Here is a 72,089-nt window from a genome sequence, read left to right on the forward strand (position 1 = left end):
AGCAAGCACAGCGAGGGGGCAGGGAAGCAAGCACAGCGAGGGGGCAGGGAAGCAAGCACAGTGAGGGGGCAGGGAAGAAAGCACAGCGAGGGGGCAGGGAAGCAAGCACAGCGAGGGGGCAGGGAAGCAAGTACAGCCAGGTGGCATGGAAGCAAGCACAGCCAGGTTGCAGAGGAGCAAGCACAGCCAGGAGAAGGGGAACCAGGGGGCGGATGCCTATCATCTGCACTGGCACACCTCTGCTGTGTGCTGTCACAAAGATACAAACAGGTACAGCAGGACAAACATCAACTGCAACCTACGTGTCTGATATGCACACCTAAAAGGAACAACTGCACTCCTAACTCCAAAGTGCCAGCAGACACATACATCGTGTGTACATAGAGCCATTTCAGGAACCTTTTCTTAGCGCCACCACCTCACCTTCACACTCGGGCAACTCTCCAGGCGGGGCAAAGCCTTGCTCACTTCTGTAGCTTTTCTTGAGAAAAACTGAGAAATACAAATAGTATGTACTGGCACCAAGTTCGCACATGTGGTGAAAGTGCACGAGGTGCACTTCAGTTGAGATACCTAATAAACATATGATTGTGTGCACTATACAGTCACAGAAAGCCCAGCAACTGCGTCAGGCTGCATATAAATGAAACAAAAATAACTCTTAAGTGAAGCCTTTTTGTTCCAGTCCCTGTTCAGTATGTGTAATGGGAAAGTGCACTTTGTACGTACTGTCTGCGACCATGAAAGTGCAGTCGTCTTAAATATCGGTAGCCGCCGCTGCAAACAATGGAAACTACGAGGTGCCAGGAAGTGCACTGTCTGAGAGTACTGGACGCCCGGCAGCATTATCCGAGGTGCAGGGTACGTTATGACAGAAACGGGAGTCATTTCAAATGACAGGAAGTCCTTCAGCTGCACTCCATACGCACTATATATATTTAGAAAAAAAGTACACCTCGTGTGTAACATCGGCGGTCACAGGAAGTGGTCTTTTGAAGTAACACCGCACATTCAGCTGATTTTCGGTTGGCACTTCACACCTACCGTAAACAGTCTCGCGGAAGTGCACGTCGTGTTTCAGCTGCATTCTATTTGCAATAGGAAGAAGAACAAGCCTTCTTAGGGGAAGGGGGCCTATGTTCCTCGGGAAAGGCAGGGTTAGAGGGATTCTGGCACCCTTCACCGAGACTTTCCAAATACGTGCAATGAAAAGCTGACATGTCAGTCAGGCAACAGCCAGCCTCTGTTTAATAAAAGGAACCCTGTTTTTCATCTTCCGGTGACAATTCTAGCCAGCCCTTCCAACATAAAGAAACACGCTGGAAGTTCAGGGTTCGAGTGCAAAAAAATGGGTAACCAAAATTGCATGTGCAGAAATAAACAGAGGACATGAACCCTTTTTTTGTCACTTCGCCAAGCCAGGGCTGAGCCTGCAGACCGGAGTGGCATGGAGATCAGAGGAAGAGGACTGTGCAAACACGGACCGGCGCGGGGGGCAAAAAGAGGCTAGGGCGGCTGCAGTGCACACCTGGTAACAGATGTGCCAAGGTGAAGCGGTTCTGGGGCGCTTCCGTGTTGTTTGAAACACAATGCCCAAGAACAGGATGCGGAGACATCCAAACCAATTAAATAAGTGCTCCGAAGTGACCTATGTGACCGGGAGGCAAGCAGTGCGGGAGAATCGTACGAATGTGGAATAAAACCCACAGAGTGCACTAAAAGGTCCCTTCTAGAGAAAGCATGGGATTTAAAAATACTTTTCCCTGCGTTTCTGCTACTTTTAGCAAGTTTGGGGCATGGTGTATGCTTCGTAGCGCTCCTGTGCGCTCCGAACAGGAGAAATGGACGGCCCCTACCAATGCTCACGCATCTAGCGTGAGAAATGGACGGCCCCTACCAATGCTCACGCATCTAGCATGAGCAACAGTACGTGGCGTACAGCTTCGCAATGAGGATCGAAGCGTATGGATCTTTTCAAAGGGGGGAAGCGGAAGCGTATAGTTCACCAGGCAATATGAAGCGCACAGTTTATAATCTGGCAGAGTACAGTGGGAGCGCACGATTCTTTTTAACGGCAGTCCAGATGGGCAGAATGGTGCACACAAGTTACGGGCGAGCTGCCAAGCGTACAGTTAGTTTTCCTAAAGTGCACAGTCTTTTCGATGCGCACCGTACCGGCAAGATGCCACGCACAGTACGGGGCGCAAAGTGTCAGCCCGACAACCAACAGACAAAAAGAACAGTACACAGAGACGACAGGACACGGAAATCACGCAACCCACCCCCGCAAAAGACACGTCCAAAATGGCCAAAACATGCTGAGAAAAAAAAAAACATCCGCCCACCGCCGCAATGACGTCACGAAGGGGCGGAGAGCGAAAAAATCACCAGAAGGCCCACGAATCTGCTCCGGCAATGACGGAGAGATCTCTCTTCCAATGGCTAGCCTCCATTTATGTAGCTAGCCAATGGAAGAGCAGGCGGGACAAAGCCCCCGTACTGTTCTAACATAAGATTTCGCCAGCGCGAACGCTGCTGCGCAGCGGATGCCAGGCGAAACCTAAAAAGCAGGCAAGGGAAGAGAAATTCAGGGGATAGAGGAAAGGACTTGGGGAGGTAGAAAGAGAGGGAGGGAGGGAAGAGGTAGGGGAGGGGGTGATGAGTGATGGGATCAGAGGCATCAGCATTATTTACAAACGATGAGTAGATCTGTGGAGAAGATAGACGATCGATCAAAAGGTCGCCCAGCTAAAGACCGGCGGGACCGGAGGTAGGGACCGAGGTTGCTAAGATGGCAGAAAAGATTGTTTGTGGAACTGGGTAATATTTCATGTTTCATTTCAGGCTCAAGGAAATAAGGATGAAACGTTTTGGAAGTAAGTTTCCTGCTGATGCCAATTGGCTTCGAGAGAAATCTTAAATTTTGTGGATCTGGATTTGTGGTCCAGTTTAGTTAATTCCTGTTATGGACTCGTTACGGGTTTGGACTGTTGATCATGCAAAGAAAGAGGCAGTCAAGATGGTATCTATATAGTTTATATATATATGGACTAAACATGATTGGTGGACTGTGATGAGGCATGGTTTAAAGCTTCTTGGGAAATGTAGTTATTTTTGCCCACATGCATCAACGTCAATTGCATTCGCAAACGGTGCGAATCGCAATTTTCGTCCGTTTGTGAATGTAATTGACTAATTTGGAATGCATCATGCATTTCGCAATTTTAGAAATCGCAACCATGTTGCGATTTCTAAAATTGCGATTGCATTTAAGAAATCGCAATTTCAGATTTCTTAAATGCAATGCATGATTATTTTTAAATTGCGAATTCGCACTTTGGAAGGGGTAAATTAGCATGAAGTTGAACTTCATGCTAATTTACCGAAAACTTTCAAATATGCACAAATTGCATTTTTGAAACTTTTAATTTACACACACACATGCCCTTGGGGCATGTGTGTGTGTGTAAATTGCATTCAAAGTTAAAATTCAGGGGTGCAGGGAGGGGTTCTTTGGACCCCCCCCTGCACCCTTGAAATTGCATTCACATTTTGCGAATCACAATTTGAAATTCGCAAAATGTGAATACCTTCCCATTCATTCATATGGGCCTTTTGGCTCATAGGAATCAATGGGAAGATTTTTCCTTAATTGCGATTCGCAAATTGTGAATCGCAATTAAGGAAAAATACCGAATCGCAAAAAATATTGCGATTTTTTAATGCATAGCATTTTGCGATTTCTTAATTGCGATTCCTTAATTTTCGCAATTAAGAAATCGCAAAATGTTACAATGATGCATGTGGGCCAATGTGTTTTCAGTATTCCTATTGGCTGCTGTTTGGAGTAGTAAAAGTGGCCGGAGCATTATCCTCACCTCAATATCCTTAATAAAATCTAAAATTCTTGTCGCAAATGCTAGAAAATTAGTGTGTAAGCAGAACTTACCTAATGTACAAAAACCCCAATGCGCTATCTTCTACTTTTCATTTCTACGAAGCTTAAAACCATTTAACTAAATGAAGAGCACCCTGTATTTTTTGTTTTAGAAAAGGACACAGCGCCCTCTAGTGACTTTCTAGAGCCAAGCCTGGCAATAGGTTCCTGTGAAGTAATTGACGCTGGCAGCAGCACTTGCTTTCCCTCCGCAGCAAGTTTTAGTCACCAACCCTTTGGCGCCATTGGAACAGTGCGGTCGTGAAATGGTTAGAGTAGGTTTGGTGCATGTATGAACACATGAATGAGAGAGCTGCACATTAATGCACACAAATACTCCAGTCTTGTCCAGTGGGCATGGAGTGGTTATGTGTGGTGTGCTCGGTGTTGCCCACATCATGAATGCATATCTGGAGGGGGCGGGTTGTTATAGCAGCTGTGTAGCTGGAGGGAGGGTAAGGTGCCTGCGGTCCAGGTCAGTTTCCTGTGCCTGTCATCACGTCGTTGGCAGGTGCTGTAGCTACAGGCAGGACAAGTAGTCCAGTGATTATCTCTGAAACAACCAGGTTTTCACCTCTCACTTGAATTTCATGTGCCCCTATGTAGTTCGTCGTTTGGTTGGCCAAGAGTTCAAGAGTGTTGCCACTTGGACTGAATATGCAGACTCTTCAATGAATTTCTTTTCTCACCATAAGGTGATTGCGGTGCTAATCTCAAAGGTAGTGTCCTGTTTTGTAAGAAATGTTTTAAGGTTCAACTGTAAATACAAAACATGGGGACAGATTTACAACACCCATGGAACCTGATATTTCCAGATTTATGAGAAATCGTAAACCTGGAAATGCGTCTGAATACAATGCCTCCCCAAAGGAGGTGTAACGAGGAGAGATGTATTAATTTCTCCTAATTTTTTTCCTCTTTCTTTACGTGCTGCATTCTGCAGCACACATAGAACAGGGAAATCACCTCTTGTGAGTGTTTACGTGCCGGTGTCCCTTCCTGCACATAAACAATCATTTTAGAAAAATGACGTTCTGCTACTTCTAAGTGTGCTAAGGCAACACACAGAGAAGTTTCAAAACGCCATTTCACATTGTTTATGTGCAGGAAGAGACACCTTCCTGCACATAAACATTCATCCCTGTGATGCAGGCATCCCTGCCACATGGTGCAAGGGTGCCTGCGTTGGAACATGGCAGCTAATTGTGCGCCAGCGCAGGGGAGAGCAAATGGATCTGTCATATTGTTGTAGATATGACATCCCTTTTCTTAAAAATTAATGTAGCGCTGCGCAGTCAAACGGCTTGCTGCACTGTGCTGTATTAATTCTTTGTAAATAAAGCCCTTGATCCTTTTCCACATGGGGCTTGGTGAACAATACAAAGTGCTAAGAAGAGTGGTTGCTCAGTTACTGGAAGCTAGTGAAGGATTTGCAAAACTGATATTATGTGACTGGTGTCGGCATTAAGGATTTGTTGTAGTTTGCATATATTGGAGGAAGGGATATAGGCCATTGCATACACTACCTGGGAGATAATGATGGTGAGGATAACTGGTGGCTTTTTTGGGCATCTAAGGTCCAGGAAGATGCATGTTTATGTTTTCATTGTGTATTAGATGTTCCTCGGGTCTTTGTTAGCAGACCTGAGTCCATGGTTACCCCGCGGCTCCTCACGTCTCTTGATATAGTTGGTCGGGCATCAAGTTTTTTTTGCCAAATAGTCATAAGTTGAAGTGTGTGCCACTATCTGCAAGACATGGCCTCGGCTTTTGCAGTGTTGAGACTTTTGTGGTTAGCCATCATTCACCCATTTGTGGAGCGGAGGCAGTCATCAGGTTCCAACATGCACAGGTCTTCTGGGTAAGATGTTTATCTCGTCTGCCTAATTGTAGCGTGTCAGGTTGAAGGATTTAATGAGATCCAACAAGGGGGTTCACAGATATGTTTTAGAAGATAAGAGATGATGGAGTTCTGTGGTGCTGTTGTTAAAAGTAGTGGGGGTTCTAGGAATATCATGTGGTGCTGGAACAGTTTTCAGTGGGGGTTCTGCTAACAATGTTACATGACTAAATTCAGAGGGGTTGTGAACAAAATCCAGGTGTCAGACAAAGGACAAATGCGCAAATTGAGCAAATGAGCCACGCCCATTCATCAGGAGAGTGGTAAAGTGTACTAATTGGCGAGACAAGTATTTTGAAGCACATTTTCACCAATTAATGAGTTAACCATGGTGTGGCAGTGAACTGTCATTAACAGAGAGCACATTTTTTATTGAAACGGCCTCTTAAATGGCCACTGAATTTTCATCAGACATGCAGTTTTACTTAGATTTCTTATGATATTTATAATTTGTGTAATACGCAGGTAAAGGTGGGTTTATTTGTTTCATCCCATTAAAAGTGAAGCACACTTCAGAATGACAACAAAAGAAAACAATGTGCCTCATTTGCGCTTTCCTTGTTGCTGATATATTTTGAAATGTTGGCACAATTCATTTACAGATATTTATATTTGATGTGTTAGATAAATTGACATCCCACATCTTTCTTTTCTCACTCCCTCTGCCCCAGCACCATTATCAAACAGTTTTCATTACAAACTCATCTCACTTTTCAGTCACAGAAAGAAAATATCATTTCCTTGTTAAAATAATGAGTAATTTGCCAGAAGAGTTTGCCTGACACTTGACATCTGTCTTTGAACACACAGCAACATCCTAAAACAACATAGAAAGGCCTCTTTATTTCTCATTCACCTTCTGCAATCCAACATGATTATTCTGTGGGTGCTGCAGCACCCCTACTTGCAGTGCCTATGGACTTGTCCGTCTTTGAGGGGGTTCATTTTAGAACTGTATCACGTATGTCAAGAAGTTGCAGTTTCACTATTAGTATGTGTTGTTGGATTGTGTGACTAGCTTCTAATAGGTCCAGTAGTATTCATGGTAGCGAAGCCACATCATTCTTGTCAGCAGTATGTTTAAGGCATCCCATGTAGATATAACAGCTGATTCTGTGCCTCTGCCTGCTCTGAATCCACATTGTTGATCCCACAAGGGGTTGGTTTCTTCAGTGAAGATGGAGGGTTTGGAGAAGACCGTTCCTTTAACCAATTTACCTAATGAAAGTCTCATATGTTTACCTCCATCTAAGGGCTGCCATTTTGGAGTCTAAGGTGCTTATGTACGGGCCGGCTTTACCGCTGGTGGCGCCTAGTGCGACAATCTTTTTTGGCACTCCACAACTCGACCCCTTTCTTCCTCCACCCCATGACCTCCTCCTTGGGTTCCCTCACTACCACCTGGTAAAAGTACCCCTCATTTCTCCATGGCCCCTATCTCACATACAATTAATTTGTTTTAACCCCTTGCGTGCTGCCGTTGGCCGACGGAGCCCTGCCCACTCTTTAGAACGCCTGCACCGCGGCAGAAAAACCACCGTGGCGTTAAAGTGCTGGTAAAGTCTGGCTTTACTAATCCACTCTGTTATCCACATAAAATACGGATCTGTCCTTTTCAGCATATATATTAACCATCTGTGCTACTTATTGGTGAGTCAGGAGAAGGAACATTAATCAGAAGAGTTATCCTGACATTTTTATTGCTGCCTGAAAGCTGGTGCACAAGGAACTCTGCAGCAGGTGCTTTTAAATCATATGTTATTGCTAAACACATTGTCCCCATGAGGTCAGTGCCCCCCTCCAGGTGAACATCCCAGTGCGGCCGCACCCGTCGTACTGCCCTAATGCTGGCCCTCATTACGTAAGGTTGTAATTAGTTGCCAGACTGCACCTCAACTGTTGCTACACATTCATACATTTGTTTCTGAAGCACACCTTGATACAAAGGCACTCCACTGCAATAGGAAATTCATAGGCATCTAAAGACAGACAGCATTAAGCATTCAGCACATCCCATCCAAAAATACATCAGCATTAATTATTGTGTCTTGCAAACAAATGCCGGTACAGCATTTGTTCATCAGAACACTAGTCTACATTTTGTTAAATGTGTTCCACTTTTATTCTGTGCATACCAGTTGTGCTTTTAAATGTATTTTCAATTTTAGATTTACACTATTTTCACAAATCAGGGTCTCTGAAAGCCTCAATTTCCTTAACGAAGACTTCCTTCAGAAAAGCATTCCAACTAGCATAATGTTATTTACTGCTGCTTTGACAAGCGTGTCTGTGAAGTACCTGCTGCTTTGAGAACAGGGTTAGTGATGTAAACATGAATTTGCATAAATAGTGAAACAAAACATTTTCATGCAAAGAGGGAATCATTCATTCCAAACTGTTCAAGATACTTTTAAGAAAGGGATTTGTTTCCTGTTCCAGCAGCAGACCAATATCATTCCACCAGCCTATCACAAGGATGTTAACCCCATCTGGGCAAAACTGCTCTTTGAATCCTAAAATCAGCAGCCAGCTACTCAGATGTGGTCATGTAACACTTGCAAAGTGTCTGATGAATTATTGTACCGCATGCATCATTCTGTAGTACCTCTGGATCCAAGCAACCTAGAAAAGTTTTTTGTGAAAGTTTGAAAATATGTAGTACATGGTAGGTTATGTGGGAAGTGTGGAAGATCCGATACATGCAGAAAACATCTTTGTCATCGAATCAGTGTCATGGACTATATGGGACCAAGACACCATAGAAATCAAAAAAGGCACGATAGCGTCAAAACAATATAGAGCAGCACGAGACTATCAGGACAAGAGACAACCAAGCCCTCGCTGCTGTTCCCCGCGTGAACAAAACCACCATGGGAGGAAGATCATTCTCCTACCTAGCGGCCAAAACCTGGAACTCACTTCCCATGCACCTTCGCCTCACTCAAAACCACCTAGCATTCAGAAAGCAACTTAAAACCTGGATATTCGAGAAGTAATTCCTCACCCCTCTTCAAGCGCCTAGAGACCCTCTGGGTATGTAGCACGCTATATAAATTTATTGACTTGACTTGACTAGGGGAATGAGACTCAACAGAGTAAAGATACACTATAATTGAAATAGGCATGACCAGGAAAAGTAGAGAATGTGACACTGTAGAAAAAGAAGCACACTGGAGGAATAATGCACTGTAAATAAAATACACTCTATCTCCTTCATTACGAGAGACCTGATCATTTCAGATATTACTGTAACACCTATTACTGCACATATCAGAATTATGAGTTTTGCGTTTTTTATAGCACCCAGTACTGACAGGGTCCAATACATACCATATCCCAGTTAAATTTCGATAGGTCAAATCTGCCAACATTTTAAAATGTTGCACAGGACGGTATTATGACAAACACAGACTGCATACAAAGGGTAAAGCAGAGACCCCGATGTGTCTTTGGTGCAAGAACGCCAAGGACTTCTTACATACAATATGGGGCTATTGATCCAGGCATATTGGAAGGAAATTGTTGCTGAACTTAGCGCAGTTCTGGAGGTGTCACTCCCAGTCGATCCAAAAATGTGTCCTCTTGGATATTCCGAATGATGTGGACGCTCCCAGATTCCAAATCCTATTTATTGCACTAGGGCTAGTGGTTGCCAAACGCGAAGTGGCCAGGTGATGGAGGGTGGTAGACGCTCCCACTATTCAAGAATATAAAAGCGGGATGGACCTTTAACGGGTGCAGAAAAGGTCACCTACGGAAATGGGGTCCGCCCTTGGAAGTTCTGCAAGGTTTGGGGTCATTAGAGGAGATATTATGGGTTTGATCTTTTGGAGGACACCTTGGCCCGCCCTGACGGCGGTTGATGCGGGCCCTGGCACATCCTCTGGTTGTGATGGTCCATCAGTATGTGTTTGACTCATTATTGCTATTGTGCCACTGATATATGGGGAAGTGCAGAGATGTTTCTTTGTATTTGTATTATCAGTCCCATGTGGAATCACTGCTGTTTGGATAACACTGTATACTGTGACTGCTCTTCATGCGACCGTCGTTGTTGTTGCACCAACACAGTGTTTGTTATGATAACACAAAATAATAAAATAATAAAAAAACAAAAAACCTGCCAAATTGTAAAGGAAAAAAAAGGCCCTGGTATTTCTGGAAAATACCAGGACATGCGGATATTGGTGGGAAAAGCACTAAAGTCTGAATGCTTTGTGCCCAGTTTGTGGCCAAAACGTGTAATAGGCTATAATTATTGCAAACAAAAATTCAGAACACCTTGATGTCGGGTTTTGTTGATGCAGTAATTATCGCATCTAAAACTGGGCCAATTGTTTTGAGGGCCTTTCAAGAATTACACACTAGAGAATAGAACACGCATTAGCAATGCAATAGGCCTTTCATTTACGAGAGTTTGAGTTGTTGGCATTGTAAATGACAATATCTTAAATTCTTGCAAATGCGAGACTTATTGCTTTGCAAGCGCCCCATGCAACGCTTTCACATTAATAGAGGCAACGCCCCTTTCTTTAGACAAGCAGTGTTTAAAGAATAATCAGCGGCCACTATTAAAGTGAAAGCGCGGTATGGGGTGCTTTTTTTGGTAAAAGCGCCCCATGTCGCATTTGGCGCAGCAAATAAACCAATGGCACGGCTGCCACTGTGAAACATACAAAGAAGCAGACCAGGTCACACGATGGCGTGTAACTGTACCGGCGACTGAGAAACAAGTAGAGTGCATATGTGCCATTGGTAGTTATTGGCAACATATAACTAGAAAGAATCCCATCAGACCACCCTTATTGGTGGAGTTTACGTCATGTGGGAGTCATTGATCATACCATACCACAATTGGCTATGTAGTGCCGTAGTGGAAATGGATGTCAGTAATCTAGCTACATGTTTGCCATCAAGTGGACAAAATGATGTGCAGTGCTTGAGTGATGATAGTGAGATAGATGTGAGAATAAAATTGACTACCTTAGTTCCGACATAGTGTACATACAGAAACTATGGTGTCACATGTTAAAAACGCCTGGTGAAAAGTCTACCATATGGCGCAGTGCAGGACGGTCGACATGTTTCAGCCTAAGGAACATTGTTCCGGCTTTCTTCAGGACCAAAGATACAAGGAAGCTACTGCAACTACAACCACAAGCAATGTATTGGGTAAAAAACTGATACATATCTACCAGAAATTTGAACATATAAGGCGTCCACTGGTGGGAGAAGATAGTCTTCTTCCTGTCAACAAACAAAAGATGGTTGTATAACAACATTGAATTACACCATACATATCCACCTGGATACAGGGAGACCGTATACAGGGACACGCCTGCATGAATACATTATATTCCGCATATAAAAGAAAAGCATAATAGCTAAATCACCTAGAGGCATTTCCTCTAAGTGATACTCACCCAGCCTTGTGTGGGTGAGGACCTCACCTCGCCCGGCAACCGCTCGGGATTAGGAGGCCCCGCTCTATGGTGTAGAAAAAGAACACAGTAAGTAAAACTTTACGGTGTCCAAGCCAATCACTCTACACACTAAACCTAACTAACGTGTGAGGTGTACCCATCTGCCATACCAAAGTCCCCACTTCCCACCTCTAGTGACATATTAAAAGTTGCCTCTGTTGCGAAATATCTCAACTGGGATAGTCAATATAGACCCTAGAGAGTGTCTATGAATGATTTATACATGTAACCATTTCATCCCAAACCTATGCTAATGGTGGGAGAAATATAGAATTGGTCCAATGGTGACTCAATAGTTACCCAGAAATAAGGGTTGCTTCAGTGTGGTGGGATATATAAGTCCCCTGAGGCTGCCCAACCATGCAAAGCGCTGGGACCCCTAGAACTCCATTGGGTCTTGTATTCTCGGAGCAACTGTCAGGTCTAAAGTCATCCGAAGGCCAGAGCATGCAGACACTCACCTGTCCGTCGGTGCCCCGAAGTGTGAGCCAAGCGGAAGAGGAGGTATCCATAGGAGCGCCCTGAATCTTTAAATAACTTCCTGGCGGGACACGTAAACCAAGAAGAGAAAACGCGATCTGGGAAACTGCTCCCTCGCGCATGTGCAGGCGGTAGTGCGGCGCCGGTATGAATCCTTATTATAATCCACATTGTGTTACGTAGTGGAGTAAAGAGAAGGATCTATTTCCTCAGAACACGGGTAAATGTGGCAGTAAACACCCTTACTAGAGAGGGCTACCCTGCGTAGTTGTTCGATGTTTCGCAGAGCGCCTGGGCGCATGCCCAACACGAGAAACACTGTTCTCAGGAGCATGCGCCCGGCGGCCCGTATGTATTAGTCCTATAGTAGAACTGCAAATGTTGTAAATGTACAGCGTCTATCTCCCCTAAGGAGAGCTGCAACTGTGCCACAAACCAGCCAACTTGCTTGATGGTAAAACCGGTACAACTATACTGTATGTACCCATCTTAGAAGTGTCCACCTTAAAAGGAGGTAGAAAGCACAAACAACTGCAAGTTGTTTTAGGAAACCCCTCACCCACCTACCAGGTAGGTGGCATGCTTCAACATCGGGCCGACCTGGATTACCTAGCGCAATCCAGCTGTGCTTCAACGCCTGTGTTACAGGGGAGCAGGTTGTTTGTGTGAAGAAAGTGAAGTGATGTGCAACTATGTGTTAAGAATGTCTCTAGGGATGACCCTTGTAAAAGTTTTAATAAAAGGGCCCTAGGACATGGGTGAAAACAGTCATGGGATTGACTTGAGGTTTTTCAATGTACCTCAGTATGGACACAGGCGTTGAAGCACAGCTGGATTGGGCTAGGTAATCCAGGTCGGCCCCAATGATGAAGCATGCCACCTACCAGGTAGGTGGGTGAGGGGTTTCCTAAAACAACTTGCAGTTGTTTGTACTTTCTACCTCCTTTTCTAAAGGTTTCTGTCAGGATCATTGACTATAAAACCAGAAGAAGGACTTGTCCATTTTGTTTATAATAAAGTATCTAGGGAAGAGGACAAGTTAACTTTTCCTTACTCTCCATGTGTTTAACTAGGTTACAGATGCAGACATTGCGGTACCAAGGAGGGACTACTAAGCCTATTCACAAATGAAAATCAATGATTTCACAAGGACAGTAATAGGAGCCAATTGAAAAGATGGGCGGAGCTTCTATGCCATACCTCACCAAGGCATGGGTGGAGTTCTGCATAGCGGAACTCCGCATAGTGCAAAAAAACTCCACCGCGCTACGCGGAACTCCACAAGCCTCAGAGTACGTTAGATAGATGTAGCTTGCAGTGATTTTCAGGTCCTGGTGTTTGTCCGCACTGTGCAATCATGAACGCAAACATGCCCAGCGCAAGTGGGTGCTGCTTCGTTTCTGCCCCTCGAGTAGATTTTTAACTCGAGTGGCAGCTTTCTCAACGCGAAGGGATGATTTCTCAACACGAGCGGTCGCGAGCATAGGTGACCACTCGCAAGGAGAAATCCGCCCGCCCGCGTTGAGAAATCTCACTGCAAGGTTAATTTTTCCTGCTTGCGCTCACCAACTTTGCGTTGACGACCGCGAGCAGAGCGGAGTTCACCGCCCAGGGTTAACCTCAATACACCATGCCTCACAGAGCAGCACTGCCCATGCTCGACCTAAAAACTATAGAGTCTTTGGCCGCGAATAAGAGTACAGTGGAACTCCATGCCGAGCTTTAAGGCAGACAGATATATCGTGATCCGCATGGAATTACTGACATTACTAGTAAAACCCTTTGGAATCGAGAATAACTATGCCAACCTGAAATTACAAGGTAGAATTCTGTGGGATATTCCCTTATTACCTATTCCAGGCAGTTGAATGCCTAACATTTACCACCTGATCTGAACAGGTAGTAAGTACATTTCTGCAAGAGAAGAGGGCTGGTGTGAGTCAGGGTGATTTTACCAGATGTTTTTTCCAACCAATACGGTTTTACCAGTACATTAGTTTATGAAAAAAGCACATTAATACAACTTTCTCACAATAGAAAAATACCACACAAAATCAACAGATTGCATTTATCTTTGGCACTAATGAAAACAGAGCCAACAGTAATTAGCACAGTGGCGGCTCTTCCACAATGGCGGAGGAGAGTCACCCTACTGGCTCAGAGCCAACAGCTGAAAAATTAAACAATGTCTTATTATTGTTTTATGATTTAGCTTCTAGCTCCGAGCCAGGTGCGGCCGGGCCATGGGAGGGGGAGGAGGAGTGGTATGTGCACTTGTAAGTGCGCATGTCAGTTTGGCCGGCTGTCTCAGGCCAGCCAAAATGACATGCGCACTTAAGGCCCCATTAGGATGGCAGGCGGATCGCCCCACCGGGCCGGCGGTAGTCACTGCCGACCTGGCGGGGACGATCTGCCTGCCATCCTTGCAGCAAAGTGCAGCAAAGACCCCCCGTCATATTAAAATGGCTGGGGGGTTCGCGGTGATCGGAAAGGCCGTCCGCCGCTTTTCTGCCTGGTCGACAAGTCCGGACTCCGGGGGGTGCACCTGCCTTTCAATGAACAACATGACAGGCACCACGTGGTGCCTGTCACGTTGTGCATTGAAACGTGCAGCCTGCCTCTCTGGCATTGCAGCGGGCGATGCTCTCTGCAACGCCCGCCGCAATGTTGCAGATGCTCCATGCGCCCACCAGTGTGGCGGGCACATACTAATCAGGAGTGCGGGACTGCAGCACCCTCAACGGGCGGTCCCGTTTCCCGAGGGTATGGCGGGAGGACAAAGTCCACCCGCCATAATAATAGGGCCCTTAGGCTTCTGTATTGTACAGCCGGGTTGGAGAAACAGCTCCATGTGCCTGAGCGAGCATCTTTTCAGCCCGCTCAGGCCAATCCCTGCAGAGGAGCACAAGGCAGCCGGCAGCACCAGGTAAGTGGTTTTAACAAATGATGTATCATTAAACCCCTAGCCGGGTGCTCACCCGCATGCTTACAGCTGGCCCCCTCTTGTCCCTCCACCTGGCCGCCGGTATTTTTCTGCGTCAGCCGCGATTGAATTAGCAGTTAAGTGTATCTGCCCTTTCCACTTTGAGGGGATTCTTGCAGTGTCTGTGGGGGGAAGGCAACCTGCAGCAAAGTGTAGTATTCAAATTGTCCCCCAAGTATGTACTTTCTCCCATCACCCCTCCCTTGTTTGGCATAAAATGCCACAGTTCCTGGCTGTCCCTGCAGAGTTTGTGAATATCATCAGGTAGGCAGTCTGCCGGCATCGCTGTTTAGTGTGGGGCATGGGGGGCAGCACCAATCACGGTGGTGTGCATTTTGCACAGCCCACCAAGTGGGGATGTTGCAGGTTTTGCCCCATCACAGTCGACAAGATCACACTTCACAACAAGCATTGGTAAAGCCAATAGGTCTAGCCTATGCTGGAGCTACTGGCTTTGGCAACGTGTTTTAGCCATTATGTGCACTAACGTGGCTGCTGTTCAGCATCCCTAAACGTCAGTGGCCTGGAGTGGGGTGGGCGAGATGGGAGTAGAGTTCAATGCGGTAGATTGGGTTAGGGTGGAATAGGGTAGATTGGGTAGAGTAGAGTGGGGTAGATTAGCATGGAGTGGGCTGGATTGGAGTAGATTGGATTGGGGTAGATTAGGGTAGAGTGGAGTGGGATATATTAGGGTAGATTGCAGTGGGGTGGGGAAGATTGGTGGAAAATGTAGTGGGGTGGATTAGGGTACATTGGAAAGGAGCAACGTAGATTGTGTGGATTATAGTAAGGTGGAATGTAACGGAGTGGGGTAGATTGAGGTTGTTTAGAGTTGGGTAGATTAAGGTGAAGTGCAGTGGGGTAGATTGAGGAAGTGGGGTAGACTGGAGTGATGTGGGGTGGAGTAGACTGGAGTAGAGTACATTGCAGAGATTGGAATGGGATAGATTAGATTGGGGAAGTGGGTAGATTGAATTGGGGTAAATTGGGGTGAAGTGGAGTAGATTAGGGGAGTGAAGTAGATTGGTGTGGTGGTATATAGGGGTAGATTGTAGTGGAATGTAGTGGAGTAGATCAGAGTGGAGTGAAGTAAATGAGGTGAATTAAAGTAGGGTAGATTGGAATGAGTGGGGTAGATTAGAGTGGGGAGATTGAAGATGAATGCTTGGAATGGGGTAGTTTGGAGTGGGGTAGATTGGAGTGGAGTGGGATAGACTGAAGTGGGGTGTGGGGTAGGGTGGAGGGGGCTAGTGTGGTGAAGATTGGGATGAAGTGGAGTAGATTAGAGTGGGACAGATTGGATTAGGGCATATTCGTGTGGAGTAGGCTAGAGTGAGGTGGTTTGGGGTAGAGTGGGTTAGATTGGCGTGAGGTAGATTTGAGTGGAGTGTGACAGATTGGAATGAAGTTGAGTGGGGTAGATTTGGGTAGAGTAGAGTGGAGTGCTATAGAGTGGGGTGGGGCAGATTAGAGTGGAGGGAGGTGTGGTAGATTGTTAGGATTGGAGTGTGGAAGGTTGGAGTGGAAAGGGCTAGAGTGCCATAGATTGGAGTGGGACAGATTGTGGTAGAGTGGTGTGGGTAGATGGTGGTGGAGTGGGGTAGATTAGAGTGGAGAGCAATTGGATAGATTGCAGTGGAGGTTGGAGTGGGGTGGGGTAAATTGGAGTGGAGTGGGGTATATTGGACAGGGGTGGATTAGAGTGGAGTAAAGTGGAGTTGGGTAAATTGGAGTGGAGTGTATTGGATTGGGGTACATTGGAGTGGAGTGGATTGGGTAGATTGGGTTGGGTCGGAGTGGAGTGGGGTAGACTGATGTAGATTGGAGCAAGGTGGGGTAGGTTTGAGTATAGTGCAGTAGATTGGTGTGGATTGGGGTAGACTGTACTGGGGTGAGGTTGATTGGGTTAGACTGAGTGGGGTAGACTGGAGGGGGTGGGTTTTATTTGGTTAGATAGAGTGTAGTGGGGTAGACTGGAGTGTAGTGAAGTGGCGTAGATTGTAGTGGAGTCCGGTAGAGTGGAGTGGGTTAGATTGGAGTGGGATAGATTGGATTGTAGTGGAGTGTGGTAGATTGGATTAGAGTGTGGTACATTGAAGTGGGGTATATTGGAGTGGGGTGGGGTGTGTGACCTGGGGTGGGGTAGATTGGAATGGAGTGAGGTAGATTGGAGTCGAGTTGGGTAGATTGTGTATAGTGTAGTGGGGTAGATTTAAGCATGGGCGGAAAATCCGTTACGCTCGCGGATTTTGCGGATTTTCGGGAAATCCGCAATCCGCGAGATTTGCGGATTTCCCGCAAAATCCGCAAATTCGCACGCAGCGGATTTTTTTGGCGGCGCGCGGCGTTGGTGATACAATTTTTGCGGCGCGCGGCGTTTATCATCGTTTGCCGAGTTGTTTTTTTCGATAGTTTGCGAGTGCTGCGCCATTTTGGATCTTGCTGTGTGATCCCGCGGGAATTGGCGAGCGCGATTACGTCATCGCGGCTTGCCAGCGATAGTTTGTCAACGCGAGTACGGCGAGATCACGTCTCGCGGCACTTCGCAATTGCGAGATTTGAGATGCGGCGAGCGAAAATATAAATTTGCAATTCTGCACAAGAAATCCACCAGCAAGCAGCATAAACCTTCTAGAAATGATGATTTTTATGTGAATAACTCCTTAGTTTGACATTTGCCTGCACTTTTTTAGCGAGGAGTCCATTTTGGGGAGGGGGGCAGGGGGGTGGGAGGAAGGAAGGAAGTGCCCCACAGTCTTCAACTTCCTGTTCCTGTTCAGCAGGCTCCTCCCAGTGCTTTGTCCATCTCCTGGTCACTTTTCATTTGGATGTGGAGCTGGAAGAATTACTTTTTGTGGATGCTGCTGGATCTTTGGATTTGAGGCCTTTTTGACTTTCTTTGGATCACTGTTGGATTAGAAATTTTACAAGTAAGTTTGTTTGGGGCATTACAGTTGCTGCAACTAAAATTTTGGAATTTTCGATTTTTGGGCTGTTTTGGGGCCTTTTGCCCAGGGGTACTCGGTGGTGGGTGGACTGATTCTTTCTGTGGGTTGTCTTGAACTTAAACATCATGGAGGCCATAGATGAATTGGGATTGTGCTGATTTTTCTGTGTTTTTCGATTTTTGACCTGTTGTTGGGGCCTTGACCAGGGGTAGTGAGTGGTGCATGGGCCTAGTCTTTCTGTGGGCTGTCTTGAACTTAAACATCATGGAGGGCATAGATGGAATGGGATTGTGCTGATTTTTCTGTGTTTTTCGATTTTTGACCTGTTGTTGGGGCCTTGACCAGGGGTAGTGAGTGGTGCATGGGCCTAGTCTTTCTGTGGGCTGTCTTGAATTTAAACATCATGGAGGGCATGGATGGAATGGGATTGTGCTGATTTTGCAGTGTTTTTCGATTTCTGGGGGTGTTCATGGGGAGGGACATGCCATGTGGCTGGTGGCCATTTTGAGTGCAGCTACAGGCACTGGCCATGTGCTGGCAGGCAAGTGGCCATTTTGAATGCAGGCTTTGTTGTTAGGCCTCCAACCATTTTGCCTACTTTTCAACCTTTATTTATGCCCAGGGGTAGTGAGTCTTGCATGGGCCTAGTCTTTCTGTGGGTTGTCTTGAATTTAAACATCATGGAGGCCATGGATGGAATGGGATTGTGCAGATTTTTCAGTGATTTTCGTTTTTTGGGCCTGTACTTGTGGCCTTTTCACCAGGGGTATTTGAGTCTAGCATGGGCCTAGTCTTTCTGTGGGCTGTCTTGAATTTAAACATCATGGAGGCCATGGATGGAATGGGATTGTGCTGATTTTGCAGTGTTTTTCGATTTTTGGGGGTGTTCATGGGGAGGGACATGCCATGTGGCTGGTGGCCATTTTGAGTGCAGCTACAGGCACTGGCCATGTGCTGGCAGGCAAGTGGCCATTTTGAATGCAGGCTTTGTTGTTAGGCCTCCAACCATTTTGCCTACTTTTCAACCTTTATTTATGCCCAGGGGTAGTGAGTCTTGCATGGGCCTAGTATTTCTGTGGGTTGTCTTGAATTTAAACATCATGGAGGCCATGGATTGAATGGGATTGTGCTGATTTTGCAGTGTTTTTCGATTTTTGGGGGTGTTCATGGGGAGGGACATGCCATGTGGCTGGTGGCCATTTTGAGTGCAGCTACAGGCACTGGCCATGTGCTGGCAGGCAAGTGGCCATTTTGAATGCAGGCTTTGTTGTTAGGCCTCCAACCATTTTGCCTACTTTTCAACCTTTATTTATGCCCAGGGGTAGTGAGTCTTGCATGGGCCTAGTCTTTCTGTGGGTTGTCTTGAATTTAAACATCATGGAGGCCATGGATGGAATGGGATTGTGCAGATTTTTCAGTGATTTTCGTTTTTTGGGCCTGTACTTGTGGCCTTTTCACCAGGGGTATTTGAGTCTAGCATGGGCCTAGTCTTTCTGTGGGCTGGCTTGAATTTAAACATCATGGAGGCCATGGATGGAATGGGATTGTGCTGATTTTGCAGTGTTTTTCGATTTTTGGGGGTGTTCATGGGGAGGGACATGCCATGTGGCTGGTGGCCATTTTGAGTGCAGCTACAGGCACTGGCCATGTGCTGGCAAGTGGCCATTTTGAATGCAGGCTTTGTTGTTAGGCCTCCAACCATTTTGCCTACTTTTCAACCTTTATTTATGCCCAGGGGTAGTGAGTCTTGCATGGGCCTAGTCTTTCTGTGCGTTGTCTTGAATTTAAACATCATGGAGGCCATGGATGGAATGGGATTGTGCAGATTTTTCAGTGATTTTCGTTTTTTGGGCCTGTACTTGTGGCCTTTTCACCAGGGGTATTTGAATCTAGCATGGGCCTAGTCTTTCTGTGGGCTGTCTTGAATTTAAACATCATAGAGGCCATGGATGGAATGGGATTGTGCTGATTTTGCAGTGTTTTTCGATTTTTGGGGGTGTTCATGGGGAGGGACATGCCATGTGGCTGGTGGCCATTTTGAGTGCAGCTACAGGCACTGGCCATGTGCTGGCAAGTGGCCATTTTGAATGCAGGCTTTGTTGTTAGGCCTCCAACCATTTTGCCTACTTTTCAACCTTTATTTATGCCCAGGGGTAGTGAGTCTTGCATGGGCCTAGTCTTTCTGTGGGTTGTCTTGAATTTAAACATCATGGAGGCCATGGATGGAATGGGATTGTGCAGATTTTTCAGTGATTTTCGTTTTTTGGGCCTGTACTTGTGGCCTTTTCACCAGGGGTATTTGAGTCTAGCATGGGCCTAGTCTTTCTGTGGGCTGTCTTGAATTTAAACATCATGGAGGCCATGGATGGAATGGGATTGTGCTGATTTTGCAGTGTTTTTCGATTTTTGGGGGTGTTCATGGGGAGGGACATGCCATGTGGCTGATGGCCATTTTGAGTGCAGCTACAGGCACTGGCCATGTGCTGGCAAGTGGCCATTTTGAATGCAGGCTTTGTTGTTAGGCCTCCAACCATTTTGCCTACTTTTCAACCTTTATTTATGCCCAGGGGTAGTGAGTCTTGCATGGGCCTAGTATTTCTGTGGGTTGTCTTGAATTTAAACATCATGGAGGCCATGGATTGAATGGGATTGTGCTGATTTTGCAGTGTTTTTCGATTTTTGGGGGTGTTCATGGGGAGGGACATGCCATGTGGCTGGTGGCCATTTTGAGTGCAGCTACAGGCACTGGCCATGTGCTGGCAGGCAAGTGGCCATTTTGAATGCAGGCTTTGTTGTTAGGCCTCCAACCATTTTGCCTACTTTTCAACCTTTATTTATGCCCAGGGGTAGTGAGTCTTGCATGGGCCTAGTCTTTCTGTGGGTTGTCTTGAATTAAACATCATGGAGGCCATGGATGGAATGGGATTGTGCTGATTTTGCAGTGTTTTTCGATTTTTGGGGGTGTTCATGGTGAGGGACATGCCATGTGGCTGGTGGCCATTTTGAGTGCAGCTACAGGCACTGGCCATGTGCTGGCAGGCAAGTGGCCATTTTAAATGCAGGCTTTGTTGTTAGGCCTCCAACCATTTTGCCTACTTTTCAACCTTTATTTATGCCCAGGGGTAGTGAGTCTTGCATGGGCCTAGTCTTTCTGTGGGTTGTCTTGAATTTAAACATTATGGAGGGCATGGATGGATTGGGATTGTGCTGATTTTGCAGTGTTTTTCGATTTTTTTGGTGCTCTATAACTGAACTGATGTTCCTCTGTCTTCCATTTTTTTTAGGTGCACAAGACTCAAGAGAACCACCAGTGCCAGGAAGAAGTCCTGCAGCGGTGTGTGTGCGCAGCATAACGTCACGCGACGTCACGTCTGGCCTCAGACAACTCTACAATTCGTGCAACTGCGGCCTGCTGTCTGACCTGCTCTGAAGAAGATGGCCCCGCCCCCAAAGAAAGTTCTCCGTAGCTCCTCTAGCAAGAAAGTTGCTAGTAAGGAGCAGAAGAAGCAAGTTACCAAGGAGGCTGGTGTGCCACCCGCCACTTTTTTGGGGAGCAAAAAAAAAAGTACGCCTGCAGCAGCAGGATCTGCTGGGGACCAAGCTGGGAGCAGCACCCCTGCTCCATTGGGTTCAGTGCCTCCACCACCACGCCAACTTAAGTCAAAGCCCTTGAGTGCTTCAGAGGCAGTCAGTGTACTTCTCCAATCACCATCGACCAGTGATGTTGGCTCATCGCAAGAAAGTAGCAGCAATGTCCCTGAATCAACACAGGTTGTTGTAACTCATCTGACAAGTGTTGAACAACCACAGCCGCAACAACAACACCATGTGCAAGTACACGCCCAAGTACATGTGGAAGGAGAGGCAGCAAAAGGAGATGCGCAAGCAAAGGTGCATGGAGGTTCACAAGTGCCCACAATAGTTGTTCCTCCCGAAGTAGGGGCACATTTGGAAATCGACAATGAAGCCGAGGTATCATTGGAAGCCACTCCTCCTGATGATCATTCATTGTCTTCCACATCCCTAGCAAGGAAAAGATCAAGGGGGGTGTCTACATCTTCTTCAAGCCCACCTCGTTCTGATGCAAGTGATCTGTCTTGGGAACCACAACTGCGGTCTGACAGTGAGGCACACCATGATCTGACACCGGTACCTAAGCGTAAAAGGAAGGTCGTCCAAAAACTCAAACCTATGGAGTGTGATGAGGCTCAACAAGAAGTGACAGATACTGCTGGTGATGAAGCCTCTCACGATGACGACGAGCCAGTCATCACAAAGGTCACTGCAGCCCCACCGGGCATGCAGCAAAGAGACATTTTGACCCTATCCCGAGAAGCTGCTGAGCGTGATGATGATGTCGGCGAGGAGGCAATGGAAATGGAATCATTACATTTGGAGTTAAGTAGTACACCAAAACCTACCGCTTCCATATTTCTTCCTCGCAAGAAGGTACCCACCTCGTCCTCGACCTCAATTCGTGGTGGTGAAAGTGCAAAACGTACTGAAGTTCGGCAATCCACATCCTCCACTTCATCTGGCATTAGCAGCAGGACCACCACCACCAGTATCGCCGCCTCCTCCGGCCCCCGAAGACATTTCAAGTCTCCAGTTTGGGACTTCTTTAGTGTTTGCCCAAAAAATGAAAACGTAGCCATTTGTAGCATTTGTAAGCTTCGAGTTAGTCGTGGTAAGTTGGGTTCCAACTATGGTACCGGAGGCCAGAGAGGTCATCTTAGGAGAACGCACGATGTCCAATGGTTTGCGCACCTACACACGATCAAGGAAGCCGCAATTGCACGCAATGAAAACGTTGTTTTTTCATCTGGTGATGACGAGGAGGTAGAAGACGATTCAAACACTTCACTTAGACCCAGTTCCCCTGTCAGCAGCACACCCCATGGGAGCCACACTAAGAGTGTGGGAGAGAGTGAGACATCAATGCGGAAAAGTTCATCAGCGAGCGTAACTGGGTCGAAGAGATCATCATCATCCCGTAAATCCTTGGTCCAGGGCAACATTAAAAAGATGTTGTTTACAGAAGCGCAATATGAACGCAACCACCCAATGACCCGTCTGTATAACACTAAGCTGGCTAAAATGCTAGCTCTGGACCTTCTCCCTTTTTCTTTTGTAGAAGGGGTTGGTTTTCTAGAATTAGTGACAGCGCTCTGCCCTAAATGGAAGGTTCCTAGCCGGTTCTATTTTGCCCGAGTTGCGGTTCCAGCACTACATGAAGATGTTCTGAAGGTGATTGGGGCAGCTTTGCAGAAGAGTGCTGTTCACACTATACATCTGACAACAGACATGTGGACCAGTGGCGCAGGCGCTGATTACATGTGCATCACTGCACACTGGGTCTCTTTTTCAGGGGCTAAAGCAAAGCTAAACTCAGGTGTTGACACTAACATTGTTTTTAAAGGTGCTCGGAAACATGCAACACTAGCCATGTTTGGTTTGGAGAAACGTCACACAGCAGAAAACATTTTGGATGTCTTTAACACAAAGGTCCTTAACTGTCTGTCCCCACTAAAACGCAAGGTTGGTTATGTTTCCACGGACAATGGCGCCAATATAGTTAAGGCCATGAGGGACGGTTACTATTTCAGAGTGCCGTGTTTGGCGCACTGTATAAACCTGGTTGTCCAAAAATTCTTGGGTAATAAACGCAGTGCAGCGTACAGTGTATTGGAGACCTGCCGAAAAATTTGCAAGCATTTCAGGCATTCTTTTAAGGCCCGGAAGCAGCTGAGGAGCATGCTATATCAATGTCAAATGCCAGTGAAAGCACTCATCCAGGAGGTGGTAACACGTTGGAACTCAACCTTCTACATGCTTGAGCGTCTGTATGAGCAGTATACGCAACTCGATCAATATTTCTTGAAAGAGGGTATAGAGGAGCTGAGGATGGGTGGGCCGCAATGGAACATAGTTGAAAGCCTGACACGCATGCTTCGTCCTTTTGAGGTCTTCACGCGTGCAGTCAGCAAGGAGGACTCTAATTTGGGAAAAGCTATCCCATTGTTGTACATGCTGGAGGACCAACTGAAGGAGGTGTGTTCTGTGTTTGGAAAAGATGACAAAAAGCAAGACTCTTTGCTTCTGGCTGAGCAATTATTAGAGCTCCTACAAGGTGATGAACGTCTTAAAAAGATCCACTCAGAACAGCATTACATTTGTGCTACTATTCTGGATCCACGCTACAAAAAGGCGCTGGCAGGCAAAGCATTCTTTCCTTTTGATGATGAACATGTTCCAAAGTACAAACGTTGGCTAGCCTTGTCAGCCAAGAAGTTTGAAACAGAACGGCTGGAAATTGAAGGAAATGGCAGTACATCAGCAGGCCATCCCCAGTCAAAACAATCCACTTCTGCACCTGTGGCTGTGGCACAAGTGACCTCTCAGCCGTTAAAGACACCGGCAACCGGATCATCTGCACGAAAGACAACAGAAACATTGGAGGCTGAAGAGGATTGGCTAGCTCTGCGTGGGTTTGGTTCTCAAAAGGTCAGAGGCACAGCAAGAGCTAAGCAAAGTGGAGGAACCTTGGAGGAGGACCTTGAGTCGATGGTGAAGGACTATCTGAATGACTCAACAGAGGTCTATGTTAATTCTGACCCATTGGCGTATTGGCATGGGAAAAAAGAATTGTGGCCACAGCTCACCAACCTGGCTTTAAACTACTTGTCTTGCCCACTCGCAAGTGTGTCTTCTGAACGGGTTTTCAGTGCGGCTGGTGGGATTGTAACTCCCAAACGGAGCCGCCTCTCGCCCAAAAATGTGGAGAGGTTAACAATGATCAAGATGAATCAGCACCTCATACCACCAGATTTCAGAGTACGAGAGAGCGTGCCGGATGAAGAGGTGGCCAGCAACATAGATGAGGGAATTTCAACTCTGTCAGGTGACACTGACCTCACCCTGGCTGAATTCGCAGAGTATGATGACGAAGCCTTATTCTTATTCCTGGACCGTGATACCGACTTCGAGCCCTGAAAATGAGACAACAAATCAATAACTTTCTTTTTCATCCTTATTCACTTTTATTCCTGTGTGTCTGTCTTTCTTTGTTGTGCACAGTTAATATAATTCAAACTTTAATCAGATAATCACAAAAACAAGCCCATCAGCAGAACTGTCTTCACTTGTTTGCTAATTTATTTGAAGGCGCCGCCGTCTGCATTCCTCAGGTTCACAAGTTCAGAAGAACATGCTCCTCTATCCTCCTCCTCCAGACTCCTATTTCCATCAAAGCAGAGGGCTGGTTTACGCCCAATGAAGAAAGACTCAGCACTTGTGGGGGTGTTGTTCTACCTCTTTGCAGGTGAGTTGACGGGTCTGGGGCCATTGCTGGGAAGCACTAAAAGTGGTTTGGACCAAATCCGAGGCGGAAATTTTTTTGTGTTTTTGATGACTTGCTTGCCTTTGAGGTGCTCTTAGGGGGCGTTCCGTCTGTTTGTGGGTGAGTTTCGTGGTCTGGGAGCATTGCTGGGACACTCTAATCTTGATTGCATTTGCTTTTCAGGAAATCCGTCGTGCCAACCCCGACTTATGGCCTAGCTACGCAGCGCGTTTGGACCGAAGGCCCAGAAATATTGCAAGTATGAGATTTTGCTTTTGGCCTGTTTGGGGGTGTTATGCTTCTTGGCGGGTGGGTTGACGGGTCTTGGGGCATTCCTGGGAAGGTCTAATACCGGGTAGAAGTGGTTGGGACAAAATCCAGACCGATTTTTTTTTTTGGCTATTTCTGACATTTTGCTCTATGTAGCGTTTTCGGGGGCCTGTTTGGGGGGCTTCCTGGTGTTTGTGGGTGAGTTTCGTGGTCTGGGAGCACTGCTGGGACACTCTAATCTTGATTGCATTTGCTTTTCAGGAAATCCGTCGTGCCAACCCCGACTTATGGCCTAGCTACGCAGCGCGTTTGGACCGAAGGCCCAGAAATATTGCAAGTATGAGATTTTGCTTTTGGCCTGTTTGGGGGTGTTATGCTTCTTGGCGGGTGGGTTGACGGGTCTTGGGGCATTCCTGGGAAGGTCTAATACCGGGTAGAAGTGGTTGGGACAAAATCCAGGCCGATTTTTTTTTGGGCTATTTCTGACATTTTGCTCTATGTAGCGTTTTCGGGGGCCTGTTTGGGGGGCTTCCTGGTGTTTGTGGGTGAGTTTCGTGGTCTGGGAGCACTGCTGGCTATATATACTTTACTTTGCAAGAGGTTTGAAGCAAATCCATGGTGGCAGAGGGGACTTAGGGCCTAGCTGCAGAGCGCGCGCTGAATGATTTGGGAAATTTGTGAAAAATTGACTAAGTCCCCATTTTTGTACTTTTGCTCTTTGGCTGTTTGGGGGTCTTCTACTCGTTTTCTCCTGGGTTGACGGCTCTGGGGCCATTGCTGGGAAGCTCTAATACCGGATAAAAGTGTTTTGGACCAAATCCCAGGCGGAATTTTTTTTGTGTTTTTGATGACTTGCTTGCCTTTGAGGTGCTCTTAGGGGGGGTTCCGTCTGTTTGTGGGTGAGTTTCGTGGTCTGGGAGCATTGCTGGGACACTCTAATCTTGATTGCATTTGCTTTTCAGGAAATCCGTCGTGCCAACCCCGACTTATGGCCTAGCTACGCAGCGCGTTTGGACCGAAGGCCCAGAAATATTGCAAGTATGAGATTTTGCTTTTGGCCTGTTTGGGGGTGTTATGCTTCTTGGCGGGTGGGTTGTGACAGGTCTTGGGGCATTCCTGGGAAGGTCTAATACCGGGTAGAAGTGGTTGGGACAAAATCCGCGCGGAAAAGCCTTTAGTTTTGGCACTTTTTGTAACTTAGGGTTCGTTAGGGTCAGCCCTAGCAGCAGGATTGCATGTGTTTCGGGGTGTTCTAGATTTTTCCAACTGAGTTCTGGGGTCTTAGAGCACTCGTGAGAATGTGTAATTTTGGTTGCAAGTCATTTGAAGAAAATCCATGGTGGGAAAGGGGGGATTTGGCATAGTTAAAGAAAGCCTTTGCCACTATTCTTAACTTAGGGTTCGTTAGGGTTAGCAGTATTTCTATTGCATGTGTTTGAGTGGGGGGGATTTCGAGTCTTGGAGCGATGCTGGCTATGGCTACTTTTGCTTGGTTGCTTGCAAGTGGTTTGAATGCAATCCACGGTGGGTAATGGGTAATTAGGAAGGGGGTACTTCGGCCTACTTTTACTTTCAAAGTAAGTTTTGTCACCAGTTTTCTGCTAGGCCTCGTTTTTTGAGATTTGATTGGGGGTCTTCTACATTTTTGCGACTGGCTTTAGTAAGGGTCTGGGTGGGAGCACTGCTAGGAAGATCTAATTTTGTTCTAAAACACAGTTTACAGTACACCTAGCTTGAGGGGCAAGATCCGCTACATTAATTTGCCCATACTTATTTATCCTTCAAAAGGTGACTCAGAGTACGCACTTTCAAAAATATTGTACTGTCTACTAGGAAAATCAAATTGTGACTTTTTGCACTCCACAGCCTACATACCTTATATTTATTTATCAGTGGTGTTGTAATATTATATCACTTCCTACCCAAAGAATTGTTTATGTTCAATTGTTTGTCTATGCTGTGCTTTTTTTTACAGGGTGTCTTCTGGTGACCAACATCGATGGACGAAGCGTCGGCTGCAATGGAGGAGTGCCGCTAATAGGAGGATTTTTTTTCTGCAGGCAACTTACTTACCACTTCCAACAGGACCACTACAACCACATAGATACAGTATCCCTTGCCTTTTTCTCTGACTGTGACTGCATTTCTTGGCTCTCTCTAGGCTTCTAAATTGATCCCTTAACACATCACTTAGTCCACTCCACTATCACATCTGCACCACACATAGTCATTTGTAAGTGCTCCTACGTAATTCGCAAGTCGCAGCACGCCCCAGGCCGTAGAGGACTGGGATGGCCCCAATGATGAAGCATGTCACCAAGGGGCAACCCTGGTGAGTGAGGGGACACCTAGAAAAAAAGCAATTTCTCCTTTTCTATCTACTATACCTTCTGTCAGGTTACGCAGCCCCTAAGCGCCTACCGTACTATGAAACTACATTTCCCATGAGTAGGCGGGAGACTTGCAGGAAGTTTATCTGGGGAACAGACGCGCTTCCTGTTGCGCGTTATTCTGGTTTCTGTTCTGCACCGGCATGAGAGCGGACGCTCTGCATGCTTTTCTATCGTGTCTCCTGTGGACTATCACCTTCCCCCCCCTGAGGCTCAGTGGGGAGCGCTTCCGTGTTCTGTCCTTGGCGGTAGACGGACTTCACGCGTCTTCAGGTAAAGCCGCTCTAAACTCTTCGGCCGCCCGTGCGGTCAGCTGATTACTGCCTGAACGGATTGTTAAGGGAGGTTCTGTGACTGTTTTCTAACAGAATTCTACCTTTGATGAATTCCTGTTTGGTTGAATTGTGTGTGGCGGAGCACAGTGGCGGTCTATACCACGTGTTAGCGTTCGCATCGGGGATCGTTTTTGTACTATTAAAACGGAGCGCGGTAGTAAGGACAACTACGCGTCTCCGTTGTATAACTGTGTATTTCAAAGGACCTCCATAACTGGGCATGTAGTGAGGTAACTACAGGCTACCCCAGTTCTCTTTGTGTAGTGCACCGTGGGGTGTGTTGTTGGCAGAATTCAGTGGTGGTCGCAACAGCAACTACGTTTTTCTGTTTGACCTTCACCAAAGATTCTCTACTGGGTCATTACTTAGAGAGCGCAGTGTTGTAGTTCTTGCTTCCTACACACTACCGTTTCCCTCTTCCTTTTTGTTGGACCATACATCTTTGCTTTGACTATTTGGAACCCCCTTTGTACATTGAGTCCTCTACCATGTTTGTGGTATGTTGTGAGTAGTGGGTTTGATGTCTTAGTATAACGCGAGTGTGTTTGGTGCGACAGGAGTGTGTTCGTTAACTATATGTTTATGTGTTTCTTAGGCCTTCCTCACAGATTGTGGCAGAAGGGCTATAGTATTTCCTATCCAAGGTCATGTTTTCTTGGTGCTCAGGTACTTGTCTACTTCCTTGGTTATTTAGTGAGACTATATGAGAGTACCCTTGTATGTTAGGACAGCACTTCACTGATGCCTGTCTTGTCTTCTGTTACAGGTATCCTTTCCCTGCTGACCCTACCTTTACCCATCCCACATTTTTTATTTTAGTTTGTTATTTTTCTCCCCCGCCTAATGGCTCGAACACCCTGTGTTTACACTTCTGGGTGTTGGTGACATTTGGAGGTGGAACCATATTTGCATCGACTGGATCACGGGGAGTAAACCTGACACCTTCCAGACCAACCCCATTGAGTGTTGTTGTGAATGGATTTATAGTGACCAGCAAGGCTCTCGGGTATCTGGCTACAGAGACCTTATGTTGAATATCGTTATCAATAATTCCACACAGGCCCTGTACTGTCGCATTCTTTCTTCCACAGTTGTCGAATGTACTACTTACTTTTCACTGACATGCATGCAGTAGTGCATGCACTTTCAAAGACTGATGGATAGGTTTGTACCCAAAGAATTGTTTATGTTCCATTGTTTGTGTATGCTGTGCTTTTTTTTTACAGGGTGTCTTCTGGTGACCAACATCGATGGACGAAGCGTCGGCTGCAATGGAGGAGTGCCGCTAAAAGGAGGATTTTTTTTCTGCAGGCAACTTACTTACCACTTCCAACAGGACCACTACAACCACATAGATACAGTATCCCTTGCCTTTTTCTCTGACTGTGACTGCATTTCTTGGATCTCTCTCTGCTTCTAAATTGATCCCTTAACACATCACTTAGTCCACTCCACTATCACATCTGCACCACACATAGTCATTTGTAAGTGCTCCTACGTAATTCACAAGTCGCAGCACGCCCCAGCCCGTAGAGGACTGGGATGGCCCCAATGATGAAGCATGTCACCAAGGGGCAACCCTGGTGAGTGAGGGGACACCTAGAAAAAAAGCAATTTCTCCTTTTCTATCTACTATACCTTCCAGACCAACCCCATTGAGTGTTGTTGTGAATGGATTTATAGTGACCAGCAAGGCTCTCAGGTATCTGGCTACAGAGACCTTATGTTGAATATAGTTATCAATATTTCCACCCACGCCCTGTACTGTCGCATTCTTTCTTCCACAGTTGTCGAAAGTACTACTTACTTTTAACTGACATGCATGCAGTAGTGTATGCACTTTCAAAGATTGATGGATAGGTTTGTACCCAAAGATTTGTTTATGTTCACAATTGTTCGTCCATGCTGTGCTACTTTTTCTTGTCTCCCAAAACCTTTCCCAAAAACCCCCGTACCCATCCATTTTTCAAACCCTAACCCTCTTCCCCCGGGCTGTGTGGTTTTGATTGATGTGTGACTAAATTACAGCAATAAATCCACACACTTGCTGGGGAGGATAAGGTGATAGCAACAGGCTGGTGAAGAAATCCGAGGATATATTCTTACTCTGCTTGACAAAGACCCATGGCTAATGTCAAAGAACTTCAACCGAATTAGTTATACTTTAACATTTGTTAGGCTACAACGTGGCACTGTTCTAGTGTACTTCTGTCACCTGCTATATTCTGTATTGTACCTTTGTATTGCTCAGGAGGACAAACCAGATTTCATTTTCTTTTTTTTCATAGGCAAGCAACTGCCACTGTGTCACACCACTAGTACCACCGCTATGAGGAAATTTTATCCGCCCAGGATTGCCAACCTTATTTGCTGTTTCCCGTGGAGCCAGCCCTGGGCCTAGCCCTACTTGCAAACAGAAATTACAGGTAAGATAGGCGTTTGGTTGGAGGTAGTATAATGGAGTATTAGGAGAGACGAGAGATTTGATTGACGGTAGTACTACTAAAGTCCTAGGACTATTCAGGAAAACAAACTTACTGTTATGTTAAACCCCCACCCACCAGACTCAAAAGCAGTAAAAAACAGGTATGGTCAGATAAAGTTTCAAAAAGTATATTTTTATAGCCCTAACAAAAGAATCTCCCGCAAGACCCTCCCTAACCCCAACGATTGTCCTTCAAAAGTCCCCAAAAATCACAACTCCCAATTCCCACCCCCCAAAAGTCTCTAAAAAAGGGGCAAGGGACACTATGGCAGGGTGCTGTTGGAATTAGCAGCCAGGGCATCATGCTCCTTGCGGAGGGTGGCAAGTTCGAAGCCGAGGCCCTCCACCACGTTCTTATAATTATGGACCTCCTGCTCCAGGTAGGACAGTCTGAGGGATAAGCGGCGCCGGTGTGCCTTGCAAATCCTGTGAGGGGCAGCTGCTTTCTTTGCTGCTGGGCGGTGGTGTTTGGCTTTGGTAGCCCGGCTCCGTACCGCTGGAGCACTGCGCTGGCTGGCAGCCCGCACGGAGGAGGATGCAGCTGTCCCAGTGGACGTTGTTGTTGTTCCAGACTGCGTCTCCTCCTCCTCCAGGGCCACCAGCCGCCGATATTCAGCAACAGTGGCATCCAGCCTCCGTTGCCGGGCCATTCGAGCCAGCTCCTTCCTCCTTGATGGTGTCTTGGATTTGGAAGGAGCAACTACATGAAAAAAGAAAGACATAGTCTGTAACCAATGCTCCTTAAGATTAACACAAAATGATTGAGCAGAAAGTTGTCACAGTACAAGTAGCAAATTGAAAGCACAGTGCATAACTATTGAGGACAGTATCTATGTAACCTCCGACTTCTTCATCCTTGCTCTAACATTAGTGGGAGTTTAAGGAACAAATTCTACGAGCACTATGGACTTCTATTACAGTCGACTATGACAGTACACCACTCTTATTCTTCTTCTTCTCTCTTGTTTAGGAAAATTGGTACGTTATCTTATGCAAGCCGGCATAATGCCAGCGCAGTGAACTTGCACCCGAGAAAAACAGACGCACACCATGGTGAGTGAGACAGACTTGCGTTACTGTACCGGTCCAGTACATGCAGGTGGTGAAGCTCTTACTTTTCTATTACGGGTGGCACTGAGAATACTCTGTTAAAAGGGCTACTGCTTAATTAATTTAGCTTTCACCCTACAGTGCAAATGAGTATTAGAAAAGGAAAATGAAGAAGCTAAATTATCTGATTATCTATCACTTCACATGGGATGTATTTGATGACATATGGGATGACTTTAGGTGCTTTGCTTATTATTGAGTGAACAGTGATACCCCCACACATGAATGACGTACTACTACTAAACTAAAGTTATTAAGGGAGGTAGGGAGTGTCCACCGTAATAACTGGATATATGCTGTGCTTGCAGTTGCAATACAAACTACTGCTACTATTCATGGTAGTCTTTGGACAACGTTACAACTTCTTTTCCTTGCCTTTCCTACACTGGAACGGACGTGCGGGTGCGGTGTTACATGCTCTTCAAAGTAACACTTAGTTCATCCAGTGACCGTCTACTCTCTCTAGATTCACATATGCTATCTAAGAGTCAGATAGTACCATGAATGATCCAGGCATCCATCCATTCAAAGTATATTGCACACATACAGTTTCTGTCTCACCCACCCAGGCTGTTCTCCTTCCACCCATCCTTGCTTCATCATTCACCCAGCCATGCACCATACCATTTTCTTACCTTCCCAGCCACCTCGGGGACCAAGCAAACACATATCATTCTTCTTTGCCAGTCATCATTACATTTCTCGTGCTTCCACACTTACTTACACCCTTCTTTCGCTTTTCGTTCATCCCATCCATCAAGTTCACCTCAGATCTGATTGGGATTCTTCTCGCCAAAAACTTCACAGCTAAGTCGAAGTACATTTAGAGGAGGCTACTACCTGCTTTTTTTATAATACACCCGTGCAGAAAGCACACTCTGCAGTCTTCAATCTCAATGACTAAGGAATGTATAGCTTACCTCTGCCCGCCACCACCGTTTGAACCCTCACAGGCATGTCCTTTTCCGGCACTTGCACCGCCTCCTCCCCAGAGTTGTCCTCCTCGTCCAATGCCACCACCTCCGCGCTGGCCCCGTCTCCAGATGTTCCACCTACAAAGTACATTTAATAATGTTAGAATACACCACTCACTACTATATAATATTTGGTCTAGGAGGAAGAAAGAAATGTGAAAAAAAGTGTACAATTTAATAATTTTTGACTGTGTACTCTAGAGTAAAAATGTCCCTTTTTCCAGGGAAGGCTGTTGTCTTGCTGCACTTTTTGGCACAACTGATGAATGTTTGCTTTTTACTTTTTAACACGCACCACTTTTTCTCCTAACAGACAGAACCTTGACTTCTAAGAACACGAGCAGGATCAAGTTCAAACCAGGTGAGAGCTCGGCTCGACCACAAGAAATGTGTCCAATTAATCGTCAGCACTAAGCACTTTTCCATTTTCAGTTACACGTTCACTTTTATGACAAACTTGAATTTAATAAATGTGTTTACTTTTAATAAAGCTTTTAAACTTAAATAGACTCTGTGGTTTTTGGTCCTCCAGACTAGAGTGGATGAGCTAAAGGTTTTCGAATTTTTGCAAGCATGAGTCCGTGCCTCTGCCATCGGTGACTTTGGGAGCTAAATGACTCTGCCACACTATCTAGTCAGTAAGGAGATTGGAGGTTCAACTACAAAGTCTGTTATCACTGAGGTATGTGGAAAGTCTAACAGTTACAGCACCTATTATAATTGATAAGCTAAGCGATGCATTATTTAGTGTCCATAGTTCTGTTTGTGCAGATTTGTCCCTGCAACAGTAGTAGAATGGATTGTCCTCCTATCCAAACCAAAAGTAAAGTAGTATCTTATTATTTCTTGGTGGTGGTCATTCACCTTTTTATTGTTGGCAATGGTCAAAGCATAAACATTTAGAATACTTGAAAAGACATTATGGACAATCCCAGAGGACTACACTCAGTGCATAGAGCTATTGCTGACTAGAATGGGAGTCCAATGGAAATGCCAAATGTGCAATCTTAGTTAGCTACACAGACAGACTAATAAGAATAATCTAGTAATACCACAAGGAGTCATAGTCGAGGCAGGATAAGAATTTAGATCCTGTCTACAAGAAGATCAAAGACGATTTAGAAAAAATCGAATGAGGAACGCTAGGAAAAAATAAGTACTCTATATTAAAATTAAAACTTACTGGGGCCAGCAAAGGAGCCCTCGACTGCCCGGTCCTGGCCTGCATCGACAACAGCACCCTCCTCCTCCTCCTCCTGTGTCCTCCTCTTGCCCCTGGGGGAAGCTGATGTACAACATGAAAGAAAGAAAAACAGAAAACATGGATGATATTTCTCAACCAAATCAAACATTTAAAAAAGAACTAACAAAGTAACAAAATATTTTTGCGAAATAGCAAATAGGGAACGACTCCACGGGATATATTATTGACCAATCTCATGTGGTCGACTACGTCATTACTTTAGTATTGCTTGATTTGCGGACCGTCGAATTGGAAACTACCCTATGTAACTCACTAAACAAAGTACTAAAAAGGTTTGCCTAGGATTGGCAGGCAGCAGTCCGCAGCACGCAAAGTGACAGCCAAAGTCCATTGTGATTGAAGATCAGCGACAACACTAAAGTTTCCTACTACATTCACCAGTCATTAAAATACTCAAACTATTAATCCACCACCACTATTTCTTCTTATCGCCATGTGTACAAAGGAAGGACTGGACTTGAGTCTGTAGGGGCTGATTTATAAGGCCCTTGCGGCTCTTTTGCTCCATTGTTGCGTGACTTTTGTGACGCAGCGACAGCACAAAAGAGGCGCAATGGTGCGGCGTATATTAACAACGTGACGCATCTGGGAGATGCATCACGTTGTAAAGCCCTGCGCCAATAGGGGTGTTCCGGCGCAAGGGAGGGCGTTCCTGCGCAGGAACGCATCCTAAAAGTGGCTGAGGGAAATCTACAAGATTTCAATCAGTCACTTTGAGGACAATGATGCGTGACTCAAACCCTGCGCCTGCTTGAAGCAGACGTACGGCTTGACGCAGCATTGGGGAGATAGGGCACCCCAGAGAATTGATGGAGCTGCACCATCGTTGCGACGCAACTCCAGCAATGCGCCGCCTTTACGGCACAGATGCGTAACGCTTTGGTGACGTTTTGGGCCCATGGCGCGCCGCATTGTAAATACGGCGCACCATGGGTGATGGTGGCGTGACGCACAATTACTGGCGCATCCCTGCAACTTTGCAGGGATGCGCCGGTAATTAAAAATCTGAACCTTAGTGTGTAGCATTGCGCAGTTCTTTCAACTACACTCATACATAATTTCACAGGCCAATGAAATGAACACAAAATCTAAAACAAATAAGCATAGTAGCAACACTACTGAGAAGGAGAGCAGTGTACCTGAAATGCACAGAAGATTTTGAAATAAAATGTACCTACAATGTAATGAGCAGCATTATTGCTCTTGGTAAAAAACAAAAATTTGCAATATAATAACACAGCAGGAGAAAACATAGTAGTAAAGACATAGCTACTACTACTCACCAAGCCCGGGGATCTCAAGGCCAAGGCGGTCGAGCAGATCTCGCTCACGGGTCAGGACATCCGTCCAGCGGTGGGTGGCCTGGTTGTAGGTGCGCCAGACCCGAGAGTGGTGGTAAATGGCCTGGCACACCTTCTCCCACCGCTTCCGGCGCTCCCGGGCCCCGTACCCGGCACTGATCTTGCCGCCTCCCATGATGGTCCTGGGGAGGCGGCGCTGAACATAAAAAATGAGTTGGGCCACCTCCTCCGGGGTAAAGATCTCCCGTGGCATCACTAGCTCCCCCCTCAAACGCCCGCACGGGAGCCGGACACGGGGTGCGGGACCCTTCCCCTTCTCGGGATGCTTCCCGGCTCCCTTCACCATGGTCTGGGCGGAAAGGAATAAAGAAAATAGAATAGGGAAGAGAAGAAAAGAAAAGAGTTTACAAAAGTAGTTTAAAATTAACCAAAAGTAGCAGTAAACACAAAAATATAGGGCTAGAAAAATAGAGGGATAGATAATAAGTAAAATAGATTAAAAAAAACTTCAAACAAGCAAAGGATGGCAGAGATTGACAGAGGATACAAAGACCATGCCCAGAACCATAGCAATGAATGAGAAACAAGATGGCCGCGCCCGTTCACGACCGCGCGGGTAAGTTCGCGCGAGATTTTCCTTGCGAACACGCGCGAGACTGTACTGGCAAGCCGCGGACTTTGCGAGATTACACTTCGCGCCCGGAAACGGATATACGTCAGGCAAACAAGATGGCTGCGCCCTTGAACGACCGCGAGGGTAACTTCGCGTCTTGCGCTACGAGCGGCTCGCAAAAACGCACAAAACCTTGCCAACTAACACGCCGCAAAAAAAACAAATTGCATATTCGCACGAATTTGCGGCTTCCGAATCCGATCTTGCGCGTGTTCGCACCCCGCGAACCCCGCGAAATTGCAGAAAAACGAGTTTTTCAAAAGTGAAAGCACTCGGCAGGGGCAAGAGTTCAAACTCATCATTAGTAACAATTCCCGGTAGTGCTTCCTGACTGGGGCCCCTCCAGAATTCAGTTGCTAGTTGCAACAATTGTATGACCCTGCTCTGACCCTCACAGCAGGCTCATACAATAGCTACAAGTAGGCCACAAAGAAGGTCCTGGGGAAAAAAAATGCACTGCAACAGAAAGCAAAATTACAGATAAGGAAGCAGGTGCCAGGCTGGAATTTTAAAACAGTGACACATTAATAAACTAACCCCAAATTAATTCATCTCAGTTGAAGCAGGGCTGGTGTGCTTGCTTTTCCCCCCCATAATCTACAGTAATGATGAACCAGAGGGTGGCATTGATGTAACAGAGGGTTGCAGTGGTGAAACAGAGGGTGCTGGGAACCTGTGATGATGAACCAGACGTAGAAACAACATAATTCGCGACCGTTGCGCGACGAAATGTAAGTTCGCAATTGCGAACTGGTACAAAACCCTCGCGAACTGGCAGAAATCCTTGCGAACACAAAAAAAAAAAAAGCCGCAAATTTGCAAGAATTCGCGGATTTTGCGGATTGCGAGTTCGCAAATCCGCAAAATTCGCGAACGCGAGATTCGCAAAATTCGCCCATGCTTAGGTAGATTGGAGTGGAGTAAATTGTAGCGAAGTAGAGTGGGGTGGGGTGGATTGGGGTACATTGGAGTGGGATAGATTGGAGTAGAGTAAATTGTAGCGAAGTAGAGTGGGGTGGGATGGATTTGGGTACATTGGAGTGGGGTAGATTGGAGGGAAGTGGCGTAGAGTGGATGCTCAGCAGGATTGTCACATAAATTCTCTCACTTTGAAGTCAGAGAAAGAAAAGTAAACTCCAGGCTCCCTCTGAAGACAGAGCTTGACATTTGACCTATGTCTTTGAATGTACAGCAAATGTGACAAAATAAGAACAAGATTTTAAGGCTTGTTTACACAAAGGAAGTTTGTGGAAGAATACAGTAAACAAGGTATGGGCAACAGGAGGGGCGAACTCAAGAAACTTTTGGAAACTCAACAGGCTACCAATGCAAGATATATACTCAGAGAATTGCCTGCATAACCCTCAAAGCTCTCTGCAAAGGAAAACCAATCTACCTTATAAACAAACTATCTAAAGCCGACCGGTCTACTCTTGATTCCACCCAAATTTAAGAACAATAACTAGTTCAGAACTATATCACACACATATCCAACTGTCTATTTTATACTTCTTTTATATACTCTTAATATGTATTTGTATTACATCCATATGTAACTCGTGTAATTGTTGCTGTGGCTAATCTATTGTGTAAATCTTTTTTGATTCTTTTACTATGTATTTCTATTTATTCCATATGTAATTCTTGTAATTGTTGCTGTGCATACTCTGTAAAGCACTTTGATACCTTTGGCTCAAGTGTATGGTATACAAAACTCAAAAAAATTAAATAAAATAAATGAAGCTGGACAGCAAAAGCAAATAAAGCCAGCAAATAGAAAGCAGGAACATGTAAGTTACAAAGCCAATGGTAAGCAACAGATGGAATGTATTCCTAAGTCAGCTTTCTGAATGGCACCAAGATGTCTTTAGCAAACCACACAGCTGCAACTTAAAAAGAGGTGCCAGCACCTGCAGATTTAGGTAAGTCATGGCATCATCAGCACCAGTCCAGTGGAGGTTGCACTGGGAGTCACAGTGCTCACGGTCCTGGAGATGTTGTTGTGTTCTCCTTCAAGCTCAATCCCAAAACGCCCCAACCCAACTAGCTACTCTGTAGGCCAGGTTGCTGCTGTACGCAATCTTTGATATGCATGATCTTCTTTCGGTACTTGCAACTGCTCGTTTATCTTGAAGGACGAATGATGGCTTGCGAAACTTGAAAGCAATTCAGAAACTTCCTTGTGCTGGATGATGTAGTGGAACACCCGTGCCCTCATATTCCATGATAGTCTCAGCAATAGGTGTCAGTGTAGCCACATCTATGTTAAGGACATGCTCAGGTCTCAGACCTCACACACAGTACAATGATGCAGGTCTTGCCCGTATTGTAGCAATGATGCTACTCCACCACACCTAGGCTCCTTCACAACCCCTCTCCTTAAGAGAAGCATCTTCCTGGTACCAGATCACCTACGTTGGCAGTAGGTGACCAAAGCCTGGAACTCTAGAGTCTTCATTGATATAGGACACCCAACTTCTGGTCAGTAAGTCTTGGTGCAATAAGTGCAGATTTTTGACCCACTAACTGGAACTTTCTGTCCCATCTTTACATCCAAACTACAAAAAGATTTACTGTGTTCAAGTAGTTCACTTCTATGACCCAGTGGCGTAACACAGGTCCCTGCAGCCCCTGCGGTGCAGGGGGGGACTCCCAAGGGCCCCCTCAGCACAGTACTCTGATCGGAGAGCTCCTGATTGAGCCCAGAGGGGTACGCTCCACGTACCGTGCAGGGGGGCACCCTCAAGTTTCATTACACCAGTGCTGTCACCCGTTCTGGGCAGTTCTGTACTTGTGATATTTCTGTACATAGACTTTATTCAAAGTGTGAGCAGGAAGGTGGGGTGGACCTGGGAGGCTGCAACCAAGGACAACACAAAACAATGTATACAAGAGATATCCAACCTCTCCCGCTCACCTGCATCTAAACTGGTGAAGGGAAGTCCTTCCAGAAGGCAATGAGTAGGAAAGAGCAGGGGGAAACACCCTGGCTTCAAAGGGACCCAGTGCCTCCTCTTCTTACCACTTTTTGTTGTGACCCATCTCAAAAATCCCTAGAATGTCTGAAAAGAGCCCTAAAATCCACATCTGTGGCTCTCTTCAGCCCTCCAACGTAGGTCCAAGATGAAGTTTCTAGCATACACAAATGAAGCCAGTATGGTCATTTATTCACATGTGCAAAGAGTACTTCACATGCTTTTTTCACACATGTGAACAAATACACACATGCAACGCCCATGCCTTGTGTAAATAAGTAAAGGATCCAGTTGCAGGGCAGTGGTAGACAAGTTGAAAATGCAGAAGATGGCAGGGCCTTGCCCTAATAGGTGGCAGGAAGAAATGCCTGTTCTTTACCTAGAATTGGTATCACTGCCACTACTATCAGTCATCCACAGCCCACTGAGGTGACAGAAGTCACACTCGGCAAAAGAAAGATGCCATCTGACCTTAGAGCTCCGGTGGCCTTAGTGCATGTGAATGATTGGATTGTGTGTGCTGAGGTTAAGGTCAAAAACACTACAGCTTTCTATGATGAATCTGAGGCAGGGGTACATGGTTTCCGGAGACATGCAGGGGATCCTTCGCCATTACAAAAGATGGCCTGTTGCTTTATTCTTTTCTTTTTTGGACTTCCTTGTGTTCAATCTGATGAATCTCCTGGTAGTGATGTGCGGAGGACCACAAGACAGTGAACTTATCTGTCTGGTTGTTTTAGCTTTGCAGCTGATGCAGCTGGTTTTGAAGATGGAGCTGGGTGACAAGGGGAGCCAGTGGAGTTCCATCAGGATGAGGATGATGTGGCCCTTTTCATTGAGGTACTGTGCACTATTCAATGGTTGCGTATCCAGCAGACCAAAAATATTACTAAATCATCAAAAACCAACAGGTACTTTCACTGTCAATGTATTTCCAAATGAATGCATGAAATTTACATTCGCATGAGTTCAATCATAAACAAAATTCAAAAGGTAAACAGAACACATTTGTTTGACGTCTTTCATTTCAACAAAATATCATGAAGCAGAGTCTTGATATAGAAGCATATTGTTCAAATGTTCATCTGTTAATTGTGTGTTGCCCGATGCATTTCGGGACTATACAGTCCTTTGGTCAGGGGCTGCCTACAATGAAAATGTATTTAAATTACTCAAGATCAGGAAAACATAGTTAGGTCCACGTCCAAGTTGAAGTTTCTAGCATACACACATGAAGCCAGTATGGGCATTTATTCACATGTGCAATGAGTACTTCACATGAGTACAATACACGTGATGCCCCATCCTGCCAGTGATTAAATGTCCAAAATAGAAACGACATAGCACAGTGGTCATCATTGTTACCGAAAATGCTAATGTAAATCGCTCAAGTTAACTCCAGGAACAGCTCATCCGATTACAGCCGCGTTCAAACAAACTAGCGAAAAACCGGAATTCTATTACAGGACCGGAGGCTTCAGATTATGCTTCTCTTTCTTTACTGTATAAAACACAGCAGCCAATAAACATACAGTTTAGTGCAAATAAAACTTCAAAGTCCATGATGCTTGGCGTAGCCACGCCCCCTTCAGCACCCATAAGAGCCTAGGTCACACCTCCAGCTTCCTCTTTCTTTGCTGCTCACACAGCAAGAGTTAAGTGCCCAGCCCCTTACCTATATGCCTGTGTGCTATTTTGATTGTTTTATATAGTAATTGGGGACGATTTGCATGTGTTTTCATCCTTAAAGGTTGCAAATGCGCTCCTAGTGCTTAGCGCTTATGTATTTCATTGTGTATTGCTTGTTTTAGGTTTATTGGAGCTTGTTGATTTTAGCGCGGGTTTTTCCCCATTCACACACCGAATATTGATCGGAGTTGGTTGATTTCACGCCTGACTGGCTGCAAAAATAGTCTTTGCCTTGGATTGGAGTGGCACACGCTCCTTGTACTTATATTTTGGCTCTGACGCCCTGCTGGGCTGCAATAATTAAATACAGCATTTGCTGAGGGGGTCTTAAACTGACTCTATCATTAGGTTACAGTGTGCATGGGGCTGACCCCCCCCCCCCCCCTGACTCCTCTGGTGCCTACCTCTTTGGATTAGGGTGTGTAATCTCAGCTTTATCGCAATTCATTATGGATGATGGGTATTATTACGATGAGGAGGAGGAGGAAGGACCCTATGAAGAGCAGCATTCTGCTGCAGTGGAGGATAAAATTGTGGAGGCCCTGGATGCATCAGTCCAGGCCTCAGTTAGTAAGGCAGTGAAAGTGCAGTGCCAGCTACTGTACAACAAGCATTGGCAGCAGCATTAAAGCCGATCACCAAACAGCTCGAGAGCTTCGCTAAGCGCCATGGCTTTGCCAAAAACAAGCCCGGTAAAAAACAGACACCAACTCCGCAGGCAGGTTCAGCAGAACAGTGGCCACACTCCGGCGCTTTGGGCTCTCTTCCGACCCCGTCCAATTCAGATCACGCTTATGCAAGCAGTGGTAAGGCGAAGAGTAAACAGCATTACGTGGACACTGATACCACCGCCACCACTGAAACCAATACTACCGACACAGATGAGGAGCAGCCCCCGAAGAAGAGGGCAAAGAAATCTGCCTCTTCGGCTTCAGAGCCTCCTCCTCCCGACACTCCGTTTACTTTCAACCCTTCGGAAATTATGCATCCCCGGTCCAAAGATTGGGTCCCGCTGTGACACAGTATCTAGAGGAGAATCTAAGGAAAGGGTTCGATAAGGAGGTCCGCAACAGACTGCGGTCTGAGTGTCCCCTTCCTGATCTTCCCCACAGGGTTGCCGAGACCCCTGAGATCGATGCCAGCATGCTGACGTTCCTAAAGAAGTTCGCCAAGGACCCCAAGAAGGGTTTGGATCGTGCCTGGAGGGGATGCCAGGATAAGATGCTAGATGTGGTGGGACCCCTGGCCAAGATCTTAGAAATGGCTTTGCATGCCAAAGAGACCAACGTCATTATAGAACCGGATATTCTGGCGGGTTGGACCCAGCGCGCAATCTGTCTCCTCGGTAATGCTAACTGCGCAGTGTCATCGGAGCGGCGCAAGTCGCTGTTAATGAGAATGGACTCGAATTTGACTGAGTTGGCAACAGCTGAGCTGGGTCCTCTAGCAGAGGGCAATCTCTTTGGAGATCGATTTGTGAAGGACGTTTCCAAATACGTGGGAACCTTCACTTCCCTGGACAAGGCCCAATCAGGCATCAAGCGGGCCCTACAGAATAACCTTTTTAATAGGGCCGGACGAGGCAGGGGACGCTCGCCAGGCCGTTTCGGCAATCAAGGTCCCCCCAGAGGTGATTTCGGAAGAGGTCGAGGTGATTGGGCCTCGACAAGAGGAGGTACCTTCTATCCGCAACGCCGCAGATACTCCAGAAAGAAATATCATGGAGGCGGCAACAGGGCAGGCTTCCACGCCCAGAACTATTCAGGTGAGCGCTCTGGATTGCTTTTGCATGCCTTTGGGGGTCGCACAATGTTTGTCTTACACAATTGGAGTCTCCTGACTCAAGATGCATGGGTCCTGCAGACCATTCAAGGGTTTCACCTAGTTTTCTATCAGACTCCCACACAGAGGGTGGCCCCGAGGGCTCTCCATTTTTCCCGACCAGAGGCGAGTTCTATAGACAGCGAAATAGAAGAATTACTTCACAAACGCGCCATAGCAAGGTGCGAGTACAACCCGCACGGGTTTTGCAGCAATATCTTCCTTGTACAGAAAAGGGGCGGAGGCCACAGGCTTGTGTTAAACTTGAAGGATTTCAATTACTTCCTAGTCCACAACCATTTCAAGATGGAGGGGATCCATCTGTTAACAGATCTTTTACAGTCAGGGGATTGGATGGTGCGTTTAGACCTGAAAGATGCTTATCTTTCCATCCCCGTCTATCGTCCTCACCGTCGGTTCCTTCAGTTTCAGTGGAGAGGACGTTGGTTCGAATATTCGGCCCTTCCTTTCGGGCTTTCCTCGGCTCCTTGGTGCTTCACCAAGGTGATGAAGCCGGTGGTGGCCCACCTGAGAGAACAGGGGGTGCGTCTCATTATTTACCTAGACGGCATCCTAATTTTGGCTCACAGTACGGAGCTGGTGTTGAGGCATCTTCAGATGACCATATCCCTACTCCAGAATCTAGGTTTTGTAATAAACAAAGACAAATCTGCCCTAATTCCGTCGCAGGAAATGGACTTTCTGGGTTTTGTGATCAACTCGCGGATAGCGCAGTTGAGTATGCCGAAATCGAAGTTGAAGGACTTGAAGAAAGAGATCATATCTCTTTTTAGCAAACAGGTGACCTCACTCAGGTCGGTTGCCAGAGTAGTAGGGTTGTTGGCCTCGTCAGTGCAAGCGATTTTTCCAGGTCCTCTACACTACAGGGCTCTGCAGAGGCTCAAAATCCAGCACCTTCAGAGAGGGCTGGCCTACTCGGATTTGATCCCGCTGACTCAGGAAGTGCGGGCCGAGATGCAATGGTGGCTAAACCAAGTGGAGGCGTGGAACGGCAGGGCCATCTTCTGCTCCGTGCCGGAAGTAGTCATAGAATCAGACACCAGCCTTTGGGGCTGGGGCGCGCGTTGTGGCGAAGTTTCCACAGGAGGAAGATGGTTGCAAGAAGAACTAGAGTTGCACATAAATTGTCTGGAGCTTCTAGCGGGCTCCTTCGCGATCAAGACACTCTCACCCCAGAAAAGCTCGTGTTGCATCCTCCTTTCGATGGACAACGTGTCTGCGGTTCGATATATAAACAAGCTGGGGGGGACGATATCATCCATGCTGGTGGAGATAGCCAAGGATTTTTGGCACTATTGTCTCAGTCATCAGATCTCGGTAATGGCGGAGTACATTCCGGGGCAGTCCAATGTAATAGCGAACTGGAACTCGAGACATCTTCGGGATTACAGCGATTGGCAGCTGCTTCCCAAGATATTCACTTGGTTACAGGACCTGTGGGGTCCGTGCCAGAGGGACCTATTTGCGTCCAGGCTGAACCGTCAACTTCCCAGGTTTTTCAGCTGGAGGCCGGATCCAGCAGCGGAGGCAACGGATGCATTCTTAAAGGACTGGTCGGGAGCGGTGAACTATGCATTCCCCCCTTTTCTATTGATTCCACAAGTGGCCTCTCACATTCTCAAGCAGAAGGCCGAGGTGATTCTAGGGACGCCTCTGTGGCAGTCGCAACCATGGTTCCCTATGTTGTTAGGGATATGTTGCGACCTCCCCAGGAGACCTCCATGGTCGGAGTCGCTATTGCTGGGACCAGCCCAGGAACAGCACCCGCTAATTATGTCTCAGAGCCTCACGCTGATGGCATGGAGGCTTTCAGGCAACAGTGGAACGTGCCTGGAGTTTCGGGAATGGCTAGCGATTTCATTAAGCAAGCCTGGGCTCCCTCCACGAGAAAAAGGTACTCTTCAGCCTGGAAGAGTTGGTTATGTTGGTGCGTGGAACGGGATCTGGATCCCGTGGGGGCAGGACTTTCTCACGTAGTAAATTTCTTGTCGCACAAAGCGACTAGCGGTTTGGCCTACAGATCCGTGAACAATTTCCGGTCGGCCATTTCGGCGGGACACGCCCACATTAACGGGAAACCGGTGGGCATGCATCCCTTGGTTTGTAAGCTCCTTAAGGGCATACGGGTAGCGAATCCTTCCAAGCCAAAATACTCTGGGCTTTGGGATGTCTCTTCGGTTAATACATTTCTGGACAACTGGCCATCTAACGACTTGCTTTCTAGGAAGCAGTTGTCGGCAAAGTTAGCAATGCTGTTATGTTTGTCAGCATGCAGGAGATCATCGGACGTTCGTGCCTTGGATATCGCAGGTAGAGTATTTACTCCGGAGGGAGTTTCTTTTACAATTACAGGTCGCACGAAAACACTTTCTAGACACATTGAGTATAATGCCTTTCCTAGTAATCCAAAATTATGTTTGGTCCAATGCTTGAAATCATACGAGGAGTGTACTCATACCGTAAGGCCCTCGGGGGTCACGCAGCTTTTGATAGCGGTGCAAAAGCCATTTAAACCTGAGTCCTCGGCTACTATAGCGAGATGGCTAAAATTTATCATGAAGGAGTCTGGTATTGATGTTCAATTGTTCGGGGCGCACTCGGTGCGAGGTGCCATGGCTTCAAAATTGTATTTGTTGGGGGCTAATATTCAAGATATAATGCATTGTGCAGATTGGTCGTCTGAATCGACATTCAAACAGTTTTATTATAAGCCGGTGGGAGACATTACTTCTGTGGTATTTAATACAGCTTTGAACTAGCATAATCTGAAGCCTCCGGTCCTGTAATAGAATCAAAAATTAGCTAGCATTCGCGCCAAGAATTTTCAATTCTATTAAGGACACGGAGGCGAGGATTATCCCACCCGGCTATGTTCAATGTATGATCATGCTTGCCCACCCGTTGTATTATGACTACTCTGTTATTTACAGCAGTTACGGGTTGTTTATTTCATTTTTTCCAGGCAATGACAAGAACAAAGAGTAAGAAGTCTTCCGTTGAAGAATGATGTTGGAACAAGGTTCCGGTTATTCCATGTTGGAGAAGTTTATAGACTGTTTATGGTTCATGGACTTGTGCAGTTCGCGCAAAGAAAGAGGAAGCTGGAGGTGTGACCTAGGCTCTTATGGGTGCTGAAGGGGGCGTGGCTACGCCAAGCATCATGGACTTTGAAGTTTTATTTGCACTAAACTGTATGTTTATTGGCTGCTGTGTTTTATACAGTAAAGAAAGAGAAGCATAATCCCCGCCTCTGTGTCCTTAATAGAATTGAAAATTCTTGGCGCGAATGCTAGCTAATTTTTGACTCATATCGGGGAAAGCCCGAATCACGTGATTCAAAGTAGAGATAGAAACAGTGCCGCAAAAGGTCACAAAAAAGCTCAGTAACCCAGGAAGCCGTGCGTAATGTCGGAAACCCGAGTCACGTGTCGGTTGATAAACATAGCAAAAAGGCTATACATGGTTCTTACAAATAATCGTGAAATACTAGTCAACGTCTATCAAATCTAAAAAGTGTGTATGATAATCAGAGTATTCAAAATTGGTGAAGAAAGAGCCCAAAAGAATAATAAAATCTGGTTTAAAGTTCGAATCAAGTGTCAACCAAGAAACTGGGAAAACGAAAGCTCTGTGAGTACACTTAAAAAACCGTGGACTCACTAACCAAGAGAGGTAAATCTAAGACAACGATGATAATAATAATGTCTACAGCAATAAAGGTAACGGGTGATAAGATAGAAAAGATCATTATAAAAATAACAAAGATATCAAAAGAACCAGCATAGCTTAATCGATATAAGAGGACAGTCATCCATCACCAAAGTTGTTATGGTAAGAGAGAAAATATAGTAAAAAAGAGCATGTGCAATCTCTTATATGCAACAATTATTCATGATAAAAGATGTCAATAGAATAAAAAAAAGCTTGAAATATTGTACATATATATATATATATGTCAGGTACATGATTATTCACAAGAAACAATGCATGTCTAAACGATTATTAAGCCCAAAGAGCAAAACAGAGTTCAAATATTTGATCCAGTACACTTCTCTTTGCAGGAGTTTTTTGAGTGATCTATAGCTGGATGTAATGTAACAGATTCTATGATGTGAAACCTCAACTGAGATAGAGTGTGTCTAAATTCATCCCAGTGTGTAGCTAAAGGTGAAGTGGAACTATGATTTCTTATTTTGCTCTTGTGTTCCGTGATTCTGATCTTTATTTTTCTCTCAGTTTTGCCTACATAGGCCTTGCCGCATGGGCACTTGATACAGTATATCACGTTTTTAGAATTACAATCGCTCGTGTGTCTTAAACTGATCCTTTTGCCAGTCAGTGGATGCGTCAGGACGTTGCCAGTTATCACATTGTTACAGTGACTACAGTTGTTACACTTCGTAGTTCCTTTGTATTCTGTGACAGGTATGGTTTTTGCCAGGGCTGTTAGCAATGATCTTAAATTGTTGCCACGTGAATAAGCATAGAGTGTTTTTTTTCAAAAATACCATTAAAGTCTGGTTCATGTGCTAACATCTCCCATCTTGTATTGATGATTTTTCTGATTGTTGTAGATGCTGTGGCGTATTTAGAGACAAGAGCGATTCTATCATCATGTTGTTTGGTTGCTGGTTGAAGCAGATCCCGGCGGTTGATTTTTTGTGCTTGTTTGAGACATTCAGTAAGCACGTCTTCTGGTAACCCTGTGCTGCAAAGCGTTCTAGGTATTCCTGTTCTTTAGCATCTGTGGTGTCGGGATTGGAACAGATCCGGCGCACTCTGATCAGTTGTAAATAAGGCTGGTTTTTCAATAGACTTTTAGGGTGAAAACTAGAATAGGCAAGAGTGCTATTCCGATCAGTAGGTTTTTGGTAAACTGTAGTTTCAAATTTCTGTAAATCATGCAATTTAAAGATCAGAACATCGAGAAATTGAATGCTTTGTTGCTGAATATTATATGTAAATTGTATCCTTGGATCTATGGTGTTTACATTTTCAATCATCAACCTTAGTTGTGTGTTGGTGCCTGTCCACAAGATGAAAATATCATCTATGTACCTGCAATACATTTTGATATGATGCCAGCAAATTCGGGTTGTTCATAATGTTCTCCAGTTCAAACATGGCCATGAATGTGTTGGCGTAAGCTGGGGCTCCAGAAAAGCCCATGGATGTACCAGTTAGTTGGGCATAAAAACATCCCTGCCACTCAAAGTAGCTATGGTTAACATAGAAATTTAACAGTTTCAGAATGAACAATTTTTTTATCTTGATGTCATCTGTGCGTAGTAATGCCCACTCAACAGCTTCTAAACCCGCTTGGTGCGGAATTGATGTATATAGAGCGGTGACGTCTATGGTACATAGAATGATGTCAGAAATGTCCGTGCCATGAAATTATTCCAATTTTTGTAGAAAATGTGTAGTGTCTTTGATATATGAACTCCAGTGTTGGATGAATAGTTGCACATAGTAATCAAGAAACTTCCCCAATGGATCAAAAATCGATCCGCATCCTGAAACGATAGGACGAAATGGTGGAACAACAATATCTTTGTGTATCTTGGGGAGCATGTATAATTTTGGTCTTCTTGGGTTAGTGGTTGTCAAATATGATTTTGTTTGATATGAAATCCAATCATTATCAGTGGCTTCCTTAAGTAATTCGAAAAGAATAGTCTGCTATTGGTTAGTTGGATCATTAGCGAGTCGCATATAGGTGCTGGTATCTGATACATGAGCGTTGACTTTGGCTACATAAAATGTTGTGTCCGTAACCACGATGGCACCTCCTTTATCAGCCGACTGAAGAGGGATATCTCGATTATTGACTAAGGAATTAATGATCGATCTTTCTTGTTTGTTAAGATTATTGGATGTCATAGACTGGTAGTTAATGCGGGACAAATCCTTGTGTACCAAGAGCTCAAAAGAATCCAAGACTTTATGTGATACTGGCGGAATAAAAGTACTCCTAGGTTTAAAAGGATTCGCAATGGTAGTGATGGTGGAACTTTCTTCTGATGGTGCATCATTTGTGAAAAATGTCGTAACCACAGTAATCGCATAAACTTGTAGAAATCTGCCTCTGTCTGAAAACATGTGGTCTTATTAGTTGGAACAAATGACATCCCATGAGCTAAAATCCTTTCTTGTTGAGTGTTTAGTGTTTGAGATGAGATGTTGATCACTAGGTTACTGTTTTGCCACTTCGAAGAGATTTTCCTGCTTTTTCCTTTTCCTCGCCTGATTTTTCTGGTCTTGATGAGCCGCTGCTGTCTGTTGGTATTGGAGGGAGGCCTTCACCCGGGGCCTGTAATAATAAAGGAATTTGAGTAGCTAAAGTTGACACTTGAGGTGCTTCTGTTGATGGTCCAACGGGTTGTAGTGTAGAGGTAAAAGCCCTTGCTGGTGTTCTTTTGGTGGTCATTTCCTGATCAGAAACGGTGTTTTCGTCAGATGAAACAGTGCCTTTTTTGTGGGCAAAACGTCTTGAATAAATCTCAGCCCAAGTATAAACTTCATTTAATTTGTAATCAATAGTGTCCCTTTTATATTTACGCAGTTTACCCTCTTGTAATTCCTTTCATATTTATCTAACTTTTGATTGAGAACCTCGAGTTGTAGTTTCCAAGCATGGGTGTCCATGCATTGTTGTAGTTCACCTTTCAAGTTGTAAGTCTCTTCCTCAAGATCACGAATAGTTTTGGAAAGTTCTTCAATAATGAGAAGGATTAAATCAAGTGAACACCTATTAAAGATAGCGTACCACTTGTCCATAAAAATTGGATTAAGGTGAAACCGGAATAGCATAGGTTTGATTGCTAGTCGTAGACCCCAGGGAATCCTTTTTGAGTGTTCATTTTTTGATATCCGGTTTGACAGCGGATACAGTACTGTAGCACCTTTTTAGTTATATACATTACACAAAGAATACATATTGACGATACTCAACTGTGAGTGCACCTACACACCTTCCCTTTTCATTGAGGTCATTGATGCGGCATACTGGAGCCTGTATGGTGTTCTCGTGGAGGACTGAGAGGGTGTGAAACTGGGCGTGAGTACGAGGGCTTAGACAGCAGTTCTGAAGTTGCTTTCTGGGAGGAATGTTTTTACTTACTTCACTGGAAAAAGGTGATACCAGATCATCTTGATTTTATTGGTGATGTGTTCCTTGGGTGTGATATTGGTGCATAGGGTGAATCTAAGTGACTTGGCATTAGGTGAACATTGGGGTTGGATTACTTCCAGGTTGAGGTCACTGAGCCAGTTCAGAACTAGTTGTTGCTTGTTATTCTTGTCAAATAACTGGAATTCTGTCTTGGAGGGGTTGAGCCTCAGGTAGGTACTGGAAATCCTGGTCTGGATGAGATGGAGGCAGTGGTTACTGCACTGGATGTCTGGAGCAAAGGATATTTTCAGGTTGTGTTGTCAGTATATTAGTGAATTTTGATACTGTTATTGGTAAGCTGAATCTGAAGGGGCTCCGTGAAGATGAAAGGGGATAAATGGAACTCTTGGGGATCATTTGTGGCCTGGAGGTGACATATAATGTTGCTGGTTTCATGCTGCAGTATGATCTATCTGAATTCAGATTGGTAGTCATGCAAGAGATGATTGGCACTGATGCCATCATTTAATTATGCGTTGACTTCTTTTCAATGATCTGGATAGTTGATGGTGGATGAGTGATAAGGTGGGAGCTTGAGAGTCCATGAGTCTAGTGTGGGTTTCTTCAGGATTGAATGGATCTGGCCTGCCTTAAGAGCTTCTGAGAAGATGCCTTGAGTGAGGGAGGCTTTGACGATAATGAACAGCAGGTGAGAAACCTTGTACGGACAAGGTATTTTTGAAGGATGGATTCTTCAAAGGGAGGTGATGATTTTGCTGAGGTCTGTGAGTGACAAGCTTGAAGAATGACCCCTGTGAAATGCAGTGCAGATGGGGTAGGTGTCAAAGGAGGAGCAGGCTTGCTGTTGTGGATGTATTACCCAACCTATATATATTTTCCTTTATGCAGGACAAGAGATTAATGGCATTGCATTTGTCTGGCGAGTGTGGGATTGGAGGGTCAGGTAGAGGGTTTGAGTCAATGTTTGTTTATTTTGAAGGACATTCTGCTTCTGTTGGCAGCTTCATTGATGATGTTGGTATAGTATTTGGCTATCTGAGTAGCCTAAGCATTGCACAGACTTGTCAGTAGTGTGAGGGTATTGGGGTTCCTATTTTATTTCCTGTCAGCGGATCAAGCATTTGTTGCTTGCAAGGTATTTGGAGTACCTGAGTGTTAAAGGGTTCAGTTTGCATGTTTTTATTTTAGTTGGAGTGTGGATGTTCACATGGTTTTCCAGAATTGCACTAAAGTCGTTTAGAACTGTGTTGACGTCAGATGTGGCGGTGCAGTGGAAGAGATGAGTTTGAGCTTTAGTTTGTCAATGGTCAAGACTTTGATGGATCTGAAGGTTTATTTTTCTCTTTTGGGTTGAACTCGGAGTGGGATCATGAGGATAGAGTTGTAGCCAGCCAGTTCAGGGGTTTGGGTGGTTTGGATTTGACAGTTGGTGATATTGCGATGAATAGGTCAAGGATTTGTTGCAAAGAGATAGAAAGTAGTCAATCCAGTTCAGGAATATTTGAGACATGTCATCTGTGTGGGCTCTTTTTATTATGTATAGTCTTTCTGAGGTGTAGAGGTGTAGTAAGCCAGATGAAAATACTTACATTGGACCAGACACAGCTTGGCAGAAATTCCTGATGTCCTAGGCACCATTCTGGCCTCCAGACAGCCATCATCATCCAATGCCTCAGGGTCTGCCACCCATCACTCTCTCAAGGACTTAAGTGGGTCCAGTGTGTTGATTACTAATGCTTTATTCAGCCTCAACAATCCTTACTTGATTTGAGCTGTTTGAAATAGGCAAAATCAAACAACAATGGAAATATACCAAGGAGCAGTTTTACTAAACGTTCACGCAACACAGCAAAGCAAGTTGCTGCACTGCATTGCAGGAACAGGAGAGAGCTAAACAGCACCCTTTTTTACAAAGATAGGGCACTGTTGATCTTTCTCCCTGTGCTGGTGCACTTGTGGCTGACTAGCACCAACCAGGCAGTCTCAAGCCATGTTACCAGAGTGCCTGCGTTGTGTGCAGGATAGTTTTTGTGCAGGAAAGGCTACCTTCCGTCACAATAACAAACCTTATAGACGTATTACTCTTTGGATGTGTGCCACAGAGAGCAGTCTCTTGATTATGTTTTTTTACATCTCCCACTTTCCTCTCCCAAAAGATTGAAATGTATGTAATTGTGATGTAAAATTGGTTCACTAATGGAGCTGGAATACCACACATCGTTTGTGGTAGTTTTCAATTTCAACATAAATATCTAACCAGATGCCTTCTGTATATTTACCTGCTGGGTTTTCCTGCCCCTTGTTGTCTGCTGGTCATGTGACTGTAAGCAAGGTTTAATACTGTGTTCCTGATCGCTTTCACAACCAGCAACTGTTATGTAGATCCAGTGTTGTAAATTAGCATGATCTTATTGACTAACCCTCTGATCATCTGGAAATAGGGCCCGATTGTTGTGGGGATGTATAATTTCTCTTGCATACAAAATGGTGTATTGCCGAATTTGTACTCTCTGAGTGGGATATGCTTAAGAGTCTCCAAGGTTACAAGTCATTGCTGTGGACTTAGGGGCCGATTACGATGGTTGTCGGAAAGCATTGGAAAAGATTCTGAGCGAATCGGATTCAGGGAGTGTCTTGACAGGTTTTTTGGCTCTATTTCGGAGTGATGAAGACTTTAAGCTTGCTCACACCTAGGGTCTGTATTCTTACCTTGTGTTGGCCCTTTTAAGCCCTTTCTTCCAGACCTAGAAGAGGATAGCTGCTTTATATGATAATAGATCCCTTATTCTTGACTCTAATCCATCTATTGCCTATTGGCTTTGACATAATTATGTGTCCTTTCATTATCCTGCCTATAGTAGAGGGTGGATCCTCTGGTCCTGACTTTATATTACACATTGGTATGGTTTGTGTAGGTACTCTGACCGAGCTAAGGGTTATTTCATCCTTCTCAGGCCTACAAGGCCCAGAACTAGAGAGACTCAATTTTGCTTTCTGTCCCTGCAGAGTTGAGATGCTTGAAGGGGAAAGGTAATATTTTGGTTTTGAGCTGTTGTTCGCCCTAAGCGAACCGGAGAGAACCGCCCAGAGCTGAATCTAATCAAGAAGTGTCCCTGGGCTCCGGTCTCTAGACGAAACAAGCAGCTGATCACTGTGGGAGCGTCTAGAGCAAGGAGCCTGGTGCATGGACCTGGTGGGAGGAGGCTACTGGCTGGAGCTTTCCACTAGAGGAGAGGATTCCATATTAGCGAATTGCAGGAGAGGAGGAGTGGTCAGTTTGGTTCTTGAAGAGTGGAGAGTAGGATGTTTGCTGGAGCTGCAGAGTACAGTTCAGTTCTATTGGTTTTCTGGAATGGAGAAAGAAGGTAGATGATTGCTGAAGCTGGAGAGAGCAGTCATATGAACAAAGTTGGAACTATCAGCTGGGACTGCCAGTTTATCAGAATGCATTAAAGCAGATGGAGGAGTTGAGGCTGTCAGCTGAAGCAGTTGAGCCAGAGGCGTGAAGCTGTGATGACGGAGGGAGAGACAGAGAGCCCTGATCCTACCAGAGAGATATAAACATTCCTTCTAATAGGTGAGGTAGTCTAAATTAACTTTCTTTACACTTACACCTTAATCTTGTCTTTATTCCCTAGGCTATGGTATGTCTAATCCTTTTTCTTTCAGCTGTGTGTTACAGTTCCTGTTAGTCACAGAGACCCCGCAGATAACATTGTCCCTGTTATATGTCTAATCCCTTTCCTTTCAGTGGTGTGTTACAGTTCCTGTTAGTTACAGAGACCCCGCAGATCTGTGTATGTGTCTATTCCTATTGTTATTGTTATAGTAATAAAGATACCCCAGTTCTTAGTGAACCAGTGTGCATGTGTTATTCTTATGATAAAGCTAGCCTTTCTTCTAACCAGATGCTTTAGCAACTGATGGATCAAAAGGAAATAGGAGCGTTTAAATCAGGGAATAACTCTTGCATACAGTGTGTGTCTATTGTTCTTAAAGCACAGGTAACCTTTCCTTCTAGTCAGGTGTTACAGCCAGAACAGATGCTGCCCCTGATCCGGTAAGTAGCCACTGAATAATTAGGGAGAGAGAGGAGCCCTTGGGCTAACGGTACATTCAGACACTAAGTGATTCGGCCATCCCATAATATTATTGTAGTAGCAAACCTTTAGTGAATAGTGAGAGAGACTTCCCAACATAGAGAGAGAGATAGAGCTGAAGGTATTCATAGGAAAGTGATCGTCGTTGTGTAGCGGCGTTAGTGAGAGCACTGATTGTGGTCAGTGTGTATACCCACATGATTGTGGCTTGGTAGAGCACCGGGGGGATACGGTGTGTAATGAGATCGCCTCTAGGGGAAGTGGCGTTAGTGAGAGCACTGATTGTGGTCAGTGTGTATACCCACAGGATTGTGGCTTGTGTATGTATGAAATATAGAGAGCACTAGGGCTGCAGCCTAGTGTGTAAACACACCGGATTGCGTGTCGAGTGAGCACTGATGGTGATCAGTGTGTAATGGTAAATAATCAGAACTGCCCCAGGGTAGATTAGTCTGGACCCATGTGGTCGCGAGACTATGAGGTATGAGTGTGGTGTAGGGCATGGACGTCCTTAGTAATCAGTGAGTATTCCTAGTAATCCCTATAGATTTAGTGGTGTTTCTGATGATATGAGCTTGTATATTGCGAGTTCCCCATCCTCAGGTAGGTACCCCGGTGCCTGGATAGATGAGTCCTGAGGAGGGAGGTGGTTACGTTTTGGCCAGGTTGGTGTTGCTCAGTGAGCTGGTTCTATCTGGTCTGAGAATCTGGTCATAACAGGGAGTCCGACCAACCGATTACAATGTTTCCGAACACCATTCCGTCAGACTCCCTTTGACTTCATTGGGAGCCTATGTTCCGACCGACTATACAGGCTCCCATTGAAGAAAGGGGTGGGTGGGGAAAATCATGCACCCTGTGGCAGGCACCTCATGGTGCCTGCCACACTGTGGATGGTATTGAAGAGCGGCCCCATTCGGAAGGCTCCGGTGAAGGGAGTCTGCAACAGGCCCCTCAAGTCAGATGCTGACAGCCGCTCCATGTCAAAACAACCAATTTAGAAAAGCTGTCCGTATCTGACATCGTAATACATCGATCGGAAACGTGGTCCGTAGATCGGTATGAGTCGGCTCAGAATGACCCGGTTACTGGTGGATAAACCAGACACTCAGCACTGGAAAAACCAGACACTCACCAGTGAATTAACAAGACACTCACCAGTGGATAAACCAGACACTAACTGGTGGATAAACCAGACACTCAATAGTGGATGAACCAGACACTCACCAGTGGATGAACCAGACACTCACTGGTGGATAAACAGACACTAACTGGTGGATAAATCAGACACTCAACAGTTGATGAACTAGACACTCACCAGTAGATTAACCAGACACTCAACAGTGCATGAACGAGACACTCACCAGTGGATGTATAAAGCACTTAACAGTGGATGAACAAGATACTCAACAGTGCATGAAAAAGGCACTCACTAGTGGTTGAATGAGACACCAGTGAATGGATGAGACACTCACCAGTGAATGAACCAGACACTCACCAGTGGATGAAGCAGCCACTCACCGATGAATAAACCAGACACTAACTGGTGGATAAACCAGACACTCAATAGTGGATGAACCAGTGACTCACTGGTGGATAAACCAGACACTAACTGGTGGATAAATCAGACACTCAACAGTAGATGAACCAGACACTCACCAGTGGATTAACCAGACACTCAACAGTACATGAACGAGACACTCACCAGTGGATGAATAAAGCGCTTAAAAGTGGATGAACGATATACTCAACAGTGCATGAATTAGGCACTCACTAGTGGATGAATGAGACACCAGTGAATGAATGAGACACTCACCAGTGGATGAACAAGACACTCACCAGTGGATGAACAAGACACTCACCAGTGGATGAACGAGACACACAACAGTGCATGAATAAGACAAGCTACAAAGGATGAAGTTATCACTCTTCAGAAGATAAACAAGACACACAACAGAGGATAAATGAGATACTCAACACAGGATTAACGAGACATTATATAGGATGAACAAGACACTCAACGGGGAGTGAACAAGACATAGCAGAGGATAAATGAGACACTCAACAGAGAATAAACGAGGTACTCAACAGTGAATGAAAAAGACAAGCAACAAAGGATGAAGTTGTCACCCTTTGGAAGATGCACAAAACACAGACAACAGAGGATGAATGAGATACTCAACCCAAGATTAACGAGACCTACACAGGATTACATAGAAACTCAACAGTGGCGAAAGAGACTCGACAGAGGATAAATAAGACACTAAACGGAGACTGAATGAGGCATCAACAGGGGATAAATGACTAGTGTCAGAACTGGGTGTTTGTGAGGTGTCAAGCACTCCTATAGTAATCACATATGTGTATTATAGAACAGGGCTTTCGCCCGCGGTGCGTTCAATGGCGGGAAGATACACCCTACTCCTTTGGTACAATCCTGATATTGATGAGCAATTACTAATTGTATGAAGCACACACTATTTAAATTAATTACACTTTTTCCTCTCTCCTGTGTTTCTTATTCATCTGCTATTTAGTATCTCAATCGTTTGCTGCAGAGGGTTTAATTCATATTATGTTGTCTCGTTTTGTCTCTGTTATGTGTCTCATTCAGCTTCTCGTCTCATTCGTCCTCTGTTGTGTGTATCACTTATCCTCTGTAGTGTGTCTCATTTATCCTGTGTGGTGTTTCATGAATTCTCTGTTGTGTCTCATTCATTCTATGTAGTGTTCCATGCATTCCCTGAATAATTGTATGAAGCACACCCTATTTAAATCAATTACACTTTTGTTGAAAAAAACAATCAAAATTGTGAATGAGCAAAGGAGATTTCTTTACTTGTCTGCAATGTTGTTTCATTTTCATCAGGTGACCTTCCTTTAGCCAACACGTTTAGTCATTTCTGGGAGATACCCCAACGACTTTGTCAGGGTTGGTCTGTTGAAAGGATTCAGTGGTCAAACCTTCTGACTAGAAGGAACTACTCGCCAGAGTACCTCCAAACAACTTAAAAGTGACATTAGCGCTAGACAAGTATCCAACATAACTTCACTGGGAGCGAAGGGTCCAGGTTAGCAGCTAAAGAAAGTAAGCAATGTTAGGTTTCAGAGGCAGGGTAGCCCTAAATGCAGTTTTTTTAACTGCCTAGTTTTTCCACATACACAACACACATTACCTGATGAACTGCCTCTTGCTGTTAAATTAATGTTAAGCTACAGAGCTCTGTATAACACTTTATTGCTGTTAGTATGGCATTGCAGCGCTGTTGGGTAGTTCCATGGCCTTCCATCGAGGACTAGAGACAGAGTTCTGTTTGTTTGAGTTGGATCCTCAATACTGTGGTTTTAGTTAATGACCTGCATTTGTGTATATGTTTCGGTTGTATGAGTGTTATTGTGGTTCGTGTTGTTTGGGTGTGTTCACTAGAGGTCATCTTGAAGGATTGGTATGTGCTCTGCCCAGCTTAAAGCATGCATATGAGGTAGGTGAGACGCTTTCCTGTGTGTGATGAGCATAGATTGGGAAAGAGTGCTTGACTAAAAAGAAAACCTAGGGGTTTGTGAAAAATTCCACCCCGCCAGTGGATTTTGCTGAGCTTTGCCCAGTTCTGGCAAAACTCCGCCAACCAGCTCATGGTGGAGTTTTTTCTCACATGCTGCTCGCAGAGGCAGAGACCCGGCCGCACTTATAAGGGAGAGCAGGGACTCCCTGCAGGAGGGTGCAGTGAGTGAATGCATCTGCCTGCTGGGACCTCGTACCTCTCCTTGAAATAGGGAATCTCCAGAGAGTGCGCAAATTGTCCACCACCTCATTTGTGGTTTTTGAATTTGTCACCCCGAGTGGGATGGGTATGCTCAGACGTGAGTCCCATGCACTTCACACCACTGGATTCAAGCAAGCCGGGCTGAAGGCGGCTGGAATGCCAGAAACCGGTCCTCGGAAGCTTGTTTCCGGTCCAGAGAAGACATGGCTTGGCAGTTCGGGCTGGACGGTTCCCATGAGGCACAGGGTCAGACTGATTTGCATATGGCCATGTCTGAACTGGGGTGGCAGAGTGGGCTAAAGAACGGTGATGGATTAAACCCAGATCTTTTGAATGGGTGTGAGTGTTTGATTGATTCAGATGCTCCGTCCATCACCACCCCCTTTTGTACCGCTTTTGGCCACCATAAGTGTGGCAGGGTATGCTCAGACGTGAGTCCCTTGCTCACTTTGCCACTGGATTCAAGCAAGCCGGGCTGAAGACGGCTGGAATGCCAGAAACTGGTCCTCGGAAGCTTGTTTCCGGTGCAGAGAAGACATGGCATGGCAGTTCGGGCTGGACTGTTCCCATGAGACACAGGGTCAGACTGATTTGCATATGGCCATGTCTGAACTGGGGTGGCAGAGTGGGCTAAAGAACAGTGATGGATTAAATCCAGATCTTTTGACTGGGTGTGAGTGTTTGATTGATTCAGATGCTCCGTCCATCACCACCCCCTTTTGTACCGCGGACTATTCCCATGAGGCACAGGGTCAGACTGATTTGCATATGGCCATGTCTGAACTGGGGTGGTGTGGAGTGCAAAAAACGATGGATTTGGGCCCAGATCTCTGTACTGGGGTGAATGTATGACATTGTTCTGCATTCTGTCCATCAACTGTGGTTTTTGCACTTATAAGGGAGAGCAGGGACTCCCTGCAGGAGGGTGCAGTGAGTGAATGCATCTGCCTGCTGGGACCTCGTACCTCTCCTTGAAATAGGGAATCTCCAGAGAGTGTGCAAATTGTCCACCACCTCATTTGTTGTGCACAATCAGCGTGCCTTGTGGCAGCTTCCTTTACCCTATACATGCTGAAAAGACAGGGACACCGCCTGGAAGGAAAGCATTCTTGTCGAGTCCTTACAGCTGCAGCCACCATAGAGCAAGCTAAGAAACAACAGGCCCACACTGCTTAAAGGAAAACATTCCTTGTTCTACATTATAAGTTAACAAGGATAAACAATAATAGACATACTATACAGAATCAAGACTTAGAATATCTTCCCCATTAACAGCAATAACAAGAGTTAGTTTACTTTCACACATACACAACAAACCCAGTCCTTAATTTGAGCCAGTGGTTTCCTGTGCTTGCACTGTCACTTAATTGTCTTCACTGGTACTTATTAGTCTGCCACATGGTGGCGCGGTCCATCTAATTTTGAAATGTACACAACAGTTTTTTAATAGACAATAAAAACGAGTAATATGTGCTACACAAGCCATTCTTATAGCTTTCAGTGGCTTGGAATAGTCCGAATTTTCACTTGTACGAGTGTGAATTTAGTAGTTATATTGGTATCATCATTGGCAGGGGCAACCAGTGGTGCAAGCTGTAGTGGCCTCCTGACGGGGCCCCTGACAAATATTTTTTTTATAAACTAAGCACTGTCCAAACCAGACACAACATGCACACACCCTGTGTATCAAAGAACCACGCACACACGTCCCAACATGCATTACTACAATACATAATCTCAGAGCTTGTTTGGAGGAATACACTTTGAAGATGACTTCCTTGTGGTGCTCTTTCTGGAAAAATTCTCCTATCCTGATGTCACCTCCATCTTTGACAGTACTAGAGTTGCCAGAGTTCTTTAGTAAGCACGGAGCTGTGCCATCCTTGCGCAGCACCATTCTACCAAAACCAGTAGAAGTAATCCACAACTTCTCCTTGTTCCAGCTCTTTCCATTTTCTGACACAGTCTTTGACACACACTACTCTTTTGGGAGATGAAATAAGGGACAGCCTTTTGGTGCAAGCTCTGGGCAACTTGACTCTCACCAGATCTTCTACATGCACATGTATGTCTCAACCATGAACACCCTCATATTTCACTGGATCTTGCCTTCTACTGTGATTCATGCAGTGCATTTTCTCCATTGGTCGACCCCTCTTCATCCACAGCCTATTTGTCATTGAGAGAGGCACTCCTTCACCCAGCAACACAAAAGGAGAGACTTTGGTGTCATTGTTCGGGGTGGTGGGAATGGCCCACAAAATACTTTTCAGTTCCTGGTTCCAATGCAGGCCATTAGCCATGTTCAGCTGTAGGTTGTTCTTAATGACTCTGTTGCACTGTTCCATCAGACTATTACTCCTAGGATTGTATAACAAGGTGGTTAAATGTTTTATACCAGAGGAAGTCAGAAAACTACCTTGAAGCAAACTGGGAACCATTGTCCATGACAATCTCATCAGATGCACCTTTCTGTGGAAATACATTCTCTAGGAATTCTTTGAGTTTGCCATCCGTGATGCAGTTGTCAAGACTAACTTCAGTCTAACGGAATGATGATCTACAGCCTCCAGCCAATATTGGTCTACACCCTCCGGGGCACTAAGAGAACCAATTGTATCAAAGCTGAACTTAGACTGGGCTTTCACAGGCACTGAAACTGTCTACAGAGGACTTGAAATGATGTCACTTCAATCTTTGAAAGTACCAGAGTTGCCAGAGTTCTTTAGTAAGCACTGAGCTGTGCCATTCTTGCGCAGCACCATTCTACCAGAAACAGTAGAAGGAATCAACAACTTCTCCTTGTTCCAGCTCTTTCCATCTTCTGACACAGTCTTTGACACACACTACTCTTTTGGGAGATGAAATAAGGGACAGCCTTTTTGTGCGAGCTCTGGGCAACTTGACTCTCACCAGATCTTCTACATGCACATGTATGTCTAAACCATGAACGCCCTCATATTTCACTGGATCTTGCCTTCTACTGTGATTCATGCAGTGCATTTTCTCCATTGGTCGACCCCTCTTCATCCACAGCCTATTTGTCATTGAGAGAGGCACTCCTTCACCCAACAACTTAAAAGGAGAGACTTTGGTGTCATTGTTCGGGGTGGTGGGAATGATCCACAAAATATTTTTCAGTTCCTGGTTCCAATGCAGGCCATTAGCCATGTTCAGCTGTAGGTTGTTCTTAATGACTCTGTTGCACTGTTCCATCAGACTATTACTCCTAGGATTGTATAACAAGGTGGTTAAATGTTTTATACCAGAGGAAGTCAGAAAACTACCTTGAAGCAAACTGGGAACCATTGTCCATGACAATCTCATCAGATGCACCTTTCTGTGGAAATACATTCTCTAGGAATTCTTTGAGTTTGCCATCCGTGATGCAGTTGTCAAGACTAACTTCAGTCTAACGGAATGATGATCTACAGCCTCCAGCCAATATTGGTCTACACCCTCCGGGGCACTAAGAGAACCAATTGTATCAAAGCTGAACTTAGACTGGGCTTTCACAGGCACTGAAACTGTCTACAGAGGACTTGAAATGATGTCACTTCAATCTTTGAAAGTACCAGAGTTGCCAGAGTTCTTTAGTAAGCACTGAGCTGTGCCATTCTTGCGCAGCACCATTCTACCAGAAACAGTAGAAGGAATCAACAACTTCTCCTTGTTCCAGCTCTTTCCATCTTCTGACACAGTCTTTGACACACACTACTCTTTTGGGAGATGAAATAAGGGACAGCCTTTTTGTGCGAGCTCTGGGCAACTTGACTCTCACCAGATCTTCTACATGCACATGTATGTCTAAACCATGAACGCCCTCATATTTCACTGGATCTTGCCTTCTACTGTGATTCATGCAGTGCATTTTCTCCATTGGTCGACCCCTCTTCATCCACAGCCTATTTGTCATTGAGAGAGGCACTCCTTCACCCAACAACTTAAAAGGAGAGACTTTGGTGTCATTGTTCGGGGTGGTGGGAATGGTCCACAAAATATTTTTCAGTTCCTGGTTCCAATGCAGGCCATTAGCCATGTTCAGCTGTAGGTTGTTCTTAATGACTCTGTTGCACTGTTCTTTCAGGCTATTACTCCTAGGATTGCATAACAAGGTGGTTAAATGTTTTATACCAGAGGAAGTCAGAAAACTACCTTGAAGCAAACTGGGAACCATTGTCCATGACAATCTCATCAGATGCACCTTTCTGAGGAAATACATTCTCTAGGAATTCTTTGAGTTTGCTATCCGTGATGCAGTTGACAAGACTAACTTCAGTCTAACGGAATGATGATCTACAGCCTCTAGCCAATATTGGTCTACACCCTCCGGGGCACTAAGAGAACATGTAGTGTAGTTCCTATATTCCCAATAGGCTCTGCGCATTGGAATAACATAAACAATAGTTTAGACGTAGGACTTAGGTCGACTAGGTCTCTATTGAATATGTGAGACTTAATTATGAAATGCCAGCTAGCTCAGAGGTCACTAGAAACTTTCTCGAGTAAACAAGAAGGTGTTAGCTTTCCTGAATAGACAAGAAGGGATTAGTTTCTGACAACCGCATAAACATGACAACTTTGCTCCCCCAGAACAAGGAGTATATCTCCAGAGTCGCGGAAACAATAGATAGCTATTTCACTCAGTTAATCGTGCATGCTTAGTTTCACCAGGAGTGCAGAGAAATAGAGAGATGGGCGTTTTCAATAAAAAGGTTATTTATTGAGCAGTCTTCTTTCTCATGCAAGAGAAGTGAATTGCCACAATTGCAATACGTGTTATAAAGTAAAGTGCGTACAGTAAAATGAGTATTATGAAATAATATTGTAAAAGCATTTATATGGTTTCTAAGCCATAAGATACTTAAAATGGATAAAATACATACAATGATAAAATAATGACTAAAAGTACTCAACTTGTGTTTCTAAGATACGCCTACCCCGGTGTACCTAACCTAAGCCTAGTACAGGGAAGGAGTAGATGAGTTATTGTTTTTGCCAAGAATCTGAATCAAGAATTCTCTATGGGTCTAATCAGCTCCGTACCTTGGTTATAGAATGAAGGAGGTCTTGTATCTCTTTCTCAGGACTCGATCTCCCAGCAACCCGCAAGGGTGACAAGGAAATACTGGATCTGGATTTCTCGCAGGAGAAAAGACAGCGTCTCTCTCAGTGCGTCAGCAGGGAGGGTCGGCTTCCTTCGGCACTTGCATCAGCAGGGCGTCGGGCAAGTAGATCGCCGATCTGCTCCAAACCACCGTGTGTTGCTTAAGGCAGATGCTGGTATATTTATACCTGGAAGGTGCCGAGTTTGACGTAAGGTTGGACATAAGACGTCACTAAGAACTCGCAGTTCTTCCAGGACTCCAGGAGTTCTAGGACAAATCAATACAGAAGCAGGGGAAATTCCCGGGCTGCTGGAGGCTTGGTTTGTTTAAGAACGCGTTGTGCCTTCTAGGAGTCTATGGGAGTAGCCTTGCCGTATTTGGACTGCATTGGCTATGTCTTAATATGGGTATGATTCTTATGCCTATATAAGGGTATGATTTGATATAACCACATAAGGGCATGAAATCAGGAATATTTACTAGAGTCCTAGAATCATCTACAACAAACCAATTGTATTAAAGTTGAACTTAGACTAGGCTTTCACTGGCACTAAAACTGTCTACAGAGGACTTGGAATGATGTCACCTTCATCTTTGAAAGTACCAGAGTTACCGGAGCTCTTTAGTGAACAATGAGCTCCGCCATTCTTTTGCAGCACCATTATACCAGAAACAGTAGAAGTAATCAATAACTTCACCTTGATCGAGCTCTTTCCATCTTCTAACACAGTCTTTGACACACATTACTCTTTTGCAAGTTGACATAACCAACTTGTGACTCTGTGCTTACAGCACACACCTCTCAATGCCTGACAAGTTGTTCCACCGATTTGTCAAAACATGGCCACCAAAACAACTCTCTGACCCTTTTTTTCATAGCTCACATCTCCAAATGACCCTCATGTGCAAATGAACTACCTTTGCCTGGAAGGAAAAAGGTACAGCTGGGATATCCAGTGTTCTCAGGAGTCCATTGACAATTCTTGTGAAATGTGGAAATAGACATCTACAGATGCATCTAAACATCTGGAGACTGGCCACCCTCTGCCCTTATTGGACAACCATCTGGAGGGACGTCAACTACTCATCCTCTGTGATGGCACCCTTAGTGGTGTTAGATACAACACTAACAAGAGCTTCATCGTCATCGAGCTTACTTTCACACTCAATTTGGTAGCAGAACTCTGGTAACCTAAATTCCCACTTGACAATCCTTGGAGTGGATCTTTCGGCGCCCTTAGTGGTAAATAGGTCGACTACAGGTTTGTAATCAACCTAGATCTTGAGCTCAGTGCTCCGAAGGTATTGCCTAAATTTATCAGATCCACTAAAAGGCCAGAGCCTCCAACTCCACAACCGAATATGAAGGCTTCTCTCAAACCTCTACGAAGGAATGCCACTACTTCATCCTTACCATTCCTATGCTACGCAAGAACGTCTCCCAGAGCATAGTGACTGGTATTTCTCACCACTATACTTGAAAATTGAATGCCAAACAGCTTGAAAGGGGCAGACTCCACTACATCCTTTTTAACTTGCGCAGACTCAACCTAAGTAGCATATGAAAGGAGCGCATCTTGTAAGCACATTGGGCACAGAAAGGATCAAAATAAGGATCAAAAGTTACCCTTGCTGTTTGGCATGGTAGAATACACAATGGCCTGAACCAGATTTTATTTTAGTTTTAAGTTAGTTCAACAACTTCAGTGGATAGTTTATAGACAAGATAGCCCATGACAACAACGCCAAATGTGTATTTTTCTACTTCCAGGTTAATACATGTTTCCTTTAATATGGCTAAGCCTGTGCTATCCTCCTTTCATGCTTGTCCTTATCCTCCACATATATCAGCAGGTCATCCTGAAAACAGATAACCCCTTCCATCCTTCTGAACAGCATTTACATCAAATGTTACAATATCACGGAGGCAGAGTGCAGGCCAAAGGCTAGCCATTTAAAATTCAATTCAATTCATGACATATATAGACTCACACTTACCAAGGAGGAGGTGGCCCAGCACTGGCAGAAAGCTCGCGAGAGTGAGGGAGGAACTAATGATTACACAGCCACAAGAGAGGTATCAACCAGAAGGGTTTTAAGATTGAGTCAATGGGCTGCAGTGCAGACTGATCAGCTATGTGTTCTACTATCTGGAGGCCAGATATGTGAAGGAGAGCCCACTTCTTCTGGCTCTATGTATGCGGGGAACATGCAGTAATTTGAGGTTGTTGGACCTCAAATTACTGCCTATTGCCGGACTGGAAGTAAAGCTTAAGACTTCTCCTAAGATAGAGAGGGCACTTATGAGTAAAGTCTCTAAAGACCAAAGTTAGTGCCTTAATCTGGATTCTCTTGATGACAGGGAGCCAGTGCCCAGTCCCAACAAGCACAGCAGAGGAATCGCCATAATATTCAAGGAAACCATCCAATGCTCTTGAATGAACGATGACCCCAACACCTTTCATGAAGCACCTCAACTTCCTACTAAACATCAACGCCAAGACAACCATAAGAGGCACCCTTGCATACATACCACCAGGACCCTGGCAAGCATTCTACGATGCCATCAGCAACATCATCGCCCACCTCGCCATCGACTCCCTCCACTACATTATGCTAGGCGACCTCAAATACGACATCCAAGACCCCAGGGACACCAACTCCACATCCCTACTGGAGAACCTCAACAACATCAGACTTACTCAACTAGTCTCCGAACCTACTGACAGAGCCGGACACACTCAAGACACCATCTTCTCCTCCAGCGACAGAATCAAATTCACCCACACCACGGAACTCTCCTGGACCGACCATAAAATCATCCATTTTACTCTCTCGAAGGCCCAGCACACCACCACCAAGAACCAAAGCACCACCCACTGCAGCTGGGGAAAGTAACTGATAGCCAATGGATGCAGACTGTCATCACCACACCACTGACACATCAGCCAACCTCAACCAGGCTCTCCACAACTTCTCTGACTGGATCAGCAAATTAGCCAACAAAGTCACCCCCTTGAAACAGGTAAAAACCAACAGATCGCCAAACCAAGCCAGCTTGTATACTCTGGAGCTCAGAACCACCAAGTGAAACTTCTACTCGTGAAGCAATGGCTCATTACCAAGGACCCCTCCGACAGAGCCACACACAAAACAGCACTCAACTCTTACAACAGGCACATCAAGGAATACACAAGAGAAGCCATCACGGGTTGCATCGACACCATAGCCAACCACACCAAGGAGCTTTTCAAAATCATCAAGGAATTCTCCAACTCGACTGCCACAGAAAACACAGTACGTCCCTCCCAACAACTCTGCAACTCACTACCTGACTACTTACACAGCAAGATTACCAACATCTACAACAACTATAACCCCCAACCCACCTCGCTCAGCCTCGACAACCTCATCCAACCAGAGAAGCCCAGCCATAACTACTTGGTCAACACTCGATGTCTAGAACACCACAACCATCATGTCCTCCATCCATCCTGGGGCACCCACCAACCCCTGCCCCCACCATCTCTTCAACCTCAGATCCAACATAATCAGCCATGAACTCACCAACCTCCTCAACACTTCCATCTACACAGCATCCTTCCCAGACAGATGGATGCACGCAGACATCAGGCCCGATGTCAGTGACCCTAAAAACTACAGACCGACCTCCCTGTTTATTTACACCCAGCCAAAGTACTTAAGATGCCAGTTCAAGATGATCACACACCCCTACAAAGCCCTCTACAAACAAGGACCTTCCTACATCAACCACCTGCAGTACCTCCATCTTCCCGCGAGACACCTGCGCTCCTCTTCACTTGCCCTCATGCATGATCTTGCATCCATCGCACCCGCAGTGGGGGCCACACATTCTCCTACATCTCCAACATCACCTCCAATGCTTGGAATGACCTCCCCCTACACCTCCGAACTGAACCTTCCCTGGCAGTCTTCATAAAGCAACTCAAGACCTGGCTTTTAGAAGCAGACACAGTAACCTCAGCACCAAGATACCCCTAGGGGTGATAGTGCTGTGCTTTAGAAATTATTGATTGAGTGATTGAGTGAAGATGGCGCAAGTGAAGAGAAACTTGTGAACATGGGGGATCTTCAAGATTAGTGGAGTGGTGTGGCTCACTGGTTAGAGGCAGCAGACCCGGAAGCAGAGGACGGCCCGGGACCAGGGTTCAAATCCCGACGCGGCAGGGTCGTGAACCAGGGTCAGCGGACTCGATAATTCTCGCCTCGTTGCTTACTCTAACCAGGGATCACACTCGGCAACTCTGGGCATTAGCTTGCCTCATCTCCACAACGGCCCCCCACAAACACCGGGGATGCCTGGATTCACCTTGGAGATACCCAGGAGGGAACATCTCACAGGGAAAGCCAGGACGGGTTCCCCAGTGGTCTATAGCGCCAGGACGCCTCCGGGTAGCAGTGCGCTTTACAAGACACACACATTTACATTTACATGAGGCGTGCAGCAGAATTCTGGGAAATTTAGAGCCATTGGATTAGAAAGCCGGGAGGCCTAAATATAAACTATAAACATAGTTCAATTTTATTATAACCAGAGTGTGGCCGACAGTTTTTCGGGAGTCCACCACAATGAGGTGGAGCATCCTTCTGAGAGATCTGAGGGTGGCAATGCAAGTGGCGAAAAAGGGTCCTAATTCGGGACTCAAAGGTAAGATGTGTGTTGAATTTTACCCCAAGGTATCATAGTTGGAGGAGGGGCAGCACCCAGTACAGGTGGCCACCAGAGACTAGCCTTGGGGAAAGACTTAATGCCAAAAAAAGTACCTCATTATTTTCTGAGTTCAACTTAAGATAGCTTCCCTCCTTCCATTCCACCACAGCCTGCAGGCACAGATTGAAGGAGCTCAGAGTTGCAGTTGGGGGTTTTCATGGAAGGCCAAAAGGAGTTGGGTGTCATCCGTGTAGGAGACCACCCGTACCCCCCAGGACTCCACCAGTTTAGCCAAAGGCTCAAGATAGATATTAAAAAGAGTGAGGCTAAGTGCAAAACCCCGAGACCCCGGGAAATGCTCCTTCAGGAATGGCAAATGAGGTAACGTGGCAAGATTGTCTATGTATGACTTTCTGATGGTACGCTGAGGACATGACCACTGTAGTGTAGACTTCTACTCATTTCAGCCGTGACAGCATCTCTGTGATCTTTGGTAAGGGGTGTGTGAAATTAAAAGTAAAGATGAAACTACAGGCAGATGTTCGGACTCATAACATAACTCTAGTCTTCTGACAGAGAACACATAAACATCTAGCAGAAATACACAGAGCACATGGTTACATCAAAAACCTCATACATGCAAGATAGAGAATATCATATATTTTCCCCTTTCACAAACAGGAGTAATCAAATGACACTGAGACCATTTCAGTCCTACAGTTTGCAAGGTACCCTTTTATCTCAAGAGCTTCTATGAAGCGAATGATCTATTCCATTATTCAAGTCATCACGAAGACTTGTCTAGCGAACATTGTAGTTAAATGATACCCTTCGATGTTCAGTGTGCATGGTTCCAAGAAGAACAACATTTTACGTTTGCAATACCCTGGCCATACAACGTTCCTCCTTATTCAAACTTTTTACACACTTGGCTACATTCCACCCCTGACCATCAGCAACACACACACCATTGCCTTTGACATCCACTACTTGTATTGGATCCCTGAATTTGGAAGACCATTTTTTTCAACAAAAGGGGATCCTTAATGCAACATAATCACCCACACAAATCCTAAGAACAGTCCTTTCCTCCACAAATCTATCTGCTCACATCGTGTGACATTACATTTTTCACCACTCCCCTTTGCTTTATTGCTTAACAATATCACATCACATTTGTGATCATGTTCCTTAGCTGTACAAAATGGGCACATCTGAAGCAACTTTCCTTCTTCTCATTACCTCAAATGGAATTTCACCAGTCACTGCATGTGGAGTTGTCCCATTCACCCAGAGCAACTCTGTTACCACAGATACACAATCCTTTTTGTACTTAATGGCACTCTGCATGCATTCTACTAGTATTTTATTAAACCTTCTCATTGTATTGAGGGTAATATAAAGGTGTGCATAGATGTTTGATGGCAAACCTGTTCAAAAACTCTTTCATAATGGTTGAAGTGAATTGTACACCCTTAACTGTCAAGATGTCACTCAGAACACCTTAATTTCTCTAGCAAAACGTTTTTGAAAAAACCACAATCACACTTGAGGAAGCTAGTTCTGCCAGGCACTTGACTTCCACCCATGTTGAGATTGTAGAGTTTTCTGTGATTCTGTATTCTGAAGGGGTAAGTTAGAATGCTCTGTGGTCAGTTACGGTGTAGCTGTGGACGTGCTATCACCTACATGCCTGTGCTGTCCCAAGGTTGTCAGAATACTTCAAATGGTATTTGTATTGTTTACACAATACTTCTTCTGATGTGGAAGTACAAGAAAAGGGCCAAGAAAATCAATGCAAATCATTTGTCAAACCCGGTCAGGATGAAATACAGAAGACACAGCAGGAACCTCAGTGACAAGATGCTTGTCACTAAGATTGCACTGTATACAATTGTGAACTAAACGCTCACCTCTCTATCAATTCTGGCCACCATAACCCATCCCTAATCCTTCATTTAGTGGCACCCATACCAAAATTACCATCATGTGCCCTTTCTAATATTCTAGTCTAAAACATGTAGGCAGCACAAGCTTATGCCCTGTCACTAACAAATCTCTTTCAAGAGAAACACATCAGCCACTTTATAAAATAATGGCATTGATGTGTCTACCACTTTTCCTTGGCACATCCTTTAGTAACATGATCTATAACCACACGGAATTCAGGATCTTCCATTAGTTTATTCCTCTACTCAACCATGTCAGAACAGTCTACCAGATTCTCAACCTTAACAGTAATGCACTCCTTTACCTCATCACCCACCACCACTTCCAGGGGGCATGGCTAACTGCCAAGTATGGCGGACGCGAGCTAGGAAAGCTCTGTGCCAAAACGGAGACTTTGCCAAACTATCCTGTTAGAATGGGGAATTTTTGAACTATGAACACCTACAAGTTGTAGCGGAGCAGCTACAGGACAAGCGGACTGCAGGCGGAGACCTAAGGCGGTCCCTTCCCTTGTGAAACGAGTCGGACTGCTGCTGCTGCGTGGTGAGCCTGGAGGAGTTTGCGGACGGGAGACTCAGAGCGCGGAGGGACGTGGGGCCTCACGGAGCGGCCAAAAGGAATTTCTCCACCTTCCCTCCCACTCAACACAAGTTGGAGGACTGTGACGGGCGGAGTTGGACACGCACGGCCAGTCGCCGCGGTATCTGGTGCATGGGGCGGGCCTGGCTGCGATGAAGGATGGAGGAGACCTAAGATGGCGCCCGGGAGACGGAGATAGCAATACCAGTAGGGAGCTGAGACGTTGCAGGGCCGTGGTGCCCGAGCTTTCAGGCTGAGGTGTGCGAGCGAGACACATACGGAGGCACGCACATTGTGGTAGGAGAGCGGCATTGAGGTGGAGAATGGACATAATCGAGGACTGTGTTGTGTGACCTGCGCCCTTCCCCCATTGAAGCCATTGCGATCTTGGAGCTGCGCAGACCTCGAGCAGACCTCGGACGGTGGAGGGAAGGCGACTGGGCCACGTTGCTGGCATTAAGGCGTATGGACTGTGAGTCCGCCTACTGAGACCCACGGATGCTTAGAGACTGCTGTGAATGAGAGGGGGCACTGAGAAACACGCAGAGGTGTGCGGAGAACTGGAGCATGGAGTGCTGAAGGGCTGTGTGACTTGTGCTTGGAGAACACTGATCCGAGGAGGTGTACAGGCCGGGCTGCCGACAACTCATGCAGGCGTAGTGGTGAGGTGCTACGCGGGTGCTAGGGCGAGCTGTCCTGTATTGCGCCCTTCCCCCTCCACAATCTCGAGCCTCAGGCACATGGGCTGACTGTGAGGAGTGCCCCCGGGCAGACTGTGGCACTGATGTTTTGGCACTGGAGATCTGTGGTGCTATGGAAGAACGCTGCCCTAGGATTTAAGAGAGCGGAACTACACTTGCACGATACTCCAACTGCGTGCGCGCTGTGCTGGCGACCTGTGTGGATCGTGTGCTGCTGCCGGTGGTGACTGAAAGAGGTACGGGGACAGAGTGGGGGAACACCTATGACCCCAACTACAGATTAGAGGACATCACGGAGCAGAACTGTAGCGGAGTCCTCACCTCACGCTATTGAATCGGGACTACTGGTGGTCTCAGCAGACTTAGTGATTTAGTATTACAGGGTCCACGAAAACAAAATACACCCGGTGACATGGGGCGCACTAGAGCGAAACAACAGGACATGCATGCATTGGAAACTAAGGGTACAGTAATGTCGAGTGGCCGGACGCAAGACTCGGACGTGGACGTGGTCCCCCCCACAGATGAAGCGCAACCTATAGACAAATTAGACCTCATATTGAAAGAAATACGGGACTCGCGCTTAGCAATGGAAACACAGCTGGGCTCACTCTCTACTAGCTTCAATCTGTTAAAGGCAGACCACAAAAAACTGGCGGAAAAGATGAAATGCAATACAATTGCCATCGGTGACTTGATACCTTAACAAACGGAGCAAACTACTCAAATGGAACAGGTGCGGCGTCAACTGAGGGGGCTCCAGGATAGGGTGGATGATGCAGAAGGGAGGTCCCGTAGAAACAATGTTCGAATCCTGGGGATACCGGAGAAAAGTGAAGGACGCAACCTTACACAGTTTGTGGAGAACTGGCTAAAGGACCATGTGGGGAAAGAGGGGCTATCAGCGCTGTATAGCGTGGAGAGAGCTCACAGAGTGCCACCTAGGCCTCCTCCGCCTGGAGCGCCCCGAGACCCCTGATCGCCCTTATTCTGAACTACAAGGATCGCAACACGATTCTAAGGGCGGCACAAGAAAATGCTCCTATCCGATTTGAGAATAAAACGATCTCCTTGTACCCGGACTTTACACTGGCGGTCCAGAAGGCCAGGGCCACGTTTCAAGAGGTTAAGAAGAAACTTAGAGCGCACAGCTTGAAGTATGACTTACTCTTTCCGGCCAGATTGAAGGTGATCCATGGGCAAAAGTCAATCTTTTTCGAGCACCCGGAGGTAGCAGACTGGCTCGAGATCACTTTCTCCCCGACTGCCACGCAGGACTCCCTTCCACGGGGTGGCTCTACGCGTTCACCGCAGCGACGGGATGCAACATCAGCTCCGGAAGCTACTGAACACAGGGGGGCAGACCCTGGGATGACTCCATCGTGGAACAGATCACAAACAGTCAGAGTGACGCTTTACTGATGGCTGCACCATTGGCGGAACATGATGCCAAGACCTAAGGTGTTTCTACTCACTCGTTGGGAGGGGCAATGGCCCGATCGGAGTCCGAATACAGCCTAACATTGTTCCCTTTAAAAACCGCAAAAACGGCAGACAATTACTGAACTGATGGCGAAGGCCAGACAGGAGTGGTATCGTATAATGTACTGCCTAGTAGATTGCTCCGCTGTTGATGTAATAAGTTGCCCTGTTCTATATATCATTGCATCGGCGTATAATG

General features: G+C 45.7%; 1 protein-coding gene across 1 annotated transcript; it reads right to left on the minus strand.

Moving 5' to 3' along the window:
• Positions 1-597: 597 nt before the first annotated feature.
• On the minus strand, positions 598-38,330 carry LOC147717475 (uncharacterized). The gene is made up of 5 exons (XM_086919854.1): positions 38,288-38,330; positions 33,818-33,919; positions 32,581-32,712; positions 30,919-31,250; positions 598-633 (listed from the first exon to the last, which is right to left on the minus strand). Exons 1-5 carry the CDS (start codon positions 38,328-38,330, stop codon positions 598-600), a joined length of 645 nt encoding a protein of 214 aa, XP_086775980.1.
• Positions 38,331-72,089: the final 33,759 nt, after the last annotated feature.

The sequence above is a fragment of the Lissotriton vulgaris genome, chromosome 5 (genome assembly GCF_964263255.1).
Source record: "Lissotriton vulgaris chromosome 5, aLisVul1.2, whole genome shotgun sequence".
Taxonomy (NCBI): Eukaryota; Metazoa; Chordata; class Amphibia; order Caudata; family Salamandridae; genus Lissotriton; species Lissotriton vulgaris.

Bases quoted from the DNA above. Each gene is read 5' to 3' on its own strand.
- LOC147717475 (XM_086919854.1), bottom strand. From the start codon at position 38,330: ATGAAGACTCTAGAGTTCCAGGCTTTGGTCACCTACTGCCAAC. The intron at 32,713-33,817 runs GTAAGTTTTAAT...TGTACTTTGTAG, and splicing joins GGGCTCCTTTGCTGGCCCCA to GTGGAACATCTGGAGACGGG. The intron at 31,251-32,580 runs GTAAGCTATACA...TTTTTCATGTAG, and splicing joins AACGGTGGTGGCGGGCAGAG to TTGCTCCTTCCAAATCCAAG.